The sequence below is a fragment of the Haemaphysalis longicornis genome, unplaced genomic scaffold (genome assembly GCF_048455015.1).
Source record: "Haemaphysalis longicornis isolate Haplotype H1 unplaced genomic scaffold, Haemaphysalis longicornis Haplotype H1 scaffold_9, whole genome shotgun sequence".
NCBI lineage: Eukaryota > Metazoa > Arthropoda > Arachnida > Ixodida > Ixodidae > Haemaphysalis > Haemaphysalis longicornis.
Genome location: NW_027526460.1, coordinates 158,870,826 through 158,942,914, shown reverse-complemented (window position 1 = coordinate 158,942,914; position 72,089 = coordinate 158,870,826). Strand labels below are relative to the sequence as shown.

Sequence of the window (72,089 nt, the reverse complement as noted above, 5' to 3'; positions counted from 1 at the left end):
ACGCGCAGTGCGCGAGTACAGACAACATACAACCTTGCCGCAGTAAACAAGTGACACGGGCAATGGAGACAGCAAGCGCACTGAAACGACGGAGGTGCCGCCAGCGCACAACCAAACAAACTTCTCCGTTCTCTCCGCCGCAGGCCCTCAACAACCCTATAAAAGGGCATGCACAACTTAAAAGCTAAATCGTAGACTGGTGGTGAGATTCCGCACTACCGTTAGGTTCCGTATAAAAGGGGCGTGAAGAAAAAGTTCGTTTCTTTTATTCAGAATGTCTGGTGCGTTATAGCACGCTCAGCGCTTGTGCGGCGGCAAACGGAGCAATATTGACTGAAAAATTACTCAATTTAGGCGAAAAGTTTAATTTTTCTGTTGCATGTTTTGTGGCATCAGCGATGATTTAGTCAGGGCAGGTAACTAAAACTTAACGTAATATGTTGACCGGGGCGGTCGTTATCTCACAGAAATCATTTTCGTTACCGTTGTTATAGCCTGCCTTCCTAGATAGCGCAGCAATGCTGCTCAACGACCGCTGTTCACTCTCTGCTCCTGACCTGACTTGCCTATGTACATGCCGTATTTTTTTATGGCTGATAGTAACATTTTGGGAAACATCAGGTATGGCTCGACAAACAGCGGTCACGTAAGTGGCCCCGCCGATTATGCCAGTTGGCCAGAGTCGCGTCAGACAAGCCCGAGGCACCCGACGACGTCCTTAGGAAGTGTCGCTGGGAAAAGTATCACACTAACTGCGTCAGTGTGCCCGTCTTACGTGCCCGTCCGTAAATTTATGGTTTACCCCACCAATCTTACGCAAATAGCTTGTTCTGCAAGAATACAATCCCTGTTTAATTCCCGTTGTATTTTGCTGGCCTCCGCTAATCGCAACAAGCTCCCCATGATACGTTTTAAATTCAGTGCGGAAAAGTAGCTGGTGAGTGTCGTGCGTTTTCTTTGTGTTCCTCATCATGTAGCTCATTTCTGTGCGACGTTATCTGTCGGTGAAATTCTAACTGCGTAATTTTTCGGATAATCCAAGGCTACGTTTTGTCTTCACATTTCTTTAACATAACAAAAGATGCAGCGACCAATGATAAATGCGGAAATTGCCCATTGGCGCTAACATTCGTCGTTTGCGGAAAAGGCGCTCTATGCATCAATGCCTTTGCTTTTTCGTGGTGGCATTGGCAAACTGTCAAAAGAATGGCGGAACCCGGACCGAGTGGAAAGTCGTTGGATTATGTGTTTATTTCTGAGTGAAATTGTTTGCTTGTGTAACCCAGCGGATCCATACCTACCAATAAAGAGTAGAATTGTTGAACAGAACTTTTCTTTAAAACGGACATCGCTTTAGAACGTGATCATGCGGGACCGTCGCAACTATCTTTGAAATCGGCGTCGCAGAGACAATCTAGAACTTCATGTCCTCCCCTGTACGATCCCCTGTGTACTTTTACGTCACGCACACAAAGTTTCAAGTGCACTTTTTTTACCTCTGCTTTTTTCCCTCTCTCTTTCGCCCTATTTCCTTGAAGGCCTGATTCCCTTCTCCCCAACCCGTAGAGTAGCAAGTAGGCGGGAACATGCCGCCAAATTTCTATTCTTCTGTCTCTCTCTCTCTCTCTTAATGCGTGGCCACATTTGCGAGCGGGTAAATCCCTGTAAACTCTATATTGCATATTTTGATGCTGTGCAGTTCAAAAAAAGACGGGAGGTGGTGGGTGAAAGACGAGGGTGTAAGTGAGGCTGGAGCCATTTTGGCATCCTGCACGCTCGAACGGGCTGCGTTAACAAGGTGAAAAAAAAAAAAACGGAAGCTGAACGGCGGAAAAGTGGAAATATGTGTAGCGTGTAAGTTGAAGCCCTCTTAGCGCCACGAGACTTCAGTACCAGTTTGTTAGAGATAAATATGCGTGCCCTACCGCAATACGCCCTTCTGAAGAAACGTTCTTACGCACGCAATATAGCTGGGATTTTTTCATAACCATGCTGATCAAATACTCACATACTTTTCAAACCCTTAAATTATCGGTGTCACTGGTTCTTAAGCACGAAACGCGAAAAAATACGTGTAGAATAAAAGTTGCCATTACCCTTCAAAAATATACTTAACGTGGCAGTTTGGTCGATCCGGTTAAGCTTAAGGGCACCTCATTTTCTTGGCGCGGCTTACCGCCACGATGTTTGTGCGCCCAGCTTGGTCGGATTTCGCGTACTGAGCGGCCCTTCGTCACTTTTTCCACCGGAATCACGGGCTCATTTTTCACCGCAGAGAGCACTTTCTTCTGGCCCTGTGCTTATTATGAAGAGAAGCGAAGGAAGAATATCTGGAAAAGTGGTGTAAAAGGAAATACAGAGATATAACTTTTGTCTTTTGTATTTCGCAAAGAAGGAAGATAAGACATCTTATTGTGTCACCCATCGCACAAGTGATGCAACCGCGCACACATTTTTTTGGCACTCAAGAGGATAATTGGCTGCAATGGGACAATAGAGGGCACCGAGAAGAGAACAGACGGGATTTCATTCTGGGGAAACTCCTTAGGACACTTTCTGCTTCCCTACAGTACGAATAATACCAGGAGTGCAAGAAAGGTTCCATAAAATATTGTGCTTATTAGCGTCCATTGTACCCGAAAAAACATCAAAAATAAATGTGCCGGGATTTCAGAGATATGGTCATCAAAACATTCTCGGAAAATTCAGGTATTTTCTGAGAGCAGTACACGTATACCAAACACCTTATCATTTTTTTCTCTCAAAACTTCTTCTGCAGGCAGGGGTCGGCGACTTAAGCGCCTACGGCGTTGTATGGCTGTTTAGCCTACATAAGTAGTGGTTAGCAACGTTCTACTATATATTTCCAAAAATTCGCTCTCACAACGTACGACACAGGCGGGCAATATATTCGGTAAAGGATTGTACCTTAATCATTTTTCGTGGGTATTCGGGCATGCGTGCGTTGGCAAGTGTTTAAGCTCCGCGAGAAAATGTCCTGTGGCTGGGTAGCGGAGATTTAATGCGTGAATGCTCCTCACGTACCATTCAGCTGGCGATGTAAAATATGGTGCACACAACGAATAAAATAAACAGATTGGATATATTATTAAATGAATGGCAAAGAAACACGTATTTTTTTATTTCTTTACCTACAGGGTCAACAGATTTCACAGAAAGGCGTAGTTTAGGAGAACACTCGGCAACACAAAACAAAACTTGAAGAAAGCTCGCACTAACTCCTAAGACTCGAAGGTAGTGGAGCTGTACGCAACCTTCACAGCCATCACGATGGTTCAAGTCCACGATTGCAGCCGATGTGCTTCTTATTCGCTGCCGGAATGACCTTTGGTCTCCCACTGCTGCTATAAGTGTGAGCGTCCTTCATCTTTTTAAATGTGACAATTATTGAATCTCACCTTGGAGGGGCGTACGCTATGACGCGGCTTACTCGTTCCGAGGAAGTGTTGACCCGATTACAGTGGGTGCTGGAATGGTTTGGCCAGTTGTGGCCAATATTTGTGAGTATATATAAAATATACTGTTCGGTTGGTTGGTGCATATTGCTTCAAAAAAAGAGAGCTACTAGCCATGATAGAAAAAAAAACGAAAAAGGTCAAGACAGATCCGCTACTTGTTAATAGCGCATCTGTTCAGTCGTTTTTTTTTTCTGTCGCGGTTTGTAGCGCTCTTTTTCTTGAAGTTAATATATGCTTGGCTAGACAAACGTGCCCCAGGGACGCCTGGTGGTCGCCGCGACGGAAGCGCTCATGTCCGCTCGGTATTTTCCAGGTATTGTTAACTGCGCACATGCAAAATAACGATTGTCTAAAAGAGCTTCGCTGTTAAACACAACAATGGTACTCATACAGTAATCCCGTTTCTAGTCCTACGATGTTAGCTGTGGCGTTCTTGACGACATTGAAGTGTTTAGTGGCTGCGGTAAGGTTGGGAAGCTTATTCTATTTTTTCAATGTACAGGTCCGCGCAGAAATAAACTGAGCACGCTGACGGTGGCCGAATTGCATCGTGGTGCCGTCTAAGAACGCCGATGGGAAGTAACAAGCGGCATTCTGGGGATGCAACCGCACTGCAGCCGCCACCTTATCCGATATTTTATTTCACTCCTCGGCTTCCGTGTCTGACTGCGCGTGAATACCTCCTTCCAGCAATTAAATACTTAAACGTATTCATGGGGCGGTATTCGCGTGTTTTGCCCCTTTTTTGTCCCTTTCAAAAGTGTCCCTTTTGAGCGAGCCCTGATTGGCTAAAATCAAACAACCGGATGAGACGTAACGCAAGTGCGGCGGACCAACTGAGTTTGAGCGCGGCTTCTTCAAACAGGCGATTTGAATTTCAAACAGATGGTTTTTCGAAGCAAGCATGAATGCGCCGATTATCGCGTTGTTGCTGCTCGCCGGCTGAACAAGTGGTCGAGAAGCAATGTCGGCGCATTCCTTATGCCCCGAGAAGCATTCCGCCAGCATTTGCGGCTCTCCAACAGGACCGTGCGGTGGCTGTGCGACAAGCTCCGGGACGAACTGGGCCGGCGGACGCGCGGGCCCAGCGTCGAGGAGCAAGTGTTATGCGCCCTTCGTTTCTTCGTTACAGGTGGCTTTCAGTCAGCGGCCGGTAACGAAGAAACGATATCGCTGTCGCAGCCCTCCATGATTCTGTACGTCATACGCCGCCACCACACAATGAAATAAAGTATCGTCTGCGAGCTAGCTAATGGTCAACAGGTGCAAAGCAAAGCAAAGCTGTCGAACAGACGACAAAAATTACACAAGCAATCCGCATGACATTATGCACGGGAATTGTCACCGACCTCAAAACGGAGTTCAACCGCGAAAAACTGAGTAGCCGCAGCATTGTTTACACTTTACTGTCACAAGAAAACAGCTGACTGCAGCTGCCAACGTTGGACGTTTCTCCCCTTGCGGTTAAAACTTTCAACGTCGTAACGAAAAAAAATTTCATGGCGTTTAGTTTTTCAACATACGTTCAAATACACAGATAAATGATACTCTGATACGGTTTTAGTTCTTTAAAATGCGTTTGCAGGAATAATTACGGTATTTCAATCAAAGGCGCCCTGCTTAACCGGAAGTACGTCATGCTAAAAGGGACGCAAAAAGGGTGTTTTCAAAAGGGACAGTTACGAGAATACCGCCCCTGGTGAACGTTATTGCTGCCGTTCGAATGCTAAAGATTGTTTAACTTCGTTTCCCCAGCAACGTACTCTTTTTCGTTGAGCTCGAGTATTTGGAAGATCGTTTTACAGCTTTCAGAACGCCGAAAGTGCAATTCAGGTAAACGTGTAATGGACCATGCACAGGTGCGCATATTTTATTTTCCTTTGATTCCCTCTTTGTCGTCACCGTTATGAAGCATCACTGCCTATTTAAATTTGAAATTTGTGAAGTGCAGGGCATATTTGCTTCTTTTTTGCTAGTGTAATAGCAGCCCGTATAACTTGCCGGCTTCGGATCATCCATTACAACCTTCCCTGTACATTGAAAGGTGCCAAATAGGATATGAGGATGACGCGAACTAAAAAAAAATGACTGGCGATTACGATACTCCCTAATGCGATATTTGGGCGCACCAGAAGTGCTCTGAGGCAGCACTCACGCGTGGGTTCTCTGGACGGCAGCGATGATGGGCCTCTGCGTCGGCGGCGCGAAGTGGGTCTCACGAAAGGACCGCGAACTCCGTCTCAAAGACGCTTTCGCCAAGTGTCGCGCCGTCGAGCGCCTTGTGCGGGCACAGAATACTGCCCCCTCCGGTTCCCCCCGCAAAATCTCGGAGAGCGCTGGCTGGAGCGGCCATGGCGAACCATCCTCCCCTGCCAATGTCGCGACTCTTTCCTCCTTTGCTTTGTTTCACTCGCCGGTCTTCCCATTGTTCGCTTCTTTTTTTTCACTCGTTGGTCTGCCCATTATTTGCTCGGTCACGACGACGGTGACACGGCCCTGCCCAGAGATGGGCGACAAAGGGCTTCGTCCTAAAAAAACATGCTGGACGCAAAGTTTTTTGTGTGTGTGCGTATGCGTGTGTGTATGTGTGCGTGTGAGCGTGCGCGCGCGTGCGTGCCCATACCTGCGTGAGTGTGTGTGTATGCGTGTGCGTGTGTGCGTGCGCGTGCATGTTCGTGCGTGCGTGCGTAAATGAGTAAATTTCAGAAGCATTGAATTGTGAAAATATTTGGGATTTATGTTAATAATAAGTCGTTTAAGCAGACAAAATTAGGCAAAGATAAATGCATTTTCTCTTCGCGGCCCCTTTAAGACAAACTTTCGATTCTCCTGCTGAATCGTGTGTTTCGGGATGTCTCAGATTATGTATCCAGGGCAAGTCCTTGAGCGAACATTAGTAGGCCGACTAGGGCTGCAGTGCATGGAGGAGAGCCTTGTTTACTGCCATTCCTCGTAGGTAGCGCTACCATTAAGGACCAGTGTCCACACCCGCTTGATTTTTGGCGAGATTTGCAGCTGGTTTATTTTTATTACAGCTGACAGTAATCGTTTCGAGAAACATAGGGTAGGCTGGGCAAATAGGGTCATGTAAGACAATGTCACTTCGCTGTGCAGCTATCACCAGAGTAGTATATGCAGTACAGGCTGGTGCTTTTATGTTTACGTGTACTAGAAGCACCAGTGCGTACTGCGCGCATTATGCTTCTTACAGCTGCAGAGCGCAGTTCGACGCTTTGGGGTTGTCTCACATGGCACTGACAAATTGGCATAAGCGACATTGTCTTACGTGACCCTGTTTGTCGAGCATAGCCAATATTTCACGAAACGATTACTGTAAACCGCAACAAAAATAAACCAGGTGCAAATCCACTCAAAAACAGTGCGAGTGCGGACAGTGTAGTTTTCTTACTTCCGTTGTTTAGCCCCACCATTGTTACTGCGATAGAAATAATATGCATTTATTTAGGTATAAAAGTTGATTCTGCAGCTTATCAGCCAGGCCTAAGTTGTGTTTTCTTTTTGCAGCCTCAGCCAATCGCACAGTTGCCCATAATACGTCGTAGGTTCCAGTAGGGGAAATGAGGTAGTGGGTCGCATAAAAGTTCTCTTTTTTTCCTACTGATATAGCTTATGTTAGCGTAGTTTGTGTTAAAAGTCAGTTTTATTCTAACGAGGCATTCAAATGAATCAAACGCATTCTGCCTACATGCCCCTTGTAGAAACACTAGTATAAACCATATGAGTATTTTGGCTCAGTTTCGGCAATAAAATACTACTCTTTAAGGAATAAAGAACCATGAGTGGCCTCCACATCCTGTTTGAATACAGGGAAAGAGTGGTTACTGAATACCCTGGCTTCTCATTTTAATGTATTGGAGTGTGCTGATCTTGATGTGCACACTTGTTCAAAGCATCAACTTTGTGCCATGTGCAGCAAAATGTGTGGTTAACATTTTCCCGGTCTTTATTCGCTTTCTTGTTTGCTTTGTTTTGTGCAGCCGTTGAAGATAACGGGAATTACCCGTGATGCAAAAAAAATTTATTACTGGAAGCTTTTTATTGTTTATTTTTCTGGCTGTCTATGTTATAGTTTGGTTCGCTTTCTTCTGTTGAGTAGACAGGGGGCTGCGGCCTTGACAAGCTATCTACTACAGCTTTTTTCCGTCACTCCCTTTTCTGTGCTTATTTATGGTGCAGAGAAAGCTCTCACAGGAATATTTTGTTTTAACTTTAAATTTGTGTGGAGTGGTAATTACTCTAGTGTGTTTTCTCTTTTCTCTTTTTTAAGTGATGCCACGGAACAAGGCAGAGGGTTCAGTTTGTAAAAACTGAATTGTATGTATCTGTGTTCAACCCAACACGTGTCAGAAACTTTTGCAGACAGAGCTACAGCCTTTACCTGCGTGCGTATACGTATGGTGAACGGGCATGATCAGATGTTGTGGGCTCGCATGGAATGCCTCTATGTTTTCAACACCTGGTCACTCAAACTGCGGCGCAACCTTGATTTAGACGTTGCAGTTACGGAATTGTTACCCGAGAAAGGACAACTTACATTTGTGTAACGGGATCGTTGTTTAGACAGAACGGGTGCTTTCCGTAAAATTCCGAGTTATGGAATTTCTGTTAGCAGAAAACGGGCTCCTTACATTTTAGCTTGCACGAAAGTTCCGTAATTGGGATCAAGGAGTCCGTATTACAGATTTTCCGTAATCCTGAAACTGTCCATTTTCAAAATTTCGGAAAGTGGTCAGCAATATGTACATACATTACCTGCGGGTTGTTCCGTAAACCCTAGAATTTTTTTAGCAGCTTAGCTTCGCGGACAATCTTTTGCCCCTGCCTAGCGAAAATTTCTTTTCTTCAAATTCAACTCGCTGGTGGGTCGGTAGGGCTTGGGGTGACGCCGATAGCATCGCTGAAGATTGAATAGCTCGCAACCCCTGGGCGCAAAACAAAAGTACAGGCACTTGCCCTGGCCGCCCCAGCAAGGGATACCTAGATATGTAAATGGTTTTTATGTAGAGAATGCGGAAATAGAGCTTTGCCCCCTGTCGTGGACATAATGTTTCCGGACTTTACAGAGCGCAGGTTTGCTAAACTTTTGCGCATCCCTGCCAAAAGGTCGCCGTTTCTGACGCAGCCCACGATAAACAGATTTTATGCTTAGATTAGTATTTAAAAGGCGAGGAAGGGCTGTAATACAGCTTCAGCCGCTTTTTTGGCCAGTTGAACTTTAAACTTCGACTTTTTTTCGTAGCTGCAAATTCGGGCATGGCATTGGCCAACCTTTAGAACGACCGGTTGTTAGTGGATTTCGTCCGTAAGCCAGCGGCTCAGCTTATTCCCTCAGGACCACGTGTATAAAAAGCAAAACCCAAAAGCGCAAGCTCTATATAACTGCAGGCGTGCATGGCATCGTCGTCCGCCAGAAACGTTTCTCGCTTTCTCTCTCTTTTTCTGACTCCCTGGGACTAACCAATGTAGGTATTGAGAGCTGCCTGCTCCGAAAGTAAACATCATTCCAGATACCCTAGAGACTACACCAAAAAGGTTCAGCCGTCCTAGGAAGGATCTTAGGGAGTCTCGCAGCGGCAATGACGAGCAACGGACGTCGATCGGATTCACCCCTAACGTTTTGACGGAATTCGGAGTTCGAGAAAATTCCTGGACCACAACATGGCGCAGTTTGAACGATTTGTGATAGCAGGTAATGCCCACGGTTTCAAGACAGTCTACCAGCGGCGGGGACGAGCAACGGACGTCGATCTGATTCACCCCAACCCTTTTGACAGGTTTGTGTCTGAATGACCACATCCGGTGTTTCGGCTCATCCCCTCCGTGCCACAGCAGCAGAAAAGACAAGGAGTCGCTCTCGACAACCTGCTTTTTTCTTGGAATCGCCGGATTCGGCGCGCGACAAGATTCCTGGAGCAACAACGTTGCCCAGTTTGAACGATCTGCGATAGCTATCGCGCCGCCTGGTTTCAAGGCAGACTGGCAGCGGCAGTGACGACCAAGGGACGTTGATCTGACTCAGTCGCACCCTTTTTACAGGTTTGTTCGCATGATTATGGTAATTCAGTTTTTGTTTCTTTTTTGCTCACGTCACAGCTATTGGAAGGCTTTGTACTTGTTTTACCGGCGCATGAATTGTGATGTCTGATGTTGAAGCAAAAATTTATTTTGCCTGCAAGAATCCCATAGATGAGAGAGAGAGTTTGATAACGTGCAAAGAATACAGGCACCCACACCACCTGATAGGCTGCTCCGGTCAACCAGAATCGTAAGGGAAAACTTAAAATGCCAGCGTTCGCAAAGCATATAGGTGTCCAACATGTAGAGTGGCGTCTTCCGGTTCAGACTCAATTTCCGTGGCCAAAGAAACCTTCAATGCAGCCGCGGCATTTTCGGAATTTGTAAAAAGCTGGACTCCTTGTTGTTCCTGAGGGACTAGGTAAACAACATCGAACTATCCATGCAGACCATGTCGGACCACTTTTATGAAATAATGAAGCGTCTTGACAGCCTGGTCCAAGATTGCGCAGCTTCGCAAGCTGGTTCAAAAAATTGAAACCGTGCGATCTAATGAACAGCTTCGGCAGTTGAACGCTGGCTTGGATGAGCTTGAATTTCGAAGCCGGAAAAGCAACCTAGAAATTCATGGCGTGGTGTTCTCAGAAAAGGAGTATCTGATTAGCAAGGTTAATGAAGTGACCTACTTTATTGACGTAAACGAAGTCAGTGACTGGGACAATGAGGCTTGTCACCGTCTGCCGCCAAAGCCTAACCAAGTGTCAGGCATCCTAATTCGGTTCCCAAGGCAGGCAGTAAGAGATCGATGGCTCCGTAAGAAAAGCGCACTCAAAAAAAAGAAACAAATATTTACATCTGTGAAAACCTGGCCAGGAGATCGAAAGAGTGGAGATCGATTGACCAAAGAATGGGCCCAAACCAATGGCAGGAAATACGCTTTACATGCAAAGGGAACGGTTCGGCTTCACAAGAAGGAAGGTGATACTCCGCGTATGCTCAATGACGTGAGCGACCTAGTGAGACTTGAATCAAAACTATTTCTTTGCTAGGAATCCAAATTTTACGGCTTCAACTTGTTATGACGTCACACCGATTCCCCTTGCCTTGTGAACTTAAACATACTGAACCCAAATAATGGCTGTGTTCTTCGATATTCAAGTGTTTTCACTTAAATGTACGCTCATTAAACAACAATTATGATGATTTAAGTGTACATTTAGATAGCTTCCCTATTGAAAATGTGGACTTGATGAAATCCATCAAACATCAATATGGTGGATTATGGTGATGGCATTATTGATGGCATGACGGCCGATGACTGCATGCTGGCATGATGGCAGGGTGATGGATGTCGGCATGCTGGTAGACGTCGGTACGTCGGTAGCTGTCGGCATGCTGATAATGGTAGCGTCGATGCTGGCAGGTTGGGTGACGGTATGACGGCAGATATGCGAAATTACACAAAAATGATGAGAACATGAAAAGGAAAGGTGCTACGCAATGCTAATTAAAAACTGATTTCATTTTTTGCCAATAAATTTATAAAATAAGTTTGCAGCAAATAAGTAAGCTTGCGTGACTTGCGTTTTGCTCTGTCCATGTCGTGATCATTTTTCTGCTACACTGGTACAATGCTCTGAAAACTTATCAAGCATTTTATCAGAGCTTAGAGGTGTGTGCTGGGGTGCTTAAAAATATACAAAAAACAAACTTGGCTTTAACTTTGAATATATTATCATTAAATATCAAATATGGTGACTATCTTCGAACAGGTGGGCAGCTGAAAAGAAAAAAAAATTGAGTTACACACTAAAGCTTATACCATCCAGATCAACTCAAAACAAATGTATACTCACAGTTCACATGCCTCCTTTAAACATTCTAAGATGGCACTCCGATGTGGTCCCTTGCTTCTGCCATTCCTTTTCGCCATAAAAATCGGAAATCTGCAGAAAAAGAACATTTTCACCAAATTAAGTGGAAGCCACCCTGCTAGGACTCCCTTCAGGTCATGGAACGGTGCTCTTGACATGCACTGCTCTAAAAAGCATCGCATAGTGGCAATGCCTTTCCTGGGAAAGGATTTTAGTAAGGTGCAAGCGTGCATGCATGCAAGCGAGAATTTCAAGAGAACATGCGGTAGCAGCAGGTGAGAAAAAAGCAAAACACCCTCGTCTAAAGAATTCTACGCTCAAAGCGCAGCCAGTGAATACCAGACGCAAGAAAACGTAGCTCAGGCGAGTGTGTTGAAGGTTCAGAACATAGTAAATTGAAAGTTGAAGAATGCCAGATGATATTTAACCTAGTTGCATGCATTGAAGCGACGAAAAAAAACGCACACTGTCTTGAGGTGAAAGTGCAGACTAAACGAACGCTTTAAAAAACTTCAGCAAAACTGTGATGAATTTAGAGAAAGTTCCACACTATGAGGACAACCGAGCTGTGCAAGCATGAAGACACTTTCGGAAGCCGCACAAGAAGGAGACAGGTGTGCCAAATTTGTCATGGAACAGATTATCAATAGTGGTCAGGCGCGCTGACTAGGCAGGAACCCACGTTATGGGAACGTATTGTGGAAGACGACTTCTTGTAAAGGTTACGAGCATGTGAGGGGCAGAAAACTGCTGAAGCCTCCGTGTCAAAGCACACTAAAAATCTCGTCGGACCTTCTGCAGGAGAGACTCGAGTAACAAACCTAATAAAGGAACAGCTTCAAGTGGAGGGACAAAGCTTGCGGTAACTAAAAGAGCCATACTGCAGCCTGATTACTGACGAACTGTCAATACAGCAAAAAGTAATTTATGGCTCTCAAGTCGACAAAATTTGCGGCCTTGATATCGGCTTAGAACCTCGAACCAGTGGTGTCATTGAAATAGCCTGCAGGCTCCATTGGTTTGTCCTGCGGGGGCTTTCCACCGCTGACGTTATCCCCTTAGGGTATTTTTTTACTGGGAACCTGAAGCATGACCGGCTCCGTAACCTGAATTTTAGTGTGCTCAACTCTGTGGAAGAGGCGGGGTTCCTCATTATCCGTATTGTCACAGACAGCCACCAGAAAAACAACGCCATGTTTCTAGGCATGTCGGTTGACAACACACTACAGCATGTTGTGCTACATCCAGTGCGGGAATACGACCCATCGTTCCTTTCATTTGACCAAACCACCTCATTAAGAACCTCAGAACAAATCTTCTAGAGAGAGAGAGGGATGTTTGATGGAATGCAGAAAGTTAGGGAATGTTTTGTTCTCAATGCCCCCTTTAAGGTCCAACAAAAGTTGTCAATTGTGAACCCTTTTCGACTCCTAAGCTGATCGCACATTGAGCCGAACCTGGAAAAACTGAAGTTGTCCCGCGCCACATTGATATTTTCGCCCGTCGTCATCAGCAGCCCGAAGGTCCTTTAGAAAAAGCCCAAAGCTCACAAACAGGCTTCAGAATCGAAAATTCCGGTAAAATATGTTGAATAGTGCAATTCCATGTTAAAGACCATGCATCTACTCCACGTAAATATGTGACTGCAGCCTGTTCAGCAAGGTGTCTCAAGTGAAGAATGACAAAGCGCAGGAACACTACAGCCGAACCAAGAACTGCTAGCGCGGATGGCTGATTGTGTGACCACTTTTCAAATGGACGCCGCCGCATCACCGATAGCGTGACCACAGGCGAAGCGGCGGAGGGATAGAGAACTATCGTTCTCACAGGCGGTGAGGAGCATTCGGCGGGCTGCACCAAAAGGAAGACATCAAACGGCCGTGTCACTTCTAAATGTCGCATCTTGTGCATACTAGTTCTCTCTTTTTTACTAACAACTCCCACCTTCGTGCTTTTGTTTCAGCAGTCCAATGTACAATGGCAGCAAAGGTTCAGGTTTAACATTACATAAAGACGTTAAATACAATACATACAAATTCACTGATTCCAAACTCGGAGAGCAATGAATTGCTGAAATGAAGAATTGATTGATTGATTGATTTTGGGGTTTAACGCGCCGACGCAACGCAGGCGATGAGGCGCGCCGTAGTGGAGGGCTCCGGATTAATTTTGACCACTTGGGGATCTTTAACGTGCGCCGAAATCTCGTACAAACGGGCGTTATTGCTTTTCGCCTCCGTCACAAAAGCGACCGCCGCGGTCGGGAAACGAACCCGCGACCTCGTGCTCAGAAGCGCAACGCCTTAGCCACTGAGCCACCGCGGCGGGTCGGAAATGAAGAAGCCGACATGCATATATGTACAGTGCTATTGGAAGACCAAAGCACCTCACTCTCGGTCAAATTAGGCACGTTCTGGTAACTGAATATCAGTGTACGTCATAGCATTGCACTATAGGTGTATAGAACTAGGTGCTCACCTATTGTAACCCACCTGAAAAACAGCCAGTGACATCCGATGAGAGGTCCATCCAGATCATCAAAGTAGGGCATGCCAGCTCATCTCCACTGCAAGGTGTAGCCACGGCCGCTGGATGAGAGCGCACGCAGGGTGCGGCCTGCCGCGTCGCCCGGATTTCAACGGGGGAGGGCGTGAGTGGCGGTGTTTACGTTTGCCGCCGCTTGACTCCCTCGCGGCGCTAGCGTTCGGGGACTGGTTTCGGGACGGAGCGGGGCGGTCCCCGTAGGTGAGCGCTTGAGCCGACTGAGAGACACAGCCAGCGCACGGGTTTTCAAGATGTGGTTGTCCTTTCTGGGCTACTCAACTGCGAAAACTGTCTTTACGTATGTATGTATGTCTGCCAGTCTGTCGCTCGATCCAGCCGCCCGGCCGTGACTGAAGCAGCCAGAAGCTAAAATATATCTTGAATGAGATATAGGAAATACATTTTCAATCTAAGAAATCTAAAAAGATGCTCCATATTCGACAACATTGGTAAAAAAAAGATTATGTTCAACTAAAAGATAATAACCGCCGGTTAGCTTTGTCTAAAAGCGTCTCACACACAGCACGTAAACCGCGTTGCACAGTTTAAAGCCGCAAGTTGATTAGCTACAGTTCAAGCGGCAGGTATTTTGTGGGACTTTATTCGTCCGAAATTTCAAAAATGTCACCTTTTCTCGGGAAATGCGGTGTCGACACACGGGAGAGCGATGAATATTTGCCGGCGACGGATTAAAGCTTGCCTAAAGACACTTCTTTGCAAAAACATGTTGGCCGGGCGGAATGCGCACATCATAAAACGAGGACACGCGATAGGATGGTCGAAAAAGGATTTGAAAAGACTAGACATTTTGCTATACGTGTTTTTTGATACTCTTGTACTGGCTCGATCATGTCTTCCCGCGCATAGAGATTTGGGTTGTTTAATTTTCGCAGGCACGACAATGCCTTTAAACGCGCTACTGAAAACTTGATTACAGAGTTGTATTGAAAGAAAAATAAATGCACCGTGCTGTGTTCAAGAAACAGTGCGTACGCTCCACTCTCCTAGCTACTATGCATTTTTCAAACTTTGCGATGAGAACAAGCGTACATTTCCTCCGTTATTTCATCGCCGATTTAAACCCATATGCAGTTATCCCTGAAGCTAACGGCCGGGCTGCTGGAGCAGCACCAGTATGCGCTCAAATAAGCGCGCTTTAAAGACGTTGCGGTAGTTATGCTCTGTGAACATACTGCTCTTCGATTCGAATTAATTTTCGTAGTGTAGGAAAATTTTCACATACGTTGTTATTATATCAGCTTTCCTTTTTGAGTACCCAAGCATAATCTCTACGTAATGGAACAAGTGCAATGCCTTGTATCTGCACAAATAATGCGCAATTCACGCAGTTACAACAATTAATAATTATGATATTCAAGATGCACATTGTTGGTTTAAAATAGCAAAGAAAAGAAGAAAATGTGAAGTCGAAAAGCGTTGTTTGAATGCTTACGCATTATTAGGCAATTTTTAGAATTTATGTACAATTTCGCTTTTTTCTTATGTGTCCGGGCATAAATTTATCTTGCCAAGCTCGCCAAATATATTTTTTTAATTTTTTGTCGACCCGGACATCCCATCTGCTCTCCTTAATTTTTTTCGAGGCTACAGGGAACAAGTAAAAATATCAGGTAGAAACTGGAATCGCTTTTCATTCGACTGTATATATATATATATATATATATATATATATATATATATATATATATATGTATATATATATATATATTATCAAAATAAAAAAGGGCCGACATAGCTATGATAATATTATAACTAAACAACGTGTAATCAAGTCATATGTACCGTGAGATTAATACGAATTGTGGTGTTTTATTTAGTGCACGAGGAAAAACCTACATAAAAGTTGGTTATGACTTAAACATTGTGAAGTGTTGGCACTCAATAATAACAAGCGCCGTCACAAAAACATTGTTTCTGCTTGTCCGGAATTTTAACATTTTCTCTGCAGTCGCAGCTTGCAGACAAAACGTAAATCTCTGCAGGGCGTGAGGCCACAAAAAGCATGCCGGGCGATGTGAGACACAACGACACAGCAATGCGAGGCAGAAGGCACACTATCAACGCGCAATTCTGCTGCGGCGAACGGAATTTAACTTCCATCTTGACCAAATTAAGCTCGACCGCCGCTAATCGTGTTTGTCTTTTAACAGGCGTAACATTGGTGCTGGTAAATGCCTTATGTGGAGCGTGGAATGCCGATGATAAGCCCACACTTCGAAATAAGTGGCCCAAAAGCCGGCGTCCCGCGGGCCGCGCTCACCGCAACCAGTCCCGGGTTGGTGGCGCCGCGGTGGCAGTATTTGGCTCTAGGCGCACTCACGCCACATTGGAGGCACGCGGCAGGCCGCACGTCAGTGCGCCTTTCATCCAGCGGCCGTGGTGTAGCAGTCAGTAGCCTGCAAGACGGAAGTGAGTGGCAAACAACAAGCAAGTTGCATTAGCCTTAACCCTTCAATGTTCTAAATGTGATATTAAGGTGTCGAGCAAGGTGTTCTTCACACTCCAAGTGAGAATATGAGAACGTTAAAATCCCACATTAACCTGGATGTAACGATGGCGAAGTGACTATCACAGCATAGTGAGAATGTCAAAGATCAAGTTTCTAACTCAATTCTCTCTTTGGAAGTAGATGCCGTTCATTATGACCAGTTCATGTATGCGTAAAAAGGTGCCGAGATGAGCTCTGCCATTGTTACTACGGCAAATTGTTGCCTCCATGATTCTGTGACAAAGCGCAGACTTAAATGGTGATAACGTTGCCTTAACAACTGTGCTGAAGGAGGCTGGAAAGGCTATGTGATGAACTTCTGAACAAAAATACAAGTGAAACAATTCTTTTGTTTCTGAAGTCTCTTCTAGGTGATTGTAGCTTAAACCAGGTTCAATTCTCCTTCACACGCAGTGGTTGAAGCCCACGTGATGTGTCGGTGCATGTTTTCAACTGATACCGTCAATATCATAGCGGCCATTTTTTCCCCTTCAAAACATGCATCTAATAGGCCTCAATATTGGCCGTGATGTCTTAGGGAAGCATAGGGCACCAGATTTAAGGTTGTGCTCACATTCACATCAAACCCAATCAAACGATCTTCAAAAATAACACAGATTGGTATAGGCAGCAAAAATTGAAACACGACAATAATGCATTATTTCCAATAATCCATGACAATAATGACAATAGCCAGTGCTTAAAAAATTATTGCGACGAGAAAGAGGTTATCCTGTTCTGAAAAATAAAAAAAAAAACTTCCAGTGTCACATAACCATCTAGAAAAGGCTGTTCTTCCATCTATTCTCGAGCGGTATATTTTCTAGAGGTATATCTATTTATATCAAGTCATGTGCTTTGACAAAGAGTGTATTCTTTGCCGTGCAATGATGTACACTACTACTACTACTAGAAAGACACCTTCGGCCTTAACCAGTCCAGAGGAGACCCACTTTTTTTTAAGCATTTGCTCTTGTGCGGGGTGCACTCATCCACAAAATGAGAGCCGAATACAAAATTTAAATGAGCTACACGCGTGGCCACGGATTATTAGGAGACAGAAGTGAATGTTGCAGTGCTTCAACGCTCCCCATGCGCGACAAGCATTGCTTATGCCTCTGCACCAGACGCACGATACGCATGTAGTTTCGACGTGGTAGCAAGTTCGGGTTGAATGTACGGTTTTGGTGCTACTGATACACATGCACAAACATTTATGCGATTATCGAATGGCTGGAACACTGAAACATTCACTGCAAGTGCGGGGCTTGCGAGTGTGACGCCAATTTCCGCCATCGTACCCTCAATCTGAACGCAGAGAGCCTTGTTTGTACCAGTGCACTTAACTGGGTGATCGCTTTGAAAAATGACAATCCCTGCAGTGTAGTGTAGACTGCTATGTGCCTCGGCTAAAAGTTACCTAAAGCGTACCACTCCAGTCCAGGTACGACAAATGATGCGAAGAAGTACAACATCACAATTCCTTAAAAAGAACTACGTACAAAAAAAGAAAACATAACTGTTGCGAACTCAACCTGGTGCGGTCGACCGCGTGTATTGGCGATCGGTTGCGAGCAACAGACCGTTTAGCCAACGTAGCAGTTTGATCCTACTTCGCTCAACAAAAATCCTACAAACGGCACAAACACTAGGGCTCTTCGATTTACAGTCTCGAATTTACCGCGGATATTCCGCGGTAGTACGAGGATTCCCCGAAGCCATACGGATACACAAGAAAATCGAATGCCTGACTGCTTTCAGGGAATCTACGGTGAGTATGGGACTGTAAATCGAACAGCCCTACTGTTGCTACTCCCGCACGCAATATCCGCGGTCGAAAGGCAGATCTACGCAACCCTGAAAATAAGTCGCTGTCAAAAAACATCAGGGCTAACCGGCGACGCAAACGTCTAACACGGAACGGAACAGCCCTGCCCTGTTAAATACACAAGTAAAGCGCGAAAAGTTGACTTGTCACTTACCTTAAATCACAGGCGGTATATCTTCGTCGAAAGAATAATACAATGTCTTCAAACCAACCACAAGAAAGCCACTTGACAAGCGTGTACAACTCCACCGACTCGGCTACCAGGAGAAATGGAAGGCGATAGCGTGATGGCGGGGCGATGGTGCTGGATGGAGCAGTGGAGTACTGGTGCCAGGGTTTCGGTTACGGCTGGGCCTTTGTTTTTTCGTAACGCAGTTCATACAACAAGTCGCGAAGCGAACAAAATGCGTCGAAACAAATTTTGGCTTGAACATAGATACATAAAGCAATGTAAATAGAAAGGTCAGGTTGCCATACCCAGCAAAAAGTTGAGTTTGTTGGGCTATCCTGTCTATGAACAAGTTGTGGAATAAACCTCCGACATCACTTAGGGAAATCACTCTTGGTTAAAAACTACCAAGAACAGGCACATTTTCTGTTTAAAGGAGAATCAAAGCGTGCTGTCAGTGCAAAAACAAAACTGACTCAGTGAGGATCGAACCACCAACCTTTGCAACAAAAAGCGGGTGTGTTACCACGGCACCACTACCACAAACAGAAACGGTGCCCCAACAAGCGGCATTTATTTGGCTTCTCAAACTGAATCGTCAATGAATACACAAATATTGTCAGTTATGTTTGCTGCTTCTCGTATATAACCCATTCCGACAGTCATACCACTTCTTTGGCACGCACCGGTCTCCAAAACGAGGCTCACCTTGAGCCGTGTAGCCAGCTATCTCAATCTAAAACAGATGTCGCACATCCCCGTTCTCCCCGACGAAAGCCAACGTAGCTATGAGTGAAATGGCATGCGCGCCCGGAATGAAAATTATGTTGTGTAATAATACTGCGGTTGGATCTGTCTCAAGGCAGCTGATTTCAACTAAGGACGATCGGCGAAGCGCTAGACCCGTACTCTGCCGCGTACAATTTAAGCCATGCCACGGACGCTTCTGTCCGCGGGTTCAGCCCGCGTTATATGAAAGCACATAGAAAATGAACACGGTTCGACCATGTCGAAGCGAAAAAAAGCTGCCCGTATGTTTTCAACGTAAGGGTCGGCGCTGCCCCCTCACACCAAAAAACGGCGAATAAAGGGCATACTGTTCGATACCAGCCCTCCACGTTCTGGCTTAAAAACAAGAAGCGCTAATCAAAGTAGCATTTCTCTAACATGCCAACTTTTCAGCAGCACCTCATCAAAGAGGCAGTTAATTTTTTTCTCGAAATGCGCAATTCCACCGCTATGTTTCTGTTATTATATCAGCCCTTCGCTATCGAATGAATTTCGGCTTGCTGCCAGCATTCGTTGGGAAAATGCCTTTCCATCATCAATACAGCAGTCAAGCTTGCCGTCATGCCAACATCTGCCATAATTGCGCAGCGTGCCTGCCAAGTTTTTGGCAACACCTTTTACAAAAGGTAGCTTTTGTAATTTTCTCGAAACGGTCAATGCCACCGCTATGCTTCTGTTATTAGAAGCGCTTTGCTCTCGTGTAAATTTTGGCTTTCTGCCGTCATTCATTCAGAAAATGCCTTTCCATTATCAATTCAGCAGTCAAGTTTGCCGTCACGCCAACATCTGCCGCCATTGCGCCGCAAGCCTGCCGGCACCTTCCAGCGTCCCTTTCTAGCAGCTTCCATTACAGTTTCTTACGTACGTCAAGCTTTCCGACGCGACCATCAAACGCAATCAACCTTGCCAGCAATCAATCTTGATGGTTGGTTGATGGAATTTTCAACAGTGTTCAGATATTCGTTTGATGCGATAATATCTAAAACGTGGTGAGATTCTAATATTGATTTTCAGCTACACACATTTTTACTTTTTCTCTTAATCGAAGTGCATATCGTGGTATGGCGTGTGTCTTCTGCTTAGCAATAGGTTTAAAGGTGATACGATTGAAGGGGTATGTTATATCGACGCTCATGTTGAATTTGCTTCCGTAGTAACCAGCAACACAGTAGTCATGCCTGTGTTCTACAGACCACCCGGTGTAATACTTCTTCTTTCCTGGAGTTTATGGAATCCTATGTGCGTTACATTACTCAGCGAAAATATCAAGCCACCATGAGCGGTGACTTCAATATAGAAATGTTATGTAGTACCCCGGTTAGTACAAATCTGGATGTCGTATTGAAATGTTTTGATTTCCACACTACATCTAAGGCACCCACAGGTATCACTTTGACGACGGAAACACTTATTGATTTATTAACACGAAAATGGTTTTTGCCGGCGTTTTTGCCAAGACTTCACAGACGTCATATCTGTCACGGACATAACATCACGAGAAAGGCTTCGAATGTTGGCACTACGATTCGAACCCACGATCACTCTGGCGGGAACGGGAGGTGTTAAACGCTCTGCCAACTGGACAATGGACTGAAGCCTGTACAGCTCTACGAACGCGCCTTATATCCTCCCTTATAACAATCTCCATTCAGGAGGTGGTGCCGTCTAGGAGAGTTGAAGCGAAGTAGTGTGTCATGACGCTACTGAGCGCCGATAGTTCGCGACTCGATAGGGCAGCGTATAGTAGAGTAAGCTAGGGTGATTACCCGCCGCCTATGCAGCGGGTGTGATGGCCCCGCACACGGTGGAGGAACGTATTCCCCTACCGTGGCACCGAGTAAGAAAAGTGTTGCATTAAGGCAGAAAAGCAACCACGGCGACTGGCGAATGTCGCTAGCCTGACTGCTTTGGTGCGTCGAGAGACACACCAGATGGAAGCGGAACGCGTTCACGCATTCACGGTCCAAGATACGAAGCCTGCCTCTCTCCTTCCGCAAGCTGAGCTCGTCGCAACGCAAGCGTCAGCCATACACGCCACGGAGCAGACCGAAGGGGTCGCACCTTTGCCGAAGCGACCCGCCAACAGGACGTCGCTCGCCAAGCACAACCACAAGACTGATGCCACCCGCAAATCATGCTCCTTTTGCTGTAGCGGACCGTGACGAAACGATTCGCTGACACCCCGTTCGGTTTTGTTCGCACGGTTTGCGAGCGCCTGTGGTTTCAATCGGATTTACGCAATGTTCGAGCGCGTATAATCCAGTGTGTAATGTTGATGCTTCTAACGATGCCATACGGACGAAACATAAATAGCGATGTGCAAGTTTATGTCGATGCACAACAAACGCTAAACTGCTCCTTGGAAGGCACATTTCACTTTAGCGTTTTACCGATTCGTATAAAACAGATCAACCACATTTTTTTTACAAACATTGGCCCTTCGTTGCACGGTCTGGTGTTACATGCTGCGATCTCAGTGACCACATTTTTTTATGTCAATTTTTATCAAGATATCCAGCAAGCACTTTGTCAACGAGAAAAAAAATCTCAAAGTGAGGAAACAGTGAATTTCACGTCATTTATATAGCCACATCAAGCAAAAAGCCGGGCTATATTAGTCATTCATTAAATGAAAAAATGCCAATCGCCTAAAAGCATTCAGAAAAAAAAAACTAACGGCATCCGCAATGCAAGACATCGGCTTTATGAAAAACAATTTGAATCACTAGATTGACCTGGTCAACTGTGGAGGAAGATCCGCTCTTTAATTGCAAAATCCGCTCATAAGGTACCTGTTGATAAAATTACATGTGATGGGGTTGAATACAATGGTTGTAAGCTCGCTGATGCTTCCAATGCGTTCTTCACACCTGAATATACCCCTGTCCCAAACGAGTTTAATAGTTGTTTACAAAGTTGCTCTGACACTATATTCGTAAATCCCGTTTGGGAAAGCGAAATCATATCAGTACTATCCGTCATCACTAATAGTTGCTGTCGTGATGCCAACAATATTCAAGTTCGGCCTGTTAAGCGCGGTAATAACACCATTGCGATTCGGCTTACTTATATATTCAATTTATGTGCAGACACCACCATCTTTCATTCGAGTATGCAACTAGCAAAGGTAACGGTTCTTTATAAAAACGGCGATAAAAATGATTTCGGGTACTATAAACCCATTAGCATCCTACCAGCATTTTTAAAAGTTGTTGGGAAATTTATACCTTAGATATAAGACGCATTTCTGAACTCCCACAGTGTGATTACTGATTGTAAATACAGATTAAGAAAGGGTAGGTCAACGGAGCTCCACTCAACCAAAAAATACAAAGTAAATCATTTTGAACAGAGAATTATTGTAATCGGAATTCTTATAGATTTTAATAAAGCGTTACACCGTATAAAGCGTGAAATTTTTTTAATTGATTGGTTGTACGGTTTAACGCGCCGACGCAACGCAGGCGATGAGCCGCGCAGTAGTGTAGGGCTAAGGATTAATTTTGATCCCCTGAGGATCTTTAACGTGCTCCAAAATCCCGTACACATTGGTGTTTTTGTTTTTCGCCCCCGTCATAAAAGCGGCCCCCGTGGCCGGGAATCAACCCCGTGTCCTCGTGCTCAGCAGCACAACGCCTTAACCACTGAGCCACAACGGCGGTTAACCGTAAACTCTTTTTCTATTTATTTACAGATACTGTAGGCCCTTCCCGGGCCCATGCAGGAGTGAAGACAAAGAAATACATTGGCAGAAATTCAACATACAACTCGACAATACATCAGTGTTGCTTTACGTAATTTTAAAACGTACAACACACATAGGTGGAGGCGTAAAAATGCTCACACAATCGCTTATGGAAAGGAAAAGAAAATAATAATGTCTTCCAAATGTGAAACAACACTTCAACCAAAGCTTATATTATCAATACGCTGAGAAAACACTTCTAACGACACTCACCTTCTCTTCAGGTAGCATATTCCAGTAAGAAATTGATCGAGGAAACAAAGAAAATTTATGCAAATTAATGTAACTGATCGGTTGCCTAATAGTCTTACCGTGATGAGTTCTCGCTGAATGTTTGAAAGGCTCTTGGATGTAGTTTTCCCGCGACAATTTGAAATGACCGTAGTAAAGCTGATAAAGAAGTTTTAAGCCAGATATGACCCTACGCTGCTCGAGTTTTTGGAGGTTTGCCCTATTACGTAAAGTGGTTACGCTCGAGTGACGCGAATAAACAGAATAAATGAAGCGCAAAGATAAATTCGGTACTCTTTCAATTTTACTTATCAAGTATTGTTGGCAAGGGCTCCAAATGACATCTGCATACTCCAACTGAGGTCGTACTAGTGCTTTGTAAGCGTTTAATTTCACAGCAGGAGGGGTATTGTGCCACTTTCTTTTCAAAATGCCAATTTCTTAAGTGCACCCTGACAAACGTTATCAATGTGCGTTTCCCAACTGAGGTTACTTGTAAGTGTGACGCCTAGATATTTAACCTTATCAGATTTGTTGATGGTAGCATTACCTAAATAATAAGTAAAGCCGAGGGGCCTGTCTTTGTTGCTGAATGTAATAGAAGTAGTCTTAGTAGCATTTATGCTTAAACCCCACTTTGTACACCATGTCTCAATTGAGTGCAAAGCATTGTTTAATTTAGTTTGGTCATCTCGGGCATTAATAGCTGTGTATACCACGCAATCGTCCGCAAATAATTTAATATAGATAGGGGGTTCAACAGTAAGATAAATATCATTTATATATACTAAAAAGAGGAGAGGGCCCAGTACAGAGCCCTGTGGACAACTCTTCGGAGATACACTCATTAATGGCGACACACTGTGTTCTATTTCTTAAGTAACATTCTATCCATGCGACTACTTTTCGTTCGATGCCACTTGCGCGTAGTTTTGTAATCAGATCGGGATGGGGGACGACATCGAACGCCTTTGACAAATCTAGAAATATAGCGTCGGTTTGACCTTTTGTATTAAGTGTACTCATTAAATCATCTGTTATTTCAGATATTTGGGTAACGGTTGATAAGCCATATCGAAAACCATGCTGTTTGGAATAAAGCAAAAGGTTGTATTCTAGGTAAGTAATGATGGCCTTATAGATAATATGCTCGAATAGTTTACAACAAGTACTCGTTAAGGAAACTGGCCTGTAGTTGTTAATTTCTAGAGGAGAGCCGGATTTATGCACGGGAATAATTTTTGCCGAGCGCCAGTCATCGGGAATAGTCGAAGTGCGTAAGGACATAACGTAAATTTGATGTAGATATTTAGCTACCCATGCAGCATATCTACTTAAAAGCGTATTGGACAGTTGATCGGGGCCAGCTGATTTCTTCGTGTCTAGTTTATGCAAAAGGCTGAGGACACCATCCTCTGTTATTTCTACTTCAGGCATAGGACAATCAAAAACATGTGATGGCAGCGCAGCGTGCGAAGCTATCCGCGTGAACACAGATTGGAAAACGGCATTAAATTTGTTAGAAACGGTAGTCGCGTCAACAATACTTTCGCCTGAAACATTTATCTCCGAAATGCGTTGTTTATCTTTTGAGAGATAGCGCCAAAACTTTTGGGGTTGGTTGTTCATGAGTGACTTCAGAGTAACGGAAAAGAAATGCTCCTTTGCCATTCACGTTTTTTTCTTCAGATTAGAAATAAGGCTTTGTAGGTCGCTTGTGTTACCACGTTTGCTATGCCGCCTAATTTTTCGTTTTAAATGAATTATTTCTCGCGTGAACCAAAGGTGTTCTCTATTAATGCGTTTTCTTTTTTAAGGTACATACTCTCGCTCGCAAAAGAAAACAATTTCTTTAAAGTCTGACCACATTTCTTTAACATCCGTGATTAGGCTAAAACTAACGAAGCGCGATTCCAAATATTTTGAGACAGCATTGTCGTCCGCATGAGTGTAGTCTTTGACAAGAATTTCTGACGGCTTAGTAAAAGAACGTGTACCCGAGACAGGACATGACAAAGCAAGCAACTTGTGATCGAAAATCCCGTTTTCAACACTAACGGATGAGCCTTGAAGAGAGCTACTAACAAAGGCCAAATCAAGGAGTGATGAGGACGAGTCAACAACCCTAGTAGCGTAGGAAACTAGTTGGTGTAAAGAAAAGTTGAACGCGGTCGTGAGCAGTAAGTCAGCACTTTTGGGCTCTTTGCCATCATGGGATAAGTCAGACCAGTTTATACCCGGCAAGTTGAAGTGTCCTGTAACTATAATATTCGATCTGGAATTTGTATTTTCTGCAAGATAGTCGTATATTTGTTCTATAAGTTAGAACAGTATGGTATAAGGGGCCAAGCTTTATTTTTAATTAGGTCCTAGTTGTCATGTAAGAAGCGGTACATTCAAATGAATAACTTCAATTCCACTACAAGACCTACCGTTTGCGGTGTTCCTCGGGGAAGTATTTTAGGCCCATTAATATTGCACTTGTTTAAAAGGGCACAGTAAACCTTGAACCCGACGCTGGTTTTGGAGTATACGCAGAAGATACCAGTATTTTTCTGTCGGGTGAATCCACAGCTTTGTTTTCCTGTGCGAACACATTAGTCGAAAAACTGGCAGCCTATTCAGACACTAACTTGCTTGAAGTAAAAATCATAGTCAAAAGCTGTATTTTTGCCCTACGAATACACCAACTGAAGATACACACATTCTACTCTGCTATAAATCAAAAACCGTTGAAATATTTAAACCGGTGAAAACATTGGGTGTTGTTTTCACAGTAAATATAGTGTGGGATGATCACGTACAGTACATACCGCTTAAAGCTTGGCGGTTTATAGATTTATACTCCGCCACAAATACACCTTGCCACGAAATGTCAAAATACTACTGTACCGGGCTCTTTTCTGCTCCTACTTCAACTATTGCACACTTGTTTGGGCAACGACAACAACCTCAAATTTAGACAAACTAGTCATTCTTGAAAAGCGGGTGCTTCGCCTTGTTCTTGACTTTCCATACAGACACACAACACAACATTTATTTCGGCAACTTGACATACTAACCACATTTAACCTGTACAACTACCCCTTAATCCGGAACCACAAACATAAAAAACAAGAGAAATATTTCCAGTCTAGCAAGCCTACAATCGTTCGAGACTCCATAACCACAGCGCCATAAACTCCATTGGGCATTACCCCCAGTCCGTACAAACTATGGTCATCAACTCATGTCATATCAACTACCAAAAACATTAAACACACTCACTGATGAGGGTATCGATGTTGATAATTTTTCACTGTCCTTTTTATGTCGGCGTCATGCCGCTAATCTACATTCTACATCAGAATGTATGGTTCATTGTTAATAATGGGATCATTGCTATATAACTATGATTGTTTAACAAAAAAGCTTGATTTGTTTTATGAATATGTAATGAGTAGTCGTGTATTGTTTGCGCTTAAGTTTTTTTGTATGCTTGCTTGCTGTTTTTTCCCTTTTTCTTTACGTCACTACGCAGAACGAAGTAGAATATTGTTTTTTTTTTCTTTTTTCACTACGAAGTGCGTACTAGAATGTCGTGTTTCTTTTTTCCTGTGCATACGGTAGTACAATGTTAAACCATGCCCTCCAGTGCGGCTTGCTGTCACTGCCAGCTGTAAGGGTGGTGGAACTCTGTTAATCGACTTCGCTTTTACTCCCAGCTCCTACATCACGTGCATTAGTGGAAATAAAGCATATTGTTAATTATAATATTGTGATTATTACTAATACCATTATTATTATTATTTTAAACAGCACTCTCTCACCAGAGAAAGATCTGGCCACCCTGCTGTAGTGATTGGCCGCCAAATCTCATGACACACCAACTAAGCTCACGGCCCTCAGTCAACAGCAGCTGTAGAGCACCTGCCCGTGGCGGCGGTCAGAACAGCGATACAGCAGAGGGTGCTAAGTATCTCTGGATCCGTAGAGGCCACATTTGGGAATTACAACTAGCAAAATTCAACAAAAGCACCTTGTCTAGTGAAGGAAGCTTAGCTGTACTACTAGACAAGCTCTCGTACATTAGGTGGGATATCATAGGGTTAAGCGAAGTTAGAAGGACGGGAAAAGGCTTCATGGAGCTCACTCGCGGGCATATTGCGTGCTACAGTGAACCCCAAAGAAGAAAAAACACGGGGTGCAATTTTTATTGCACAGAGAAACAGCAGGAAACGTGGAGGAGCTTATCAGCATCAGCAACAGATTCACGGCTTTTCTGATCAAGTTGAACAAGCGGTACAGGTTAAACATAGTAGAGGCCTACGCGCCAACAACCAGCAATGATGACGATGTCACAGGCAGCTTCTACAAGGACGTCGAATCAGCAGGGAAGAAGGCAAGAACGCAGTTCATAATTGTGATCGGAGACTTTAGCACAAAGAGCTATTAGACGGAATAGAGAAAGATGTCAGCGGGAAACTTTGGAATAGACATCGCAAAAGTCGCGGTGATACAGTGGTGGGATTTGCGGAGAGAAAAGACGTGACGCTGATTAACTCATTCGTTTACAAACGAAAGAAAAGGAAATGAAAATGGTAAACCACCGATGGTACAACCAAAAAAGAAATTGACTTCATTTTAAGTGACACCCGGGGTATCGCAGATTACGTACAGGTGCTAAGTAACATTCGAAGCAGATATTACAGGATGGTTAGGTGCAAGCTGAGGATGAATCTCAGAAGATAAGGAAACTCTTGAACACTAAAAAAGCGTGGCATTGAGTCAGTCAGAGCCAGATGGCAGGAGTTTAAAATATTTCTTCAAAACAAAATCTCGCTTCCGAACGAGCAGAACAAGGGCAGTGTAGGCAGGCTACATGGCAAGCTAACATCGGCAGACAGTGAATCAGCAGCATATGTGGGACAAGCAACATGTCGGGAACAAATGAAAACTAACTAAGAAAACAAAGAAACCAATTGCCAAATGTAACAACATAAAAGTGTCAACTACGGCGGATCGGACTGAATTAACCAAGCTTTCCAAACTGAATAACAGCAGTGAAACAAACGACATTCGTACATAGAATATGGCAGCGATCGAGGAAACGCTGCAAATAGGAGGAAGCCTGAAAGCAACGGAGTCAAAGCTAGACATCAGCAAAGACAGGATGTAGATACTCACAGATGAACAGGATAGCATTGCGCACAATTTGGACGAGATAACTAAGGTAGGAGATCGATTGTAGACCCGGCTGCATGCCAGCAACCTTAGACCACGAGAAACGACCGAGAGCACAAGCTCACCTTGCAATGTCGCTCTAGTAAGTAAAGTGGAAGTTGAAAAAGCGCTCAACCTCGTAAAATTTAGAAAAAAGCAGCAGGTGACGAAGGCATAACCGTGAATATTTTGAACAGTTGAGGAGATAGTTTACCGGATAAGCTTTCTGTACAATTTTAAGAATGCATGAAAACTCAAGAAGTGTCCACAGCCTGGGAAAACGACAGCATTATTCTGATTCATAGGAAGGGAGGTCAAAAAGACCCCATGAATTACAGACCCATAAGCCTACTCTGAGTTGTTTTTAAAGTTTTTATAAAAGTTATAGTAAGCCGCATTGGAAACAGCCTAAATTACCAACAACCAAGAGAGCAGACTGGGTTTAGGAAGGGGTTCTCAACCAAGGATCACATCCATGTTGTCAATTAACTAATAGAAAATCCCGCAGGGTTCATAAACCCCTTAACATGGCATTTATAGATTACGAGAAATCGTTTGATTCCGTACTCACCGCAGAAATCATAGAAGCACTGAAAGACCAGGGAATAGAGGCTACGAACAGAAGATTTCTAGAAGTCATATGTAAAGAATGCATGACCATGATAACCCTCCACAAGCAATGCGATATATTAATGATCCGGGAACGAGTCGCTGTTTTTCCAAAAAAAATCATATTTATTTATTCATTTACCCTAAAGGCCCTTACGGGCGTTACATAGGGGTCGCAATGAAAAAAAGAACACATTGCAACATTAAAAACAGCAACACCCAAAAAAATGCGAGTACAAATACATTCATGTCGAAATGCATAGTTTCAAAAAAGGGTACACAAAAGGCGCACAACAGTTATCCAATCCCTAAAATGCGAGGGTTAAAAAATGACCCAGGTTCAAAATAACACAAACATCGAACATTGAACCAATCTAAGAGGTTCAAAAATGACACAAACACTGAAAAATGATTTATACATTGAGGAATAACTGCAACTCTTTGATAAATGAGTCGTGATTACTGAGGGTGACGATGTTACCTGGGAGCTGATTCCAGTGACGAATAGCAAGCAAGAGTGGCGAAAAGAAAAATAGGTTGGTACGCGCGAATATTGGTTGAACTTTGAATGCATGATCTAAACGGGAAAAAACGCGACCAGCGGGTCTTATGTGCGAGGCAGCGAAAGAAGACTGGCTGTGGAATAGCCTATGAAAAACCGATAAAAGACTATAAAGCCGGCGTTGTTGTAGAAGTGGTAAGTTCAGGGATTGTTTCATTTCTGTTATACTTGATGTTCGTGAGTAGTTCCTGAGAATGAATCGGGCAGCTTTATTTTGGAGTGCCTCAAGTTTATTTACGAGATACGACTGATGGGGGTTCCAGATTAGCGCTGCATATTCAATCTTTGATCGAAGAAGTGTTTGGTAGGCCAGAAGCTTTGTGGATGTGTTAGCTGAATGCAGATTTCGCCTAATGAATCCGAGTGATTTAGAAGCTTTGCTGGTTATTGTATCGATATGGTGATTCCAGGTTAGATCAGACGTTATGTGGACCCCCAAGTATTTTACCATGGTTACGGTTTGTACAGGCATACTATTGAGAAAATAGTGACGGGGCTCAGACGCGCTAGTTTTGGTAAATGTTATGGCGTTAGTTTTGGGCACATTTACTTCCATCTGCCAATCCCTACACCATTTCGTCAGTTGATTAAGGTCTGCTTGCAAGGATAAGAAATCTTGGGGGTTTTTAATTTGCTTATAAATGACGCAGTCATCCGCAAATAATCGGATAGTAGAAGAGATATTAGTGTTAATGTCATTGATATATATTAAAAATAAGATAGGACCCAAGACTGAGCCCTGTGGAACACCGGAAGTTACTTGAGCTAAAGAGGAGGAATGATCATTAATGGTTACTGACTGAAACCGATGGGTTAGGAAGTTCTTAATCCACCTGTTAATCTTAGGGTTGATATTAAGAGCAGAAAGTTTTTCCATTAGACGGATGTGAGGGACTTTGTCGAAGGCCTTGGCGAAATCTATGAATATAGCATCTATTTGTGAGGACGAATGTACTGCATTATGGAGATCAGTCATTAATTCGAATAACTGAGTTTCACAAGAACGGCCTCTCAAAAAACCATGTTGATTAGAAAAAAAGAAGCTCTCTTTTGTTAGGTAGCTCATTACGGCAGATTATATTATGTGTTCTAGAAGTTTGCAAACTATGCTGGTTAAGGAAATCGGTCGGTAGTTAAGAGGCACAGATGGGTCGCCTGACTTGAAGATGGGGATAACACGGGCAATTCTCCAAGCAAACGGTACGCATCCTGTGTCTATCGATTGCTGAAATAAAGCAGCTAAGATCGGGGATATGACTACTTTAGTCATTTTTAGTAGTTTGGTGCATATTTCATCGGGGCCTGGTGCAGAGTTGGTCGGGAGTCTATCAATGGCTGCAGCAATACCCTCCTGAGTGATAAGCAAGTCATCCATTGCTGAATCTAATGACTGTAAAGTAAGAGTGGCTGGTAATGGGCTTTCATTTGTAAACACAGAACAAAAAACAGAATTGAATTCCTCTGCAGCCTCTGATGAGGAAAGGTCTGTACCATTTTTAGACAATGATATGGACGATGATGATGAGTACTTTGGATTTATCACTTTCCAAAATTTTCTCGTGTTGGTCTGCAGTAGGTTTGTTATATCGTTGTTGAAAAATTTTTCCTTGGCTGCCTCGATTTCTGCTTTGCACAGTTTAGAGTGTTCTTTGTAGCGCTTCCAGTCATCGGCTGAATCAGATCGTCTGGCCTTGGAATAAAGTCGCTTTTTCTTATTGATGCAGCGTTTAACGCCGGTCGTAAACCACGCGCTTTGCGTCGATGACGTGATACTGATTCTTGGTACGTATTTTTCTTTCAGTTCCAGAAGCTTATCGCGAACAATTTGCCAGTTTTCAATTACATTTCTGAGAGCAAAGGAAGTGAAAAACTGCGCGGAAAATGATAACAATTCGGTTTCTATCATGGCGCGGTTCGCGCGGCTGTAATCAAAAATTGTTTTCGTTTTATTCTCGGTTTTGGAGCTTTCTAATGTTACCTCACAATGCACTACGTTGTGATCGCTGATGTTATCTAAAACATGTACGAGCATATTGCTTGGTTCTGTGGTCAACACAAGATCTAAAATTCTGTCGACACGTGTAGGCAATCTGACCATTTGACTCAAACTAAAGGCAGACAACACATCGAGAAATTCTTGACATTCATGCCTTTTTGTGCTGCCATGTGGTATGCCTGACCGCCAATCAATCCCTGGGTAATTGAAGTCTCCAGCAAGAATTATTGGGTATTTTGGGTACTTGTTTTGTACAAAGCACAGCGATTCGTTTAAGTGCTCAATAAATTCGGGGGAAGAATCTGGCGGACGGTAGCAGACCCCGACAGCACAACGCCACAGAGGCAGATACGCGTACTATCACCCATAGGATCTCTATACATGAAATTGTATCGACTAAATGGGCTTGCAAATTCTTTTTAACGGCCACAATAACACCACCACCGCGAGACACTGTTCTATCTTTCCTAAATACAGAAAATTGTTTAGCCAATGACAACTCGCAATCACTAACATCAGAGGAAAGCCACGTTTCAGTTCCAAGCACAATATCCGCCGAACATGATTCAGTGAACGAGCATAGGAGGTCCTGTTTATTAAATAGGCTGCGAAAATTTGCCAGGAGGATTGACAGCTTTGAGGACGAACGATTTTTCAGTAACTTTTCTTTATCAGCCGTGGCGCTTGACTCCTCTAAAAGTGTCTCACCCTGTTCCGTAGCAGGGGTTCCGCGCCTCGGCAAGGGCACGACACCATTAGTTACCGGGTCGAGGTGGTAAAGTCGGCCATTCAGGAGAAGTTTATCAGAAATTACCTTGTATTTTTCACCTGGTTGCTTCGTTGCGTGGGCAAAGTCTCTGAGCTGTTTTCTGATTAATTGCATTCTTGGAGAAAAGTCTTCCTCGATCCATACACGTGGCGCCAATACGTCTTTCAGCTTCGATGCATTCTTTAGGGTGTTATGTTTGTCTTTAAAGTTGAGAAATTTTACAACTACAGGGCGGACAGTTCCTTCTTTCCATTCACCTATTCTGTGTGCCCCCTCGATCTCACCGACGTCTATGTCTAAGTTTTCGCTAACAAACTTGGTAATTGTTTCCTCAGTCTCTGCCCACGTTTCCGGGCTGGTCTCAGGAAGGCCCTTAAATATGAGGTTATTGCGCCGTATGCGGTTGTCTAGGTCGTCCACAACAAGGCTCGATCGCTGAGTTTGCCTTGAATCAATGTTCCTAAGCTGATCGCATGATTCCTTTAGAAGGGAGCTGACACTACTGACGTCTACACGGAGGTCCCTGACAAAATCAGATTGCTCGAGCTCAGACAGGCGTCTTTTGATATCCGTCACACTGAGCTGGAGGTCTTTCAATCTGCCAGATACCTCCTCCTGAAATTTGTGGTTTGATGTTATCAATTCCTTAACAAGTGTCAACACCTGATCTAATTTATCCGGCCCGGGGTTTGTTTCCACGTCGCCAGCACAGACAAGCAAGTGGGCAAGACAAAACAAGACCAGCGAGAACCTTGCCCCAGTACTCAGATGTCGAGTAAGACTTTCGGCTTGAAGCCACACCGGACAATCATTGCGCGTAGAGCAACCGGCGCGAACAAAGCAGCCCACTCTAATACGGTACGTGCAAAGATCAACGCCCATCGCGAAGCCTTCGGCGGTTAATCGTCTCCCTTTGAGCCACAATCGCACTCACAGGGTCAGGCGTTTGAAACCACGCGTCCACCACAGGTACCAGAAAACACAGACCACAAAATACGTCTGTAGTGGGCACTCCCCTCGAAAGCGGGCAGACACAGCTTGCGAGAGAGACGGCGAGCACAGAGCTGCGAGGTGTCACGTTACCTCCCGGCGGAAGAGAACGGTCCCGTTCGTTCCCCTCGGGGGGGCATCGAGTAGCTTCGGAGGCTGGAAGATCGCACCCGCTCGAGAAGAAGCGGCTGCTGATGGCGTTGTTGGGTCGTGGTAGAGGCCTCGCCCGTAGTACGCGGCACGCGTGGACGACGGGTGCCGCGGCGGGGACGAACCGAGGCGGCGGGCGCTGGCGGGGCGTTGTCGGCTTGAAGCCTGGCGGGGATTTTGCTTCGCCACGCGGTGTCTGATGGTGTGTACGCAGCCACTTCTAGGTACCAGCACTACGGCACAAATGCTCAGGGAGGCGGGTGGAGATGAGAGCGGCGGCGGCTGCACCCGTATCGGATCCGTTAGGCTTACTGAGCTTCGAGACTTTCAGGGCCTGAAAAGTCTGTGGTACTCACGGTGCGGCAATAAATTTGGAAACAACAGGTGCCGCTTACCTTGTCCGCGCGTGGGGAAGGAACTACTTGACGCACACGTCACGTATCCGGCACATTCGAGGAAATATCGTGGAGCGACGCGAACAAGCGTCCGCGCACACTAGTGGCGACGGTGGCGCCACTGGAGGGTGTATTTAGAAAGCTTGAATGGGAAAACACAGGAATAAGGATAAACATGGAATACTTGAGCCATTTCAGGTTTGCGAACGACATAGTCTTGCTTAACACATGCAAAGAATGCTTGAGAAACTAAAATAAAAAAACACGGTCGTGGGCCTAAAACTATATATGATTAAATTTTAGGTAATGAGGAATACGCATGCCAAAAACGTTCTCTCCACATTAGGTAGCGAAACGCCGGAAGTAAAACAATATCGCGACCTCGGACAAGTGGTTAGTGCTGACCTTAACCACAAGAGAGAAATCCCGCGCGAAATAGGTATGGGTTGCGGAGCAACCGGGAAGCACTGTTAAATAACGAAAAGGAAGCTATCTCCGCCACTCAAAAAAAGATGTACAACCAGTGTGTACTGCCGGTGATGACAAATGCAGCTGAAACTTGGCCCCTTACTAAACAGCCAGAAAGCAAAATTAGTTCAGCTCAACGAACCAAACAACAAAAATTGGGCGCGTATCTGCTCCTTTAGTTGGAAATGTCGACAAAAGACGATAGTCTCTGTCGATATTTGCCAAGTGAATGGCTCTCTCTGCTTTCCGGCTTACCTTTCATGGTGTTCCTCTTCCGTCGCGTTCCTCCCAAGGTAAAAACACTAAAAGTTTGCTCAAGTCAATTTAAATTTACCGCGTTCTACTGCTACAGGCAAGGTTCCTCAATGCCAGCGCAGCGGAGACGCGCGTGAATTGAGGCGTCCTACTTTAACGTTTATAGAACCACGTTGCCCTACTCCACGTGCGTTCCAAGCAGAACGTGGAACCTATCTAGTGGAACCTTCCGTTGCTGTTGCCACTTGACTTTTTAAAATTCCGCCAGGTAGCGTGGGCAAGAGAAGGCGACGGTTTTCAGGACTTGATGCAGTATTTCATTTGCTGTCGGAAAAACCAAGCATCAGCGAATTTTAATAAAAGAACACTGCAAATATCACCTATGTATTGATGTTCTGCGGTATGTTTGCGTACTGTCTTGTTCTTGTTAAACAATGTTGACAACTATGAACATTGACACGGGACTTAGACGGTTAGATTTGGGTGTGCGTATATACGACTATTGCGCAGATTTTGTTTCTATTTGGCCGGGTCGCTGAATCGAGTCACACACAGACAGACAGACAGAAAAAAACAGACATACAGATAGACCAAAATTTCTGGGTTTAAGAAGTCCAAGAAAAACTATCGCCTTGAATAGTGTTAGGAATAACACTCAGGGACGAGAAACGAGCTACCTGTATCAGAGAACAAACTCGAGTTGACGATATCATAGTTCAAATAAAGAAAAATAGGGGCTGGCCAGGTAGTGAGACAAACCGACCACCGGTCGACAATTAAAGTAACAGTGGATACCAGGAGATGGTTCCAGAAGAAGAGAAAGAGCATAAACCCGGCGGAGGGATGAAAAAATTAAAGCAGTTCCTCTCAACGTGAAAGCTGACAGAAGTGCAGAGAAAAGCATTCATTAAAATGGGCGGTAGCGCAGTTATCCCCTCACTGCTAGCACCCAAAGCAATTCAAATTTCCGGCCTCCGTAGTGCTCGCGGGCCCCTGTCTGAAACAGCGCCAGCGGGAGTTCTGTTCTCTTTTATGCTTGCTTTCCCTCCAGAACACACCGGCGTGGCACTACCTCTCGCAAAACGCAACCCAACGAGTTTTCCCAACTAAATGAACGGTGGTGCTGCCGGTTAATTACATATATTTTGCGTCAAATGTACCTGCAGTTTTTTTCTTTGCGCTGAACGACGGGGAGATAAAGGACAAGCGCCAGTGTGTCAGTAGTTTCGAACGGTGATAATTTAAAGCGGTACGTTTTCGAAGCGCCTGCGGGACGCCCTATGACGGAACGCCGAGCTCTACTTCGGTCCGTTAGGTCGCTGCGCCACGTGATTCCGGCAGCCGTTTGACATCGACCGTTACAGCGGGCTACGACGAGAAGGCGAGCCCCTCAAGTGCTCCGCACTTTGTAAAGAAATTCGGGGGTAAACTGTGGACTCGAGCAGCGCAGGACAAGAGCGGTGTGAGGTTAATCAGAGAGGCCTTTTCCCTGCAGTGGAGGACGTGACTAGGCTGATGATGATTAGAGTTTTTTTATTAATAGCGAAGCTGTTTAGCAAATTGTTATTTTGTGTGTCCGCAGTTAAAAACAGCCAGAAAATGCCGCGCGCACTTGAGTGCGCGAACATGAGCCCGTGCCTCTTCGCGACCAGCGGAAAGTAAAAAACACATAGAAAATGTCGAGGGTTCCTGTGTTCGTGCCTCTCGGCGACCGCCCTGCGTTACCGCCGCACGTCTGTCAAGCCAAGCATACGTACTTAGGTATTTAGGTATGCTTGGCTTGAACAATGAACAATGAACAGTGAACTTTATTGACATCATGTATATAGTACACAATACCGGAGGCCGGCAGAAAAAGCCATCTCAAGGACAGCTTGACGGAGCTGCGGGCCCCCGTTTTGACACCAGCGTACAACAGAGTTTTACAGTACATAAAAAATAAGCCCCGTAGGAATATGTCATGCCTCGCGCCATTAAAAAAATATAAAAAAACTGACAGCCACAACAACAATAACAACAAGAGAAGGGAAAAAACGAACGAAAAAACTGTACTGAACAGATAAATCACTCAATACAGGACCCAAAGGAAAATGTGAGCCCAATATAATCATGCCTTGCGTACAAATCATATACGAAAGAAAATGTACACCGACGGATGTACTAAATCACTCAATACATATAGATTACCTTCATAATACATGCATACAGATTTACATTGCCCTATTATATATATAGAGTACGCTATACACGTCAAGAACGCCAGCCACTTCGTCGAACTTGTCTCCGAAGTGCCGATCGACCATGGGGGCAGACTCGTCTCTTTTCACGTCGTGTCGCTTTTCACCAGCGTCCCTGTTTCCCTGGCCGTCGCAACCGCCACAAGTGCCCTCGAGAACGACGACAGCCTGAGCTCCAGGACCTGCCCCAGCGTCGGGGAGATAACGCAACTTCTGCAGTTCTGCCTGCAAAGCACATATTTCTGCTACAAGCAGGAATATTTCAGGCAAGTAAGTGGAACTGCGATGGGGGCAGCTATTTCCGTGACCACAGCGAACCTTGTAATGGAAAAAATTGAAAAGACCGCTCAGGAAAATTTCCCCGAAAAGCCCAAGGTGTTTCTCCGGTACGTGGACGACTGCTTTTGTGTCATCAAAGAAACAACAGCAGACAACTTCCTGTCGCAGCTAAATTCTATTGAACCAGCCATCCAATTCACCATGGAAAAAGAAACGACCAGCACCTTACCATTCCTCGACGTTTTGAGAAAAAGACAGCAAGACGGACTAAATTTTACAGTATACAGGAAACCCACCCACACCGGCCGCTACCTGCAATTCGATTCCCGCCACCCAAATTCCCACAAATCATCTGTGGTCTCAGCTCTCCTACTTAGAGCTAGAACTATATGCTCAACAGAAGAGGACCGGAAGAAAGAAGAAAAAGCCGTAATCGCTGACTTGAAGAAAAATATATACACGAGCAACTTCTTACGACGCGTCAAACGCCGTCTCCCTCAGCCGGGATGCAACCAAGAAAATTCCTCTGTACTGACGCCGCCGGTCAACAACCCCTCTCCTGTCTCCGCCGTCGGCCCCCCCCCCCCCCCCCCCCACCCCCTCGGCACGCTGACCCACCCGTATTTCCGTCTCCTATGTTAAAGGAACGAGTGAAACATTATCCCGCATTCTTCGCAAGGAAGCCATTGTCATCTCCCACAAGCCAGTGTCAACTCTTGGACGGCTCATACCTCGACCTAAAGAGCGGCCGCCAAAAGAAAAATCCCAAGGGGTCGTCTACAAAATTGCTTGCGCACAATGCCCCGCTAGTTATGTTGGGGAGACCATGAACTTCCCGGAACGCCTCCGCCGACACAAAAACGCCGTTCACAAGTCCGACACTCAGCGCAGAGCATTGGCCGAGCACTGTGAAAAAGCTGACCACAGGATTAACTTTGACGGCGCGCAGGTGATTGGCACCGAAACCAATTACTCACAAAGATTAGTGCTTGAGTCCTGGCACATACAAGGGAACCGGCAGGGCCTGAATAGATCCCTCGGAGCCCTTCCCACCATCTACGCCCACGGCCTCAGACGCGCAAGGGCAAGAATCCAGTAAGAAGAAAGAAAAAGACGAAGACACCTATATAACCGCTGCTTCTTGTTTGTACATAGTCACCCCTGATGAAGGAGCCGAGATGGCTCCGAAACGTTGGGACAACTTTGAATAAACGCCCTTGGTTGGTGTATTTACCTCTTAAGTTTAACCCAACCAGACAGAGTTCTGTCGAAGATGTTCACATTCAAGACTATATATAGATATAGAATTACACAAATCATTCAATACACGACCGAAAGAAAATATGAGCTGGTTATAAATCGCCATGCCTAGCCTACACCGACATATTCACTATAGCTGACACACATAGGCATGCGCGAGCTATTATATTGTGTCACTGTAATTATTTGTAAGAAATGTACGTATTGCACTGAAAGTTTTGCTTTCCAGCTGAACGTTAAGTTCGTGCAAATAACTTAGTAGCCGCGGAAGCCTGTTTCAGAGCATATGTCGCCCATATGTTGTTCTAGAAGTTTTAATGTTCCAAAATTCGCAGATTCGTTTCCCGTTTTATAAGGCTGAGAATTGATTTTAAGGTTGGCAAGTTCAATGAAGAATACCTGTTTCGTCTTTATTTCTTGTTTATAGGCTTTCGTTAATCTAAAGTTCTACGTCTTCTCAAAAGGCATTGCATTGTACTTTTCAAACAACGGGTAGGTGTGATAATGTAAAGGCACGTCCTCTACAGCACCTATAAACCTTTTTTGTAGAGAATACAATTTTTGTATGTTTTCTTGACTAGTGGATGCCCAAACTAAAAGGCAATAGTTTATTCTTGAGGAAAATAAAGAGTTGTAAATTAATATCATTATATGTCTCGGAAGGATCAGGCGATTCCGGTAAACTAGCCCCACTATTTGAGATAACTTACTTGATATTGTGTGGATGTGCTCGTTTCAAGATAGGTTTTCCTGGAAGACCACTTCTAGTGTTTTAATGTTGGGTTGCTCTCTCTCTCTTTCCAATGTTGGGTACAAAACCAACCGGGGTCGAATTCAGCAGTATTTGTTGCATTAACGTTACCTTCTTATTTTTACTTCTCAATATTACAGATTCCGTTTTGCTCGTGTTTATTTTAGGATGGTTTTTCTCATTCCAGCTATTCGGGTTTTCTAATACAAAATTTGCCTCGCCAACTAACTAATTCATCCGCCGAACTTCCTCGTAAAAATATGCTGGGGTCATCACCATAAATAAGAAATTCAGCGCTAGGGTTAATGCTAACCACGTCATTAATATAGATATTAAAAACACAGAGTCCCAAGATGCTCCCTTGTGGTACACCAGAAGATAAAAGCAGTAGATCGGAAAAACAGTCGTCGATATGAACTATTTGTTTGCGGTGTTCCAGATAACACGTAATTAGGCTCGCGGCATTCCCTCAAAAATCATAACGGTCAACCTTTTTAATTAGAATTTGGTGATTTATGGGATCGAAAGACTTAGAGTAATCAATAAACATCCCAAGAACGTACTCTTCTTCTTCGAGCGCTGCCAAAATTAACTATTTTTGTTTTACAATGCGAACTCCGTACTGATTTCTTTGGGGAAGCCAAACTGTGAGCAGTTTGTGAGACTGTGTTTCTCTTCAAAATATGCAAGACGATGTAAAATAACTTTTTTAGCACTTTTGACATCACCGGCACTATAGACACGGGAGGGTAATTTGCCATGTCGTTTTTGTTTCCTTTTTTGTGTAAGGCTTTTACACGGGCTACTTGCATTTTACGAGGAACAACAGCCTGACACAAACACAGGTTAAAAATGTGTGTAAGTATAGGTGCGAGCAAATCGGAGGTGCACTTTATGAGTTTAATTTGGAAGCCGTCGATGTTTTTCGCCGTACTGGTTTTTAATTTATGAATTATATTTACTACTTCAGCCTCATCAACTGATTTCAGGAAAATAGGGCTGCTGTTATGCGCAATATTTTCAACGTCATTCTGCACACTAGCAGTGTGTAAAACACGTACAAAATATTGATTAAACGCGTCTGCCAGAGACTTTCCTGTCAGATGTACGTCGTTCACAATTACTTTGCTCATTTTGTCAGGTGGAACGTTACGTTTTAAGATTGAGTTTAATCTTTTCCAGATAAGATTGGCGCGCCCATCAGCAGATTGAAACAGGTCGGAGTAATAGTCACAACTCGCTTTTTTTAAGTCCTTCTCGAGGCAGTTACGAATATTGTTGAAATCTCGAAATAAGTATGGGTCTTTGCTTTTAATGAATCGCCTGAGAGCTTGTTTTTTTCTTGTGTTATTTTTATAGGCTCGAGGCTAACCCATGGTTTCCGTATGTTTTTCCGTCTTTGAATATGCACATAACGAAATAAAGACTCATAGACAGAGCTGAAAATGGCGATAAATATTTCCTGGGAACTGTTTGCATCATTACAAGACAACACATCATACCAATGCACTAACTCTATTCTTTACCGAAACGTCAACAAGGCACGTTCTGAAATTTTTCGCACTTTTTCTATTGGCTGCCATATCTTCCGCACGTTTTGATTACAGCAAATGAACAGCGGCAAGTGATCGCTATGGACACACGTCAATACACCGGCTTTGATCTTATCGATGTCTAAATTGGTAAAAAACATGTCTATAAGGGATGATGACTTAGCGGTCAATCTTGTTGGTACATCTATTACGTTTATAAGACCGTAAACCTTCTCCAGAACATTGAACTTGGATGCCATGACATCAATTTTATTGTATCAAATTTAGGTCACCACCACAGATAAAAGAGAGGCGATTACGATTAGACATTTCAAAACATTTTTCTAGGTTATCTAGAAAATTTGACACCGAGCCACTTGGAGGACGGTAGCGGACTGTTATAACAGTGTTGTCTACTTTTAATGCCATTCTTTCACGATCGTTTGTACTTACAGAGAACTCTTGTAGTTTTTCGCAAGCAAATTCTTTTTTTCTGAAATGCATTTGCCACCACCTCGGCTTTTGGAGAGGTTTAATTTAAGTAGAAAGTGTAATACGATGGAATGCGAAAAATGGTAGTCTCATCAGTGGACCAGGTTTTGGTTAGCAATATTGCATCGAAGGATTGCTTGATTTGTTCAAGATATAAGGACAGATCTCATTCCTTATTTCTTACAGATCGTGTGTTCAAGTGAAAAAATTTGAAGGATTTTGTGTATTCCTTTCTAATGTGTTTTTCAAAGGCACATGGTAGTGCATATGACTCTGTATTTTTAAGGTTCAAGGTTATGGCCTCGTTGTTGCAGTGCTAACCATAGCTTATCTAGGTCGCTTATGCATGTGACAACAACAGCCTTGTCCTTATCTTCTTCACGAACAAGAACTCACCCGTTGTTGTGCAATGCGTGCTTGAAGTTTGATTCCTTTTCCCAGCTTTTTCCTTCATGAAGCAAAGCACGAGTTCGTTTAGACAGGTTCTCGAGTATGTACACTTGATCATCACAGCCGCGAAGTTTATTCCTGTTTTTCCACCACTTGTCCCTATCTGCCTCCTTTGCAAAACGGCAGATTATGCAAGGTATTTTTCCTTTTTTGGATGGCAGATGGCGAAGTGCTACCACGGAATCGTCTGGAAGTGGCGGAAGCTCAACGTCAGGCACCAGCGCATCCACTTTCTTCAGCAGATCTTCGTTTTCCGTAGGCATGATGCCATGGAATTCTAGATTGAGACATCGGCTTTTCCATTCCCGATTCTCAATTTTAGCTTCCATTTCACTGACATTACTGTTCGTGGTCTCAAGCATTTCTGTCCGGCACCTGCGTTCTTTGATATGATGCTGATTCTGCTCGACCCGGCGTAGCAAGTCATCATACTGCTCGCTCCAGAACTGCAATGAATCCTCAATATCTTCCACGACATCTCTCAAACGCACAAGTTGGTCAAGTTTGTCGTTAATCGTAACTAACAGGAGTCATACATCGTGGGTTTCAAGTTCTTCGTTTGGTTTCTTAACTGGTTCGCGTAGTTTTTTTTTTCTGCAAGTGGGACACCGCCAAGATAGCCGGTATGCCTCTGCCTTGGTTTTGATTGTTTTTTTCCAACACTCCCGAACATACCCCCGTGTGATATTTACAAGAACAGTCACTGCACTGAATTGTACACTCGGGAGCAGACAAGCACTTGTGGCATGCGGCGCATTGCCCCTCAGATGACATAATCACAAGTTGGCAGCAGTACAGGCAGCGGAAACATCAACAGTTATGGAGAAAATTTTGCTCAGAAAAAAAGTAGCCTGTGCAAAATACACAAGACGAGCGTGATTCCGTGCACAATAGGTGCTGCCGCTGCTGCCAAAATGTCTACAAAACCTACAAAAGCTAGAAAACCTGCCAGGCCTACAAAACCTACAAGACCTACAAAACTCCAACGTTCGCCGTAATCCTTGCAACACTTGCTGCTAACGAGTACGACAAGTCATAGCGTACGCACCTCGAACTTGATGTGAAATTATTATCTGTTTCACGGAAACTGAAAGAAATTCACTCTTATAGCAACAACGATGGAGTAAAGGTTGTTGGCAGCGAAGCAGAAGCAAATCGGCTGCAGTTGTGGACTTAAACCGTTGTGATGGTCATGAAGTTTGCAGACAGCTTCGCTGCCTTGAAGTCTTACCCGTAAGAACGTAGGCGTAGCAAGAGCAGCCTTAACGTAAATGGAAGGTTGTAACTTACGCACTTTTCGTAATTTGAAGCCACGAAGTTCTAAAAATTGGTGTCTTGCCGAAATTTGGCAGTTTAGCCTAAATACGCATATTTCGAGTAAAAAACAATTTTCTTAGAGAAATGTAAACCTGGCCTAAATCAACCATAAAAACTACCCGTTGCCCCTGATGAATATTTTTATATGGATAAAATCAAGTGTTCAACAGAAGCCCGTCTGGTCGGAGAAGCGCATGACACGAATTGAAAAACAGACACTGACTACGAGTGTTTATAAAACCTAAAACAGAAGACGTTTCGGCTCTCGTACGGGAGCCTTGTTCCCAATGATTTTGGGGGCAAAACTGACAACAACTGATGTGGTGATGTTGGATTCAAGATGTGACGTAGGACAGAATCCAGGTTGTGCGACAAGTAGTGCACAAGAGCTGTCGTCGCACAGCCTGGATCCCGCTTATCTAGCCGTTGTAAGCGTGAGGCCGAACTTGAGCGCTTCTCCTGCAAAGAACCCAAAATGAATGATGCGGGCCATCGAAAATGATCTCATCAAGATTGAACCCCAAGATGCGCCAAGGCTTGCACTCATGCGATTGTCGTTCTCTCACGGTTTCGGCCGCGGACATCGCCTTCACCATTGTCCTCGGCACAATCTTCAGCGATAAAACGCCTCCGAAAAAGCTCAAAGATTGTGGTGCTTCCTGCTGACAAAGGTAACGCTACAGTACTCCTTCATAGTACCGGGTACCACTCAAAAATGATGGCTCTACCTTCCGAAAGCCGCACATACCTGCGCCTCAAGAAGGTCCCCACACCGAATCTGCAACGAGACTCCCAAAAGATCCTTTCTGACATATTCCGTTGCATTCCCCCTCAAAACAAGTCCCTCTACTACCATCTGCTTTGTGGCAATGGTTCTGCTCCGGCCCTGTACGGATTTCCCAAGATTCACTAGCCGGAAGTACCGATGCGCCCAATCATGTACTACACCCGCTCCCCGCTTCACAGTGTCCAGATACCTGCGTTGCCTGCTGCGACCACTTGTGTGGAACAGCGCAATGCCCGTCCGCCCGTCCTGAATATTCGACCGGATATTCCACAGACAAGGTACGGGACATCACCCTGGAAGATGGCGATATTCTGGGCTCTTTTGACGTCGCATCCTTGTTCAAGAGCACACCTACGGGTTTGGCAGTACACGCATGCGCCTCATCTCTCGAAATGAGCGCAACTTCGCCTGAGCGTACATCGGTTGAAATAACAAATTTGCGGCGCCTCCTGATGTTCTGCCTCGAGAACACGTACTTCACGTTCGAACACCCTTTCTGCAGGCAAGTCCACGGGACATCGACGGGCGCGGCCGTATCGCTCACGGCGCCAAACCTTACGATGGAGCGGCTTAAGAAACGTGCACTAAATTCGTTCAGTCCTGCGCTCAAACCTTTTCCACGGTACGCAGACAATTGGTTAAGCGTAATCAAGGAGGGCGCCTGACTGGTTCACAGCACTCTTGAACATCGTGAATGATGCAATCAAGTTTACCGTACAGCAGAAGCAGCCCGGGCAGCTTCCATTCCTCGACGTTCTCGCCAAGCTCGAAGTAAAATCCTTAACGTTCAGCGCGTACCCTCACGAGTCGCTATCTGCATTTCAACTCTGTGAACCCTGCCTCCTCCAAAATGCCTGTAGTCACTTCGCTTGTGAGCCGCACGAACTGTGTTTGCAAGAAACCAAATGATATCGCAGCCAACATACAGCACGTCTATTGGGACCTGTGTGTAAGTGGCTACCCTGACTCGTTTGTGCGCTCCGCGGAACGCCAGCTTCATCGTACGGCACCGTCCGGTAACACGCGTCCCAATATTCGTGCTCCGATACCGCATGTACCTGGACTTAGCGAGCACTTGGCGAGTGTTCTATGCCCATAAAGTGTTCACGTAGAGCCCATGGCAATCAAAGCACAAACCCAAAAGTCAAGCTCCGTAACCGCCACTTTCGAATGGGCTGAGGTAAAGACATTACGTTTTCGCACAAGCAGTGGTTTTGCAACGTGAGCAGCCGTAAACTCGGTAACGAGCTACCTCAGGCCTTGTGGAGTAGGCTCCTGTTTCGCATTTTCAGAGCCTAGGTTTCTGCGCCGCTATTCGGACGACTTACAAAAGACGTGAATTTTTTTCCATGAAATATTTTTCGGTGACTGCTATCTGTCTCGATGTAAAGTCTTATGCGTTTTGACCGGGCGGGATTGGGTTGTTGCGTCTGCCCAGTAGCTTCCGCACGTCTTTGATGGTAGCCTTTTACACGTTATTGACGTAGGAGATAAACCTGTTGGGGTGATTTGTAGCGCACGTTAAATAACCAGTCTTCATCTTAGTAAATTCATAGCCTTCAAGTGCTGCACATTGTTTGGAGTGAATACATGAGAGGGCAAATACTCTAATTATAATTTCAGTAGGCACCCGTGTGAGCACCTCCGAACTTCACTGGCAATTCTCATCAAATCAGAAAAGTTCAGATGTGGCCACAAGGGCAGGCTACAAGTGACCGGACACAGCTTGTAAACTGTTCCAAATAAAAACAGTTTGCTCAACACAGCAGTTTAGGCTACATTTTTTAAGCGATATTCTCCTTGTTCCTGGCAACCCTTAGTGTAATAAGAAAGGGTGTATATTGAATTCCCAACACTAATCTTCTGTTCCCAATAAAAAATGTGCACCCGCCCCGGCGGCATAGTGGCTAAGGCGTTGTGCTGCTGAGCACGAGGACGCGGGTTCGATACCTGACCGCGGCGGCCGCTTTTCCGATGGAGGCGATAAGCAAAAATGCCCGCGTGTACGAAATTTCGGCGCCCGTTAAAGGAGCCATGAAGAGAAAATGCAAGTTGGTTTTATTCGAAAGATTTCGTGTTTTATAGTGCCCCCAGCGCTTGTCCGGATACAAACGGTGCTTTATTCACTGAGAAATTGAACAATTTAGGTTAAAATTTTGATTTTCCCGCTCAATCGTGCGGTTTCGTGATCCCAAATGACATCACAGGAACCGACCGCTCTGCAGCCTAGAATACCTTCATTCACGCATCCGCCGTACAGGGTAGAGACGCTTATACGCTGGTGCCGCCATTTTCGGTTGCTCGCTCGCCGCCGAAGCAAGTCATTGTGTCAAAACCGCGCTAAAAGTATCGCCGCAACGCGGTTTACTGAAGAAGTTTGAATCATATTGTCTATTTCGCGTTGCTAGGTCTCGTGGGAAACAAAAAGAATAACGCGTTGAGCCCGTTGGCCCAATTGCGGCGGCACGGGACCGTTCAAAGGTTGTCTCCACCCTGTAAATCGGTGTTGGCTTGTTCCCGCGTTTCTTTACGTTCCGTAACCTAGATGGCGCCGCGATACCGTGGCAAGCGTTTGGTTTGTTTTTGCCCGCATTTAAACCTGGCTTGTTTTTGTTCTGGGAGAAAATATTCGTTCCCTGAAACAGTGCTCGCTCGACAAATGGGGTCACGTAAGACACCGTTGCTTGCGTCAATCGGCCAGTGTCGTCTGAGACAACCCCAAGCCCCGTAGTGCTGTGCAGCTAAACCAAGCATGCTGTGCGCAGTACGAACAGCAGAACGCATCAGTACTTCTATGTTTACATATGCTTTCGTAACTTCCACTGTTTGTCCCATCATTCTTATTGCTTTGTAAAGAATGTGCCCTAAATTTAAGCGCAAATCGCTCGTTCGTCTAGTTTGTAAGCTCTACCTAATTTCCGTCTGCCTCTGCCAGCCTCCGCCAATCGCAGAGCTTAGCTCATGTGACATCATAGGTTCTGTTGCGGGAAATGAGTTGGTGGGTCGCATGACCATTCCGGTTTTTCCTAATTATGTAGCTTATTTGAGCTAAGTTTACGTTAAAAGTGGTGCCAGTATGATTTAACGAGACAATCTTTTGAATGAACCAAACTTGTGTTTTCTCTTCATGGCTCCTTTAAAGATCCCCAGGTGGTCAAATTTATTCCGGAGTCATCCACTACGGCGCGCACCATTGCCTGCACTGTGTCTGTGCGTTAAATCCTAGAATCATCCAACAAATCCATCAATCAATCAATCAACATAAAATCTGAACAAATGAAGAAGCAGCTGCACAACGTCCTGGGTTTTCATTCTTGTTTTATTTCTATGGCATTTGATCGGATTGCTTCCGCAAGTCCGAACCTGTTTTCCCGTGATGCCTTGAAGGGGATGGCAGAGGGAGATGTTCGTAGCGGAGGCGTGAAGATGGAAGCTGTCACCTTTCATCGGTGGGTCGGCCCTTTCCGCTCAGCCTTCCGAAAAGAGGAGCAAAACGGCTGACCTCGGCGGCGCGCGAATGTTGCAGAATAAAGAGATATTCTGCAGACGGAGGATAGAAATTGTGCCTCTCCAACCCTGAATAGGCAAAAAAGTGTGGACGGTCACGTATGTACTAGTGCAACTTTTTTTCTTGCCCGACTGAAAGAAAGCAAAGCCGTCTGCTGCGCAACTGGGTGTGTTCAGGGCAGAGGCGATGGAGGGAAGGCATCTGACTGTCGGGGTGAGGCAGCGAAGGGTCTGCTGTCCGCTGAATGGACACGTGGATTGACCGCTGTGCGAAACAGTATGAAAATTGATTTTAGGTGTCTGAAATCAGGTATAGCGTTATTTTCCTCGTCGAGAAAGAGCTTCGCCCCTGAAAAAGACATCGTATTGCATCTTTCTGGGGAAATGGTATTTCTCGGAACTTCAGTAGGGTTCTGACCTCGTGATTGAGAGACCCAATATCGTTCTCTTTTAGGCTATGGTAGAGAGTTTCCTGCAAGCCTTACAAATGCACCCGGCAGCTCGGAAATTCCTGCCGATAAAGTGGGGTAGCTGTTGGCTCGAAATTGAACTAGCGATATCTGGTCTCCAACTTTTTGACGAGCCAGACCTGTTGATTTAAGGTGCCCAGGGAGTGTTTGTACATCTTCAGACAACGTTTTGTTTGAAACGTGGATTCTCAGTGTGATTTTGGAACTATCCAAGTTTGTTTTTTGTTGTCCCAAACGGAGACCTGCCGTCTCCGTCTCTACTATAACCTCATATCGCACTTGATAATCGTTATCATTAGAGGGTAAATTTTACCTATAAATAATGCGGTTTAGGTTCCAAAAATATGCAGGCAAACAATGTTTATTATGCTCCCCAGAATTTTAAACATTGGCCCCAAAGTTTTTTACATAAATGCACATAATTTCATATAAAGACGTGCACGAGCACGACCTGTATCTACAAGAGGATAATCAAAAATATTGTTGTATACAATGGCACAAAGGCAGTTCAACATAGCCGTTCAACTCTATTAAAAACCTGCTGTGCAAATTGAGGTTTTTGGCCTAAATCAACAAACTCACTTGTTACATCCATGTTCAAAGGCCAGTGCCGCTTCTTGAGCGTCGCCTATAATGTGACAGGCATGAAAAAGAATACTTGAAAGCTACAAATACTGATCTAAAAAGTGCTACATGACTTCCTGAAGGGATGAAATTAAGGTGCAACGGGAGCACTCGTAGATAAATGCAGGAGAGGCGATGATTTATTAACATAACATGAGGACTGTGAGGTACACATATGGCAATTTCACGTATACAATGACATTATCCGAATTGTTCAGGCAAGACGCTCCAACAATCTCAATTACACCTCCACACATTCCAACAGCCTGTTTCTAAACATGTTTCGCAGCTGTACAGATTTTTGATAAAATAGCATGCTTTAGCTTCCCGTTGGTGGTGTGCATTTCTACGCGTAAGGAAATGCTGCTGCACAGTAATTTATCGCCGTTGGCTCTGTTTTATGCTCATCCATTCCGTTTAAAATAGAGTTGGGCTTGAGTATGCTTCCAGAAACGAGGACGCGACTGCGTATGTTTGAAGAAATCAGTTTAAAGACCGGACGGAACGTAGCCTACACTCACTGCAAAAATTGTGGAAAGAATGTCAACCTACCACAATCTCCAGATATTTGGATTCAAAATTGTCCCGGTTGTCACTGAAAATGCTGTCTCCATTCCACCGCTGCGAGTTACTAATTTCTGGGAGTTTGTTGAACCACAGGACTATGTTGAACCCGATAGAATTCAGAACAGTGTGTGTTGCCCGGTAAATCTCAGACTGCACTCCAAAGTGAAACTTGAGGTCAAATAGTATTCATAGCGGGCCCAAACTGGGCCCGTTTGGGCTTGATTAGTGTTCATAGCGGGCCCAAATAGGGGGCCCAAACTGGGCCTGCAGTATGTACTAAATAAATAAATAAATAAATATGTGCGCCCAACTAGAAAATGGTAATTTTAGGCACTTGTGCACACACGCCAAAATTGGTATTTATAGGCACTACAAAAACACAATAAAAGCCCATCTTCACTTTTTTTATTGCTCACATATCGAAGTTGGGCGGTAGCAGCGCAGGGAACAATGAAGGCATGTGCCTAAAATTTGGTCTCTAGTCGTTGTTGTAGTCATCATCATTATCATCAACGGAGCACCATCAGCATCATCATTATTGTCGTTGTAGTCGGCCACGGTGGCGACGTCGTCCTATTCGTCATCGTGATAATTATGATCATGATCATCAACAACGACAAAAAAACGCAGCAGCAGCATCATAAGCGTTCTGATCTTCCTTGAAAGATAAATACCTCTGCCGTAGAGGTCCAAATATACACGGCTACTCCGAGTCAAACAGATACGTTTCTTGTCCCCTCAATTGTCTAACAGCGACGCTGTTTATCAAATGGCAATTTTCCGTATCTGCAGCTAAAAATACGAAGTAATTGCTAGCGCGCGCACGTGAGCGTGGGCCTCACGGCGACCACTTGGCCATTAAAAAAACCAAGAAAATGCCGAGTCCTATTGTGTGCGTGCCACGCGACTACCGCCCAGCATCCTTGGCGCATGTTTGTCAAGCCATACAGCCTACTTGGGTAGATTGCCCAAGATTGTGAAAGGTCGTTTCGGCAGCGAAGCTGAAGAAGATAGGCTGCAATCGTGGACTTAAACTCTCATGATGGTTGTGAAGGTTGCGCAGTTTCACTACCTTCAATTTTTACGTTGCAGTTGTTCTCCGTCCCTGTGCTCCCTATGACAAGTTTTCCATCTTCCTGTAAATCACACTTTGTCCCTCCGTAGGCGCCTTCTTACTGACACAGTGGTCCTGTTGTTCGTCTGTCCTCTGCATCACGACGGTGGCCCAGCTACGCATTTTTAACTCACTTGGATATAGATAATGCCCTATACCCGATTTTGTTCCCTTATTCACGACGCTATTTTTTATTGCCTCATTTCCTAGCTTTCAAGGGAGCTAAGATTTCTGAATTTTTTTGTTTCGGAAGTTCTTTCTGGGGTGTTAAGTTTCTACCTTTAAGACAGCGCCTGAAGTTTGTGTTAGTTGTGAAGAAATGTTTTATTGATGTAAGCTGCTTAGCGTTTATCACTTGACGGCACACTTGCACTTTAGGCACACGCAGTATATGAATATGACGGAAAAAATTAACCCGATCATCTTCTGCTTGGGGCATGACGCAGGGGTAAAAATACAGGTTCGAGCACTTTAAAACAGCCAGCAGCTTGATAAGCAGAAATAAATAATCCGAAAGAAACATGAAAATATTTTGGCACCGTTAACGAGCACGATAAATAGCTTCGTAAAACGGTCTCATTGGAGCCTGAGCTACTCAAATAATCGAATTGTTGGGCAGCGCAGTCGATGGTGGAGGGCTGTTTATGAAAAGCCTCAGGTATCCCTTTTGATGATTGCTTATATGGAGTGACAGAAGGAGTTAATTACGGAAATCAGGAGGATATCCTTTGAATAGCGGTGACTTTAGCTGCCACACGAGGACACGGTGCAAGGGACGGGGACGCACGAAGCTATTTTCTGCGCACACTTGTCCCTATCTGCTTTAGTCCTTGCGCAGAAGAGGCAAACGGCGGAAGGCAGATTTCAAATTCACACGCAAATGGTACGTATGCAGGACTTTATGTGTAATGTCATCGCCTTTTCTTTGTTTACAACGAAGCTCCCTGCTCCGTAGGTCAATGGAAAATCCTTGGCTGGTTTTAGCGGGAAAAGAAGCAACGCGGACACCTGAGCGTCTCACGTCCGGTGTACGTCCGTAAGGCATTGTCGCGTATTTCCGGTTTTCGACGCTCTATAATCATCGTTCATTACATCTTCGTGAGCCCGCAGGATGCGTCACAACTCGGCTGCTTTTAGTTAATCAGCTTGCAAGGTATTTCATTAGTGTATCCTGCGTCGTACCTAAAGGTCACGGAGCATCCGCCTGAATGCATGATGCCGCCCCGTTGATGCTGGAACTGAGTTGAGGGCTGTTTTGATTCCTTGGTCTGGTCCCAGTCAGGCCGCACGTGCAACCAAACCTTTTTTGGTGCTTCTTTGGAGCACTCGACTGGACAGAGTTTTGTGAAGTACTTCTTTCGTATACGACTCGAATTTTGTTGTCATCATCTGACATCGCCTCATATTTATATATATTTTTTTCTTTTATTTTCTCCTTCCATCTGGCGTAGAAACCAAGCTCAAAGAGTCGGCTAAGATCACCGTTTCCGATTAAATCTATTCTATCTCTATCTCGCTATCTCGCTGGTGTAAGGCTGTTTCAATAGAACATGAAGCCGCGTTGCTGCAGGATTAGGCGTGATGTAGGTCGAACATGAAAATATGCCAGTGATCTGAAGCTATGTTCTCCTGGCAGCGAAAAGTACCATATTAGGCAGAAGACCTAACTAACCTTCGCTTCCGAAGACAAAACCCGCCACCGCGATAAGTTGAAACTTTTTGACTCGTGGCTAAAGCCCTGCTTCACTGTTTATATTCAAACAGTCAATGCTTTCCGCAGATTGTCATACTGTAAATGTGAGAATGTTGTGATTATCTACGGAAATATGGTTACCAAAAAAATCACAGCACTGCCTCTTTGTAAGGAAACAATCAATGAGCAATGGTTGGGTTTGTGTTGTTGGGTTTAATGTATAGTATTGGAAATGTGCAACATTGAATAACGAGTTGAGTAACACGCCAAGGACACACATTATTGGTGGGTAGAGACGATGACGCTTTACTATAGCGCGGCTAGCACAGTCACAGGGCAGCGTCTGCTGCTCCGCACAAGTGGCCGTCGAAGAGCGCGCGGCATTCCGCAGTACCACGAGTGGAGAGAGACAGCGCGCACGGTGCGTGCTATACACGACTCGGGAACGAAGGGGCGGTGGTGGAGAGGCATGCCGAGTGCGGCTGTCCATCCGTATCCGTAGACGGCCATGCTTGACTGTGCAACCACAATGTGGGAAAGCCAGCTTGAAAATACTACGCTAACACTAGTCCTCCTAGAGCCGACGTGTCCTCTAAACACATTTAAGTGCATTGCTCGGATGGCATTATTTCAAGGGCCATGTCAGCCGTCTCATATCAAAATATGAAGCGTTTGAGACATTTCTGCTTTTTAAGTGCAGAGCACTTTATGGGCTCGCGTTGTCGTCGTAGCTCGCTAACGGTCGAGGCGACAGCCGGAATCAGGATCCGCAGCGAAATAACGGACCCAAGTACAGCCTCATGTACCGTCGTCAGGGGATAACGCTGAGGCTTGGGAAACCACGCAGTTTAAATAGCCATAACCGTTCGAACCTCGTGAACCGCTGGCGCTTGTCATAGCTCTCCCCGTTGCTTAGCGCAAAGAAAAATTGGGTACATTTCAGGCAAAACGTGTGTATATACCCCGGAGGCCCCCCGTTAATTTAGTCAGGAACGCTCGTTAGGTTGCTTTTACGAGAGTAAGCAACAAAAAAAGCGGCCGCGCAAGAAAAAAATGGCCAGTTCAAAATGACGCAAAACAACTAAAGCATACGAAATTAAAGCAAGCGCAAAAAGAACAGACCTCCCTATGGCGCAGTTTCAGGCAGGGCGCGCACGAGTACTGCGAGGGCGGGAAATTTGAAATGCATTGAGTGGCAGCAGTGAGCGGATAATGGCGCTGCAGCCCAGTATGGCGAATCACTGCTCTGCACCTCCGAAAGCTATCGAATTGAGTGGAACGGATTGAATTTTTATGAATTTTATCATACGTCGAACGCACGGCGATGAGTAAATGGTTGCCGCCGGCGCGAGCCCGTGGGTTTCAACGCTTGTCCGGAATTTCAAAGCAAAGCTTTCTATCTCTAACAGCCAGCGATTAATTCACGGGACAAGAAACTCCGAATGCGGATGGGTAGGGAGATGGCAGTTTTCACTCCCGGAGCACAGTGTAGATGGCGCTGTCATAGCGCGCTATTACCCAGCGCCCCGCGCTCAGCTCCCGGCTTGCAGCGGCGTTCCCGTTGCGGGGACGGCTTTGTCGTCTGCTTTAGCGGCGGTTTCTTTTGGCCTGTTCTGGCGTGCTTCGCGTCCATTGCGCGCCTCCCTCGCATGACTTCATTAATTTGATCGACAGCCCCTTCTGGGTACCCCTAACCTGACGAAATGAAGTGGTCGTACGGCAAAGATACGTCAACGATCGGTTTGCAGGGCGGCAAAACGAAATGTAATGGCCACGTACAGACATCTGGCCGCTACACAACGCTACCAGTGTTGCGGAGTTACCACTCCGGAATTGGAATGAATCCGGAATCATTCCACATTTTCACGGCCCCGGAATGGAATGGGAATGGAATGGCTGCAATGCTTGAAGAAATGGAATGGGAATGGAATTAAGCTCCTTTTGTCCGGAACGGAATGGGAATGGAATTACATGTATTTTTCCCAAAATAAAGCGCAGTTTGCCTTCCACGCCCTGTTTTTTGTCAAAATATGCAAAAATCCGCAAAAGATCCCAACAGCCCAAGTTCAAACATTAGTAAGCCGGAGCCTTGAATTTGACAATAACTCAGTACTGTTAAAATCTATTCGCTGATTACAAGCACGGTATATTTATAAGCAGCGATTCTACTACAATTATACCCTTAAATACAGCGCTGCTACGAAGTTCGTCGCGATTCTCCGCCTAATAAACGCGGCTCTAAGCCGTTGGTATCCGTCGTGGGGAACTACCGCGGTGGCATCCACCCTATCTCTCCCAACAACAATTTTTTACCTTGGCAGCGCCTTCGCCCCGGCTGCGAGCTATCTCCCCACGCTTCACGTTTGTTTTTTTGCGTCCGGAACCGTTGGTGATCGCATCCCACCTCACCGTCATCGGGACGCTGGCGCGGTGCTTGTGTTCACTGCTAAATTCCGCATATCAGCTTACGCCCCATCTCCCTTAACTCTCCGTCCTCCTCCGTTAGGACGTTTTGCAATACTGGCCCTCCTGTCTAGACACTCGGACGCCTTTGCCCGAAGCAGCGTCTACGAAGGCTTAAAATATTGGTTCGAGAATCCACCCGAAACAGGAGAGCCCATGTGATCGGAACTGCGGTCACGCCTGCGCCTGCAAGCTGCAAGCTTTGTTACTAAACGGTTCCGACGTAACGGAAAGCGTACGCTACCCACTTCCCCTTGCTTTCCCGACTCGCAAGGGCAGTTTCCGTTGTAAATGTGACGTCAGCTGACGTGGAACGCGTGTTTTCCACGGCATCTCTTTTAATGACAGACAGCGAAGCGAAACCGGCTCTCAAACACGTCTTTTAAGCAGCTCATTTGTCAAGCGCAACGCACAGGCAGAAGGCAACTATATTAGTTTAGTTTTTTTTTAACTGATCGTTTAAGCAGCCGTCATTTACACTTCATGTTTTCAGAACTGAACGGTGAAGCGCCCATTTGGCTCACACCATTTTGTTACGTAATTTCGATGAATGAAACCAAAATAAAGTTTTTGGTAGCTTGAGACCTTTATTGCAGCACGGCAGCTTGATACCTTTACTGCAGCATATAACATTCACGAGGAGACCTAATTGCGCCGCTGAGCACAAGGTTGCGGTTCGATTACCGGCCGCGGCGGCCGCTTTCCTGATGGAGGCGAAAAGCAAAAACGCCCGTTTGTACGAGATTTCGGCCTAAGGTGGTCAATAAATTCCCCGCATTTCCCCGAGGGGAAGAATGTGAAAGTGCGAATGCACGAGTTGAATTTGCGCGGTTCGGTAATGTCCGCGAAAGAGAGATCACACACACACACACACACAACTACAAAGAAAGAAAGATGCATTTATTCACAGACACCTATTTGTGTTGTCGTTGTACTTGATTGCTAGAGCGGATTTCAGCTTTGAAATTTCGTGTCAGTACTCCTTTAAGCAGGTGCATTAGCCCTTCTCACGCGCGATTCTTGGCCAATCCCCCACGTGGGTATGTGCCATGTCAGCGGCCAGGCTGCGCGCGCCCATCTCCACGTGCGCGGACATCGCCGGTGGACGCAGGTTCAGTGTCGCTTAAGAAGTGCATTGCACTTAAAATTAATCCGGAGCCCTTCACTACGGCGCGCCTCATTGCCTGCGTTGCGTCGGCGCGTTAAACCCTACAATATATCAACGAGGACACCTACGCACTTTTTTCTGGCGTATAGGGATTTCCACAACACTACCGGCTGCCGAACATGTCCTTCTATTATTATCGTTATCATTTTTCTTTACATCTTTTCTTTCGTTTGATCGCCCAGACCAGAGGACACTTGGGGGAACCTTCATTGCTACTCCACTACATGCAACTTGCAACTTCTCAAATTAGTTATACAGGCTTCAGTTATACAATTAGTTACGCAGGCCTTGGACTCAGTTTTGCTGAGTCCAAGGCCGATACTCATCCTCTAGGCCCTTCTTCAGTTAGCTAGAGCCAAAGGTTGCGTGGTGCTAAAGTCTGAACAATCTCCCTATTTGTAAAAGAAAAAAAAAAAACAAGACGCAGATTAGTATACGAACCAATGCACTATCCCAGTATACACTAACGAGAGAAAAAAGAATTCTCCCTGCGCATGGGTTCTCATCGAGACACCCATCCTCGTTAACAAAATTACAGTTCTAACCATGCTCACGACCACTCCATACGCGTGTTTACTGCTTAAGGAATATAATGTCTTCTTCAACCATACTTTTGTCAGCACAAAAATAGAACATGTCGTTACGTTTGCATTAAAACATTCACACTTAAACAATATTAAAGCATCACAACTCCTATAGACGTGCTGACCATGCAAATACTATAATAACTGCCTGGAGAACGGCCCCTATGGGAATTAGTAGGGTGATTGCACTGAACGAGATATGCCACAAAGCCCCTATCCCTCGACCTTGGTTACGTGTTTTGCGTATTTTAGCAGTTCTTAATGCGTGTAATAACATCAGCTTAATGGTGGGTTCATTGGTAACTTGATAATCACCCAATAAAACGTTGAGAAATTAGAGGAATGGAATTGAACTGCCCGGCCATTCCCGGAGTGGGAATAGGCGGTGTTCCGGCATTCCGAGGAATTGAAAGGAATGGAATTTAGGCAACTTGTAATTCCCCGGAATGGAATTGGAAGGGAATGGGGACGCCCATTCCGCAACACTGAACGCTACCTTTTGCGCACAGCTCGCCACGAATGGGACTTCGTTTTCTAAATTGGTGAATACCAATTGGGTTGTGTTTTACCAAATTACAAAATGCGAAAAGAACAACTGGATATGATTAATAGCGATTATAAAGTTCCCTCAGCTTTCTGGCAATTCTCCAGCTTACTAAAGTAACTATTTTAATTTGGTATAAATGGGAATCAGTAAGCTCACATGTCGGAGTGTTTATTGGCCACCGCCGGCGTCGCGCGTTGGTGTAGCCCCTAGCTAGCGCATCAGGATGCCTAGGGTCTGATGTTTCATCCTTCGAAAGATGCTCCTCTCCGTTTTCTGCCCGCGCACGGCTGGGCTACAACGGCGGCGTCGCCCGCCGCTCTAGCTCGGCCATGGCCGGTGACTCTGCGCTCGCGACGCCACCCCCACGAATTCCAGGTAACGACTGGCGGAATCTCTGGTTTTGTTCTTTGCAGAGCCACGTGTGTGAATTCCAGTGACGTCACATGAGCAATTGTTGTGCGTGTCATTTAAAGCTTTGCTTTCCAGCCCAGTTCACAGCGTGGATTGGAGCCAATTTTTTCTCCGATCCTCGTATCGTAATTTTTGCTTTGTGAAGATGGACTTGTACGTTACTTCAGTCCATGGGATCCTAGCTACGTACAGCTTCAATGTAAAAGATCAACAAAACAATTTCTCGAAATTTGCACATAATAAGGCGACGCAGTGTCCAGAGTGCTGTTCGACAGCGCTCCAGCCATGGCTAGAGGGCCAGCCGGTGGCATTAGCATTTTTAAGGCTGGAATGTCAAGGTGTGGAATGTTAGGCCTAAAGGTGCGGCGGTTGCGCCTTATCTTCGTGGTCCGAGGGGCCAAGCTAACAGCCCTACTCTGTGCGTTTCTTCGTGCTTTGTTTTTTTAGTTGTTTTTTCTTTGTTGTTTTTAGTTTGTTTTTACTTAGGTTAGTATTTAGTTAGGCCTTACAAGTGATCGGTTCTCTTTGTTGGACATAGTTTCAGTAGGTCAGGTTGCAGTTGATTAGCTTAAGTTAGATTTGTCATTGCAGGTGTGCTTACGTCACTTGAAGAGAACCCTAAGGTTTTTTATTAGCCATTATAAAAGCGTTTGGGACTGCTTCGTAGTGGTAAATGTGGCGCTACGCAGGAGAAGGTGACCAGGAGTCACTTTATTGATGTGTTTGTACGGACGTCAGATGGATCTGCAGATACAGCGATAACAAAAGGTCGCTAGAGCTTTTATTGTGAAGGACATTGTATACACTACTTGTAAGGTTCCCCCTCAGTCATCATAGATTCCGCTAGCGCGTCCTTTTCTTGAAATGTTACAGAGATGTTACAGAAAATTTTCGCGTATTCCCAATTTGTGCTGGTAAACGACAGCGTTTCAGTATTTGTTTAGCTAATGTGGGCGTGGTAAATCAATCTTTAGAAGGCTCGGTGCTTTTGAATGCTAGGGAAAAAAAAGGTTACTTTTTTGTGCTTCAATGAACGCCCATTGTTCTACCCAACGGGTAATCGTCGCTTATACTTAACCTTACGTGCGCATGACTGCAAACGAAATTTCACATACAAAACTCTTCCGACTAAAGCGGACTCAGCTTTTTTCCTCTGATTACAGCACATTTTCAGGCGTTGAGATTGATAAATATACGAAGTTACAAGAATACCAAAACACTTTTCTGTTACCTAAACAAAAAAGTTGTATATAAAATACGAATAATATTTATTTTCGTTCATATTTAGGATAGAGTTTCTTATTTATTTGTGCTATGCATTCATTCATTTATAGTCACATGAGTTATTGCATATCGTCTTGAGGCAATACATACCCACCGTGCCTGTCTTCCTTACAACATATCCATAATCAAGCCATGGAGATCATTACTCATAGTCATTTCTGTCGTGGTTTTTTACAGTTGCTTCGTGCACGTGATCTGTTGTCTGTTCCTAATTCGTTGAAGTATTGTTTTTGGTTCATTGCATTTAAATTCTTCAGTGGAAGGATTTCCATCGTCCTTGTTACTACTAACCAGCGTCAACATTAGAGCTGATCTCATGCTGCCTTCCATAACAGTGTTTCCCTTCCTAAAGTTCCGAAGACTTATGGTAAGAAAGCCATGCATTTTTCTGCGTCTTACGAGTGGCATTGTTGTCCTCACTTGACAAAAAGTCCTTCGAATATTTTTTCTTTCAAGGACAATGTACGCGCACATCTTGAGTCCCTTTGAGTCCATTTTGTTTTCTCTTATGCCCTTGTTTGTTGCCTTTTTTTACAGTAATTATGGAGTCTAGTTTTGTAGTATCACCATTTCTCTGCTTCAACATAATTCTGTAACCAATGTTAGTTGAACCAGTTTACTTGTTGTTATTTTATTATAGGAGGTCCCTCTGCAGTCTCTGATTACGGCACCTCCTCTTGTATACAGACAGTGTATGTTCTTTTCCCTTGGAAGCACCATCGAAGTGAATTGAATTACATCATTGTCTTGTTGAGGCCAGGGACATCAGTGGGATCACCGTCGTGTTTGGCCTTCTACCCTTCGCAGAGGCATGTAAAAACAAAGCTTCCTCGAAAGAGCAGAACCAGTTCAGTCGTTTCACCTTCTCAGGTGTTGTAATGCCAGAAATACAGTAATACCTCTTTAACTCGAAGTAGTGACAACCGGTAAATCTATCGAGATAAGAGGATTTTCGGGATTACCAAAGTTCCAACAATTGCTATGAAATATTGAGCTCTTTCCAAAAAGGCGCTACTACTTACCAGCTCTTCAACACAGCTTCCAATCTTGCTTTTAATAAAGGTTTGAAAGAGAAAAAAAAAACAATCAACAGACGTTCACCGGCTGGGACCCGCGGTCTCTATTAGTTTTTTCCCCGCACGACACATCTCTATCGCCTAGTACAGTGTACCTCTGCGCATGTCTCTACCGTCAGAGTTACTTCTACCGTCACATAGCGTGCCACATGGTTGCTTGATGGAGTTGATATGCTTCTAGGCTGACACTACACGATCGGGGAAAACATCGGCTTCTTCAGTAGGCGCGGGTAAACGAGAAAAAAATCGAGGGACTTAGGCGCGGCAGTATCGGGCGAATCTTGTGAAACGGTCCGCGGCGGCGAAATTTTCGTTCCACTCTTAGTGAAGATTTCCAGATATCCGCAGTTTGGCAGAAAAATACTTAGGACAGCAAATACATGGGACGTATAGGAAACGGTTCAGTGCCGCGAAAAATCTACATTTAGCCAATTTTTTTGAGATATGCGAGTTCGAATTAAGGAGGTATTACTGTACTGAAATATTTTCAATCCCCCAACACCGGAGTGCAGTTCGCGTTAACCAATTTTTACAGGGTCGAAAAAGTCGTGTAAACATGAGATGGAACAAAACAAGACCTTGTTTCAATTTACGATTCAAGTGGTAATAAGGATCGGTAAAAGGCCGACGAAGGCGTTTTATAACATTTTATTACGTGTGATGAATAATATAAACACAGAGATTGTAAGCTATAATTTCTAAAAGGCCTTCTGCTGCCAGCAGCCGACCCGCGGAAAATAAACAAATGTAACAGTGCAGCAAAGTCCGCCTGTCAAGATTAGTTATCCTTGCATTGGCCATGCTCGAAGAGAAAATAGGAGTTGGATTCATTAATACCGGTTTCTCCCGATAACAATAATACTAATTTTATGGCAACCATCAAACAAAACCTCCAGATATTAAAACGAAAGTAAAAATATGCATCTCAGACACCTCCTATAAAAACGAAGACTATAATACAAAAGCTCGGAAGAGAACTGCGGTGTACTTTCAAGGCCCAGGCGTCCCTCGCAGCTTTGGTACGCTACAGCCAAGAGCAAATCTTCGAGGCGTTTTGTATTAACAAGGAAACTAAAGATTGCAGGCAAAAGAAAAGGCCCATTATAGCAACAATCACATTCTCCGTGAAACCTTCGTCATCCATCTATTCCTTACCGTTTCTCCGCATTTCTATGTATATTGCCTTTTTCGTCAATCTAGCGCTCATCCTGTGCAGCTGACCCTTGTTGTGTCCTTGTCCGGTCGCGCTTTTTACCATATCGAAGTCGTTTCGCTAGCAATATTATATTACAAGCAAACCCACTGTGCATTGTGCGTTGCCTCGGCTGGAAAAGGAAGTTTTGTCGAGTTTAAGGCCGTTATGGCGATAGTAGCGTAAATGTACATACATCACGGGCGAGTATAAAAAAGATTCATCATCATCATCATCACCAGCCAATCTACGCCCACTACAGGGCAAAGGCCTCTCCCATTATTCCCCAATTAACTCGGTCCTGTGCCAACTGTGACCAATTTATCCCCGCAAACTTCTTGATCTCATCTGCCCATATAACATTCTGCCGCCCCCTGCAACGCTTGCCTTCTCTAGGGATCCATTCTGTTACCCTTAATGACCAGCGGTTATCTTGCCTTCGCATACATGCCCTGCCCACGTCCATTTCTTCTTCTTAATTTCTACTAATATGGAGGAGTGATTAGCTTTGTTTAAAGAACTGCGAAGGATAGCCGCTCCGCATGCCTGTTTGAACGATTTAATTTTCCCGGAGGGCCATTGGATCACGAAGAGGGACATCTTTCATTTGATCCTGCAATTTTGACGTGTCACAAGCCTCAGCGAGTCATGGTGAATTCCCGCGCATAGCGGTACAAAGGTGCGGATCGGGTGAGCAATTGCCGGCATACCACGCAAGGCTAGGTCAACCCGTCAATAAACATCACTACCACCACCACCACAAGCAGAAAAAAATATAAAAACCCCTTTCTTGAGAGAAATATGGTTAAAATGCGAAGCTCTCTCCCAGGCAACGTGAATCAAAGTCAAAGTCGAAAACCCAAACTGCTTCGACCGTGTCGGAACGGCGCAACCAGACAGACGTTGGCTTCATAACGCCAGGGACCCAGCGTCGATTCCAAGTGCGGGAAGCGTTTCTTTCTTGCGGCGAATGATGAGCCTTCGCTTATCATCATCATCGTTCTGTGAAACCCGTTGTGTAAAGTTTGCTTTCCTGCAGTGCACTCTGGCGCGACATCGAACGCCACCGGTGGGGCATAAAAAGCTTCGCTTTAACAAAGGACATCTTTGTCCGCAGTCTATGAGACGACATTCAACTCTCCTTTAAATCCTGTAACCCGTCTGTCTGTGAGCGCCAGGTCCAGCTTGGTGTTAACAAGCTAGCTGGCTGGGCAGATGGCAATGGTTTTAAATTTAATCCCGGGAAGTGCACTTGTATTTTGTTTTCCAAGAGACGTGGTATCCGGCCGGATCCAGACATTCAACTCCACGGTGTCTCTATTCCTGTAAAAAAGGAACACAAGTTCTTGGGTATTATCTTTGACGAAAAGCTGACATTCATACCACACATAAAACAACTAAAACATAAATGCTTAAAAACAATGAATATCCTGAAGGTTCTGTCGCACATCTCTTTTGGTGCTGACAAACAACTTCTCTTACGTGTTTTTACCAGCTTGATAGGTTCACGATTGGACTATGGTAGCGTTGTTTATGGGTCAGCAAGTAAAACATCTCTCAAAATGCTGGACCCAGTGCTCCATCTCGGGCTCCGCCTGGCGTGTGGCGCCTTCCGCACTAGCCCGGTCGAAAGCCTCTATGTGGAGTGCAACTAATGGAACCTACAACGTCAGCGAGCTTACACAGATCTCCTTTATGCTTTTAAAATTTCATCCATGCCTCACCATCCTTTTAAATCAGTTTTTCATGATACGTCCATGACTGAACTCCTTTTAAATCGACCATCGATCTCTGCGCCCTTCTCTTACAGAGTTAGAGATGAGGCGTCAGAGCTTGTTGTCTCCTTTTTAGATACAATCCAAAGTTCTCTGACGGATTTTATAGCACCATGGCATCTCCGCCCTGTATCATGCGACACATCTTTTACACATCTAGATAAAAAGCGAGCTCCCACATGTGCAATTCTGCAGCATTTCTTGTATTTGCAGCAGAAGTATGAGTACTCTAAATTTTATACGGACGCTTCTAGAACTGCCACGTCTGTGTCCTGCGCGGCGCATGGGCCCGGCCTTAGTGTCACTCGAACTCTGAATGGTCATACTAGTATCTTTACGGCAGAGGCTTACGGTGCACTTCTTGTTGTCAATCATATACTTCAAAACCACATCCCACAATCCATTATCTATACAGATTCCCTCAGTGTTGTGCGGGCACTGTCGTCAACAGTGCCTTCGAAAAACCACGTTGTCAATCTGATTGTCAAGGGTATTATGTCTGTGTATGTACGCAAATTTGAACTGGTTCTTTGCTGGGTCCCTGGCCACTGTGGTATTGCCGGGAACGAAGCAGCGGACCGAATGGCTGCTGCTGCTACACTCTCGAATACAGTAGACATAACCACAGTACCCTACACCGACGTGAAACCACACATCAGACAACAACTTCGCAAAACATGGCAAACACACTGGAGTGAACAAACAGACAACAAGTTACACGTAAGAAAACCTCAATTGGGACCATACACCACCGACACACGCAATAGATACTCTGAAGTCGCCTTGGCCAGATTACGGATAGGGCACACCCATGCAACGCACTCCTATCTGCTGACGGGATCTTCTAGACCCCAGTGCAGCAGGTGCGGAGAGGCCCTATCCGTAGAGCACATACTACTCACATGCAAGGCACTTCACACAACACGATACAAACACTTCAGAGAACTCTACAGACAACATATCCCACTACATCCATCGCAGTTTCTAGGTGACGAAGCCATTGTTTCTGTTAAACGTGTGTTTGAGTATTTGTCAGACGTTAAGTTTTTAAACCTCATTTCCTATCACGCATAATGAAATCTGGCCCTATACACCAGCCATCACCATTATCTGTAACTGATTTTATTATGTTCGGTTGACTTTTTTTTTGTAACCACTTCATTAAATAAACTTCCCTCTGGCGCTCTTTGCCCTTAGGCGGCCTTGCGCCATAAAAAACCCAACCATCATCATCATCATCACATCTTTGTCCGACAAAGGACAAAATTGTCCGACGTATTTGGCTGCTCGTAACAAAGTCTTGCTATTAAAATTAGGTATGCCCACCCATGGCCTTTCAGGGCCTTCGGCAGCAATGTGGAAGGCTGCCACCGAGGGTGAGAAACATAATTTGTTCCTTCTATGGGATTTGCGATGTTTAAATAAAAATATAGGTTCGGACTTCCGGCTGCGGCTCCATTTACGTCAGGACAGTTTTGTTATACGACTCTTCTACGTACAGGATATTGCTTTGGTCGAAGAGGCTTTTTTATTTGTTTTAGAGTCGGAAAAATTTATTTAAAAGCTTAACGGTTCCAACACACTTGTTTCGCGTGTCATTTTTCCGTGTTCAAAGTGCGGGGATGTCCGGATTAAGAGAAAAAAAAAGAAAGAGAAAAAAACATGTTTCACCAGTGAGGTTGACATCCAGGTCCATAAAGGCATTATCGTGTCGTCATTAAAGTTTGGCAGCGTATTGAATTCTTTGTTGGTGTTGTTTTTTGCATGTAAATCTAATGACGTTAAGAACTGTTGCCCTAAAAGCTGGAGCGCGCGCCCCACTCTGCTAAAGACGTTTGGCTCAATGATCCCTCGAAAAAAATCAGTGTCATAAATTAAAAGGTAACGACAAGAAACCCACCAAAAAACACCTCAGCTTCCACTACATCTTATCCCGCAAACGTTGATCATGAAGTCGACACAAGAACTTCCACGCCTACGCTCTCCATCGGCTTGTTGACATCCACGTCTGCCTCCACCAGCTGCTGAGTACTTGTCGCTTCCCGGGCACGTAGCAGATTATTTTACTCGGGCTCAAACTCTTCGCACCGTCTCTTCCATTCCCATCGTCTGTTTCGGAGATTGTGCACTATGCGTCATAAGTCAAACGCTGTTACTTCTGTGCCGATCTTTCGCTTTTTGAGTATATAGTTGGGCCTCAAAGCTCGTCAGTGTGCGACAGACGAAGCGAGCATTCCGTGCTTCCTGGCGAGAGGTGTTTTATCCACTTTGGAGAAAGACTTAGACGCTGTTTTCGGCGTGTCTATTGCTTTGTTTTAAGAGTTGCTTTTACCTCAGGAAAAGTTGTTTGACCATTCCTTGTGTTTGTTGGTCGGCGAGTATTTTATTGTTTAGTTATTTCGATCGCCGGAAAGCGGGTTGTGTACCATCCGGTCCTTGCTGAATACGTTTTGTGATAAACTTGTTTCATACTTAGGTTGAAGTTGGACTTCGTTAGTAAGTTGAACTAGAGTTCTGCGAAGTGCTTTTTCTCGTTTCTTTCAGTCAACTTTTGTCCCTGGGTTTTAATTCTATTATTAACAGGAATTATTTTTTTTTTCTCGGGATACCAACCCCAAAAACCTTAAGAAAATATTGAGGCGTGTTTCTTTGCTTAATCAGGCGGTAATATATACTTAGGCGCTTCCACCACATAGCCCCCTTGAAAAGAGAGAGGGAGAGAGAGAAACAACTTTTATTGAACCGAGCTAATTACGACGTCTTCTTAGACGCCGTCAATGGAAGGGGTTCCCTCTTCACGGGACCCATATGCTTCTGTAGCCGCCTGGCCCCTGGAGATCAGGACCAGCTGGTCTTCGAGGGCGGGGCTGGTCTTCCAGTGTGGGGATGGTTAGCAAGGTCTCCCATTGCTTGGTAAGGGAGGATGAGGATGGGGTGGCGTAGTGGGAAAGGTAAGAGGGGGGGTATAGGCTTGATGAAATTGCATACTCCAGTGAAGTGTTGGAGCGTGCCTAACTTAGCCTTGCAGATATTGCATTTCTTTTCCTTACTTTTTGGGTACATCTTGTATTGAAGGTAAGGGTGCGGGAAGGATCCTCATACCCAGCTTTCTCGCTCAAAATTCCGACCTCTCAGGAACCTAGGAAACCCACTTCACGAAAATGATATTTGGCATGAAGAGTGACGTCGACGTGACGATAAAAACACCAAAAGATCTTTCCAAGATTTTCATTATTTTGTGTGTAATTCGCTGTAAAATCTTACTCCCCATGCATTTCTATGGGATACTTTCCATGGCTCAGGAACCTAGTCGTGCAACGTGCGAGACTTGAAACTATGCACAAAGCAAGTTTTCACCCCCAATATTAGCTTCGCCAAAAAACTGCACATTTAGTGAAATAACTACAGAGTAATCACTGTTGAAAGGACTGCCATGAGCGGGAAAGCTGCACATGGCCTGTATCTGGCTGAAAATCGCTCGCTGTTCTCTGCTAAGCGATTTGTGAAGATCGGGGCTGCGTCGCCTCTCCGTCCTGTAACGCTTCGTAATGTCCCTATTACTAATTATGAACCGTGGCTCACCTTCCTCTACCCGGTGTTCCATCTCTCGGGCGAACTGTCGGGCAAGTTCGTTGCCCTCCAGCCCAGAGTGAGCAGGCGTCCATATCACATAAACTTTCCTTTCGGGTACGTCGCGTTTACTTTTGAGAACACCTAGTGCCGCAAGAGACACCCACCCCTTTCTGTGGCTGTTATACGCCTTTTGCCAGTCAGTGGCAATTCTTCCTACGTTGGGCTGCGCGAGTGCTAGTGCTATCGCGGCCTCTTCTGCCACCTACGGAAAAGACGTCTTGATGGAGGCGCAGGTTACGGGCACATCCCGCGTCGTAACTGCCAGCATAGCTTCGACGAAAACTTGGGTAACGAAGCGTCTGTTAAGAGAGTGATCCCCTCTTCCTTTTCTTCTCTTTGATCTAAAGTTTCCGTCAAGGCCGCTATTCCAGGCGCTCCACGGCCGTCGTTACGACCAGGTTTCATGTTTCGAGGCAGAGGCTTACTATCGATTTTACCCGCCGCGGTGGCTCAGTGGCTCAGGCGTTGCGCTGCTGAGCGCGAGGTGGCGGGTTCGATTCCCGGCCGCGGCGGCCGCTTTTCTGATGGAGGTGAAAAGAAAAAATACCCGTGTGTACGGGATTTTGGCGCAAGTTGAAGATCCCCAGGTGGTCAAAATTAATCCGGAACCCTCCACTACGACGCGCCTCATCGCCTGCGTTGCGTCGGCGCGTTAGACCCTTACAATCAATCAATCTTACTATCGATTTTATGCGCCTATAACCTTCACACAGAACACAAATAAGCCGGAATGGGAGTAAATGGCTTGTGTCATAACTCAGTACCAATTCGGAGTTTTCAAAACTCCTTCCAATGGGAGTTTCGCCTTACTCCCATTATTTCGGCAGTTTTTTCAGTAGCATATGGGAGTTTCATTTTACTGCCACTACAATGGGAGTTTACAGGGGTACCATTGGGAGTGTATTGTTTCCTCCAACTGGGAGTTTTCAGGGGGCGCATTCGAGGTTTTTTTTTGTGTGTGTTTTTGTGCGCTTCATATATATGCGCTGCAGTTGAATTTATTACTGCATTTGGGAGTTCTTAATAAGGGCACAGGCCGCATTTTTATTTTTCGTTGGGGATCACGTAATTTGTAGTCTTTTTCCGCTTCAAACGTTGAATGGCGAAACGTGAAAAGTTTGTTTTCTGCACAGTCAATTTATTGCATAAAAATTATATGAATACGATACACGTGTGAACACGTTAATAATACAATAAAAACACTGAATCAACAAAACACCTACATCGAGAACACAAGGTATCTTGGTAAGAACTTTATCTACTACAACACTCCTCAACGAAAAAAATTTAAGCCATTTGCAAACAATGAGGTCAGCATGTCGTCGGTGCGCTGTTTGCTGGCACCTGCCTCCCAAACGCTGACGTTGCCGCACCCTCTGGCACGTTCTTCTGGAAACCACAACAGCACATTGATTAGGGGGATAGCCAAACGCTTTAAATCTGCGGTAACAAATACATAAGCATATTGTGCATCTGACCTGAAAAAAAAAAGAAAAAAAAAGAAACGGCACTGTAAAGACGCTGAACTTGTCACTCTTGTGTCCAACTTTCCGTAATGTCTCAATGTTTGTTTAAAGCTACGCAAAATTGCACTTCTGTCCGAGACACCTGCGCTCACTAGTTCGTCAAAACGAAGTGTTCTGCTGTTCAAAAAGGTGCGCGACCCTTGTGGCGACCAACTTCTCAAAATGCTTCCTTTCCCTCTTTTCCTTGCCTGTAGTGTTCTGGGAACGAGCTTCAGGTTTTACCCCCCGCACTGCCCCTCTCTCCCCTCACCGAAAGTTAAGGATAAATTTCGGTCGGTGTGACACCTGCGCGTGCCCCCCTTCAAAAAAAATAAATAAAATAAGCAGTCGTCTGTCGACTCTACAGAATGCTCCCTCGAATGGAGTTTGCTGGTTATAGTTACACGCGCCTAGCGTACGGAGAGCTCCCACGGGGCCCCGACCTTCTTTCCAGTGAAAGCAATTAATCGCCGGCGGCACGCGGCAGTCACCCTCCTCGTAGCAGGCGCGGCTGGCACCACACCTACTTCTCAATAAAAGCGGCCGCCCTGCGACGTTTGACCGGCCAACTTCACCCTCGCTTGCCAGTAAGCCACAGACACAGCCTAACAAAAACACCTAACAGCCGTCCACAGTTCGGACAGTTTTCATTCTGCTTGCAAGTGTGAATGAGTGAGTGTTCCGCTCGAGACCCGCGCAAATACGCATTGCTTTCACACCGTTCGGCCTCCCCAATGACGTTCCGGGCATGGTGCTGTCTTTCACGCACAACGCTCACCTCCAGTGGCGGAGAATCGCCCGTGCAGTGGCGCGGGAAACACGTTGAGTTTATTTGACGCTAGAAGGGGCACAAGTCTCCCAAAATGTTGCGTACAATAAAAAACGTGTAAATCTTACCTTCAACCACCTCGCAGTCACAACCGCGCTGTTTTTAACGAGCCACTCTCAGCGATCACTGCCTTTAGGCCTCGCGTCGGCTGGCTGGCGTATTCCGTCGGCTCGAAAGTCGGTGACACGGAGGCGACGTTGCAGTCCGTCGCACGTCAGTCCAGGCTGGTTCCACAATGTTCGCAACGAGCTTAGGTTGTTGGGAAGCACTTCACATCCGTTCGTCCGACCGCAAGTTCACACTGGCAAGAAATTTTCGGGGACGCTGGAGCTCACACGACACACGACACCAACTGGCAGCCATTTTGTAAGGACGCGTAGAGGAGGAAGGGGTGAAGGAGGAGGAGAAGGAAATGGAGGTGGCGTGGGAGTTTTTAATACTCCCATTAGGACAAACGCAGTAATCACAGCCAGATACTGCGTTTTGTGAAGAGGTACAACCGTGGTAAATGCGCTTATTTACGACGGCTTGTGGCCCCCGGTGTAAACTGGCAGTTTTTCTACCATCATACTACCACACGTGGGAGCAGGCCGCCTGTCGTGAGGAGTTTAAAAGATGTATTCCAGCCAAGAAACTCCCATTCAGGCTAACTTGTGTTTTGTGTGTTGGTAACAGCCCCGTTTTCCTCCAGTCTCACTCTTGCCAGAGCAACTGGGCAATAACGTGACGTCACGCCTAGGTTTGACTGGGACGAACTCTCTGATTAGACAGATGAGCTTCTATTAAAACCGTGAATACCTCGTTTTCTATGGAATCCCATATTCCGCATCAGAAACATGGGCCGATTGCGAAGAAAAGGTGCGGTCAATTCTCGCCACAACGTTGAGCTTGCAGCTACCATACGCGGCAATTGCGCGTGCTCACAGGCTGGGAACGTTCGCTGCAGATAGAACTCGGCCAGTTGTAGTGCGTTGCGTTTCGCGTCTTTCAAAACTAAAGAATCTGTTTTGTCCCTAAAGGCAAAGTTTCATGGCCCAGAAGCAGCGATTAGCGAGGCTTTCTGTAAAGCTACACGCACCACACGGAAAAGGCTATTCGACTTCGTCAAGGCGACTGGTCGACAATTTTCCCTTAAATACAGTAACCTACTGCACAGTTTCAGACGGCGTGTGCGAAATAGAAACGGACAAAGTGGACCCCTCTTTTCGTCCTAATCATGATGACCCTGTCATTAGCAGCCGGTCCTCTCCGCTGTCATAGCTAGCCGCAAGTACTACTTGTAATACCCCTAATCCAGACTGTTCTTTCTCACTTTATAATATCAGAAGCGTTATTAACAAGCGCGACGGCTTGTCTTCGTTAGTAAACACATGCCTATCTGATGTCCTAGTTTTGTCTGAAACTTGGCTTTCGTCAAAAGTTCAGAAGCATGAGATCCTACAGTGCGACAAAAATGTTTCGTTTTTTAGATGTGACCGCGGCTTGTGCTCCGAAGGCGGCGCCTTGATTGCTGTTTCAGACGAATTTATTTATTTTAAGATTCCCATTGTATGTTCACCTGAGTTGGTGTGTGTTCTAATTCGCCTAAATCACAAAGACGTCATTGTTTGTGTATGTTTTCGCCCTCCTTATGCGCCACCTGGATTTGCGAACGATTTTCATGACGTCATAAGTAACTTGCACGTGAGGTTCCCCGCCACGATGGTATTCATTTTTGGTGATTTTAACTTTCCTGATATCCGGTGGAACAGCTCCCACATATCAGTTGTACCGGGCTCCTCTGAAAGGTCTTGTTCCCTCAACACATGCACGCAATTCAATTTAACGCAGCTTGTTAAATCGCCCACTCGTATTAGAGACGCAAGATCTACAACTTTAGACCTAGTGTTGACTACCCACCCCGATCTCGTACAGTCGCTGTCTATTTTACCAGGCCTCAGTGATCACGAAGTAATCGCCTTAGACTTCCCCTGCACATCACCACGTAAACAAAATGTACAAAACTGATCAGAGGCTACAATAGAGCTGATTACGTATTTATTACCGCCGAACTTGAAAATTTCCCTTCCATCTTTCTAGAAGACTTTTCTTAAAGATCGATTAATAATAATTGACTGCTGTTTAGAAATAAAGTGACAGATCTTGTTACCTAGTTCATACCACTGCGGAATATGGCGAGCCACAAAAAATCACCCTGGATTACGCCAACATTGAAACGCTTGCTTAACAAAAAGAAGTGTGTTTACTGGCAAGCCAAGAATTGTAAGTCTCCTGAAAGATGGGAGGTTTATAAAAAATGTCTCCAATCCACGCTGTAAAGGTGGTTGGAAAGCAAAGCTTTAAACGGCAGATAAAACAACTGCCCATGCGACGTCACTTGAATTCACACACGTAGCTCTACAAAGAGTCAAACGAGAGATTGTGCCGTCCGTTACATGGAATTCGTGGGGCAGCGTCCCGAACGCATCGGAAGCGTCGGCCACGGCCGGGCTAGAGCGGCGAACGCCGCCTCTGTAGACCGGCCGTGAGTCGGGAGAAAGCAAACTGAGAGGAACGTCTTTGGAAGGGTGAGTCAGCGGAACCTGGCCATCCTCATGTGCTAGCTCGTGGCTACAACACCGTGCGGCACAATCGCAGACACCGAAACAATTCGGCATGTTATCTTCGCGATTCCCATTTACACCGATTTAAACTAGTTACTTTAGTAAGTTTGAGAATTGCTAGAAAGGTGAGGGAACTTTCATAATCGCTGTTCATCTAGACCAATTGCTATTTTCGCCTTTTGTAATACCTCATAAAACACAAGCGAATTAGTATTCGGCAATTTAGAAAACGGAGTCCCATTCGTTGCAAGCAGTGCGCAAAAGGTAGCGTTTCTCTATCGGCCAGATGTCTTTATGTTGTTTGTACGTTTTATTTTCCCGCCCTGCAAACCAATCCTTAACGTATTTTTGCTGTACAACCATACAATTTCCTCGGGTGCGGGTTACCCTGCAGGTGCCGTCGAACAAGTTAATCAAGCCGTGGGAAGTCATCGCGCAAAGGACCCGAAGCTGCATCAAAAGAGGGCCAAAACAACCGTCACCGAAGCAGACGAAAAAGCCGTACCGCCGATCCCGGTGCCGGTGAGCAGGCAATTCTGCGCGGGGAACGCTGGGTAAAATCGCGGCGCCAAGCCGCATGTTGTAGACGTGGGGTGATTTCCCCGGCTTGGGAATGAAGCTCACATCCGCTTCTGTCGATTCTTTGGGTAACGAACCATGTTGCGACGTTGGTTCGCGGGCCACGTTGGCGAGGTTCAACAGTTCCGCTCGGCTTTGATCTCTCATATTTTCAAGAATATTTTATGTAAAGGCGTCAATGCCCGGTGCACTGCCTTGAATACTCTCGTCGATGGCCGCAAGCAGCCCCAATTCGGTGAAGGCTTCGTTCATCTCGACGTTGCTATCCCCTTCGTACTCGAGAGTCGGGTGACCGTTCTCCTCTCTCTTGGGGTATTTACTTGTGAGTTAAGGAATGCGCTTCTCCCCGTCCCGGTCGCAACTGTTGATCGTTCTTGTGAGATCTCCAGCGCTTGCACTCTTGCTTTTCAAGGGATCTATGAGGCGCCGCAACAGCTTACAAGCCTTGTTCGTAAACAGTGTGCCTTGAAGTTCGTCACACATCTTCATCCAATTTCCCCTCCATAGGTGCTCCGCATACTCGGCTGCCTGCTTGTTGAGCTCATGTATACGTCTGCGAAGCTTCTTGTTATGTCTTTATCTCTTCCACCTTTGAGTGAGACCGTGCCTGGCCACCCACATGTGACCACGCCTGCTGTGTACGAAGGGAACTTGCGTAGTCGCAGTAATCGTCTGCGTAAATTTCGTGACAAACTCGCGTTACTTATTAACCTACGCCCCATTCGTTTTGGTGTCTCGGTCCTCGCCCTCGCCTTCATTG

The 72,089-nt window shown here is 45.2% G+C and overlaps 1 pseudogene; it reads right to left on the bottom strand.

Moving 5' to 3' along the window:
- Positions 1 to 36,923: 36,923 nt before the first annotated feature.
- LOC144153516 (uncharacterized) lies at positions 36,924 to 42,375 on the bottom strand (annotated as a pseudogene).
- Between the last annotated feature and the right edge of the window lie 29,714 nt (positions 42,376 to 72,089).